Source organism: Lycium barbarum, chromosome 8, assembly GCF_019175385.1.
Source record: "Lycium barbarum isolate Lr01 chromosome 8, ASM1917538v2, whole genome shotgun sequence".
Taxonomy (NCBI): Eukaryota; Viridiplantae; Streptophyta; class Magnoliopsida; order Solanales; family Solanaceae; genus Lycium; species Lycium barbarum.
The window spans coordinates 44,913,836-44,985,924 of NC_083344.1; the positions used below are offsets into that span (position 1 = coordinate 44,913,836).

Here is a 72,089-nt window from a genome sequence, read left to right on the forward strand (position 1 = left end):
CTACCTTTGAATCGAGGAGGTGCACTTGTCACTGACTGGCCTGAGTACCAAGAATATGTCTGTCTTGATCCCCCTCTATGTTCGCTGGTAGCTCCCATGGATCTGGCCCTCTTGCCTTGTCTTCTATCGACATCACGGTCGCCTCTTTGTTGTTGTTGTCGCCCCTCCAAATTCTAGCATGGGTCTGTATTCGGGAAATATCCATCTCGTCTTGCAAGGATGCCGTCAAGCAATCTCTGAATAAACGTGGCCCTAGGCCACTCACAAATCTATATACCCGATCTCCCATGTCGGCCACGATAGCCGGAGCATATCTAGCCAAAGAATTAAATTGCATGCTATACTCCCGAGCACTCATATTTCCTTGCCACAGATTTAGAAACCTGTCCGCCCTAGATCGGCAGACCTCGGGTGGAATATAGTGACGAATAAATACATCCACGAATTCTTGCCAAACCGGAGGGGGCGCGTTCTCTCCTCTTGATAATACCCAATTGTTATACCATAAAACAGCAACATCCCAGAGTCTATAAGATTCCAACTCCACGGATTCGATCTCGGAGGCATGGACAATCTTCAATGTCCTTAACATCTCATCTAAGAAACTTTGCGGATCCTCATCCGGCTTTGACCCGAAGAATTCCGGAGGATTTAAACTCATAAAATCACGGGCCTTGGTACTTGCTGCCCGGTCACTTGAACCCACATTTTGTCGTTCTGCCTGTGCGGCAACCAATTGTGTCAATAGCTGAATGGCCTCGGTCATTTGTTGACCAGAAGCAACCGGTGGAGGAATTGGAGCTGGAGTTCCTCCTTGCCCTTCCACATTAGGCGGGGTAGAAGAGGTATTAGATAAGGCCTCATTATGTGATTCGCCTTCTTCGATATTCATCGGAGGCTCTCTCTCTACCCGCCTCTTTGTCGTAGTCTTACCCTTCTGGGCGACTGTAGCCTTCCCCTTCGGTGGCATTCTGAAATCATAACACACTTAGGGAGGATAAAATCTTAAACATGGCTCTATCGCACGATCTCATGAGAAGAAGGATGGTCATTTTTTCTAAATGCCATGTAGCCTCTTGTTTATTGATGTGGCGCGCAACACACCATAAACAAGACTCTACTAGACACGGCTCGTAGACACTTCCTAGGACCGAACTGCTCTGATACCACTTTTGTCACGACCCAGCTAGGGGCCGCGATAGGTACCCGGGGCTAACCACCGAGCACTGCTAGCTCTGTCGCTCATTTTACTCATTTAATGCTCTTTTTATCATTTTATACTCATAGCAGAGGAAAATCAAATTTCGTATGAAAACATAAAATACTTTCGCGTACATGTGCCCTTAGGATATCAAAACAATATAGATATGTATACAGTAGTGATCTCGTGAGACCATCTAACCCGCACTGTGTATCTACGAGCCTCTACTGGAGTGCTAAATATCGGGACGGGACAGGACCCCGTCGTGCCCAAAACAATATATATATACATGGCGATATATATATATATATATATATATATACTCAAAAGAATAATCATAAGCACCTCCGGGACAATGGAGGGCTTCCACTCAGCTGACAACTACTACGGATCTGGATCGAGCTCTCCTCCCTGTCTACCTGTGGGCATGAACACAGCGTCCATAGAAAACGGACGTCAGTACGAACATTGTACTGAGTATGAGAGGCATAGACAATGATAATGGGAATGATATCAATATGGAACATCTGAATATGACTGTCAAGTATAAAGAAAATAAGTCATGCATGTTATCTTACTCATACTCAATATCATATCCTATATGCAAAATGTATAAGCTGCCCGTCCATATCGGATCGGTGTGATAATCAATAACATTAGCTTGCGTCCAGGCCTCCCGCGTCCGGGGTATCATCTCCCTGCCGCCCACTAGTGGTGTCTGCCCATGCCATCTGGCCATGGGGTATACATATAGCTGCCCGCCTTAGCGGTGACTTCCCGGCCAACTAGGCGCGGTGTTATATCATCATCATCATAATGTGCTCATCATGGTATGCTTATCTTATCATAGTACATGCATAAGGTTCAAGATCAACAATACTCTATCGGTGTGACGTAAGGTCGTGATCCCCGATTGCATTATGGAACAACCATGGACATTCTGCCTCACCTTGAAGGAATTAGCGTATAAGGTGAGTGTAAGCGATGAATAACATCATTAGACTTTTTGTACTTTAACTCATTACCTTGTGTAGCTAACTATAGACATAGGCTCGTGGATAAGAAAGTAGTTACACTATAGGATTCATGCCATTAGAAAGAAGGGACTAGCCTCACATACCTTTTATGTTTAACTAAGCTATCGTTCGCTTGTTCTCCTTCAATTTCACGTTTCTACCTTCAAGAGAGAATTCGCATTAACGTTAGTTAATCGACTATAAAAACGTGCTACTATTTCTAGGAAAATTGGGCGGCACATCCTTTGTTTATACTAGTTTTCCCATATTTCATATCAAATTCCAACACCCACAACAACAATTACAATATAGCAATCAACAATCATCATTCATATACAATGACCATGATCCACCATTTCTCTTCATTTTTCCCACAATTATGGTTGTGGGTTCGCTATCGTATTTTCTCATGTATCACACTTATCTCATGGTCTACATGTCATTTATAACGTATTCATACTCACAACACACTGACATTCATGATTCAATTCAACTACCATTCACTCATGGCACTGTTCACTCATTTATGACCCATCTGCTATGCTTTTCTACGATTCGGGTATCTTAACCTTCCAATACCTTAAACAACATGAAATGGTCATGAAACTTGCCTTAGATGATGGTTGAACAAGCTTTGAATGGATTTACTCCTCTAGCACCAAAACCCTACTCCACTCCTTTTGGGTTTTCTTGAGAAGGATGAACTTTAGTGTGATTCTCACACTTGATTTCGTGGGTCTCATGTAATTGATCACTAATCTCCCTTGAGTTCTTTTAATTGAAGAGTAGAGAGTATTCTAGGAGTTTCTAGAGAGAAATATCGTGAATATGAAATGATTTGAATGAGCTTGGGTCTCTTTTTAATGACTTAAAACCTATTCCGGAATGAACAGTGACTTAGGTGTACAGTGGTCGTAAACCCACTTTACGGGCCGTATACTGGTTTACGGTCTGTCCTTCATGACCGTATTTAAGCATATCAAAACCAAAAAAGCATGCTGGAGATCATGGCAATTTACGACTCAGTTTACGGGCCGTATTTCGATTTACGGTCCGTATTCCAAGTCATTTTTAACCATTTGAAGCATTTGACAGAAAGTTGAAATTTTTGAAAGGTTGGAGGACGATAGCAGTTTACGGTCCGTAAATCACTTTACGAGCCGTATTCCACTTTACGACCAACTGGGTCAAAGTGCAAACCTGCAACTTTTCATTGTACGTTCGCGGGGAAATTTCCGAGGTGTAACAGGTTCTTTGCTTCTCAGGCGAAGGAAAGCAAAGATTAAGATCGAAGAGTAATTTTTTTGAGGCTGTAAATAGTAAAAATGGGAGTGTTTTACTATTTATAAGCGAGGGGTCATAATGACGGAAGTGCATTGATTAGGTAACTGAAGGGTCGGCCAATAGTAAAGCCACACGTGGCCGAAGTCAGACGGACATGAGAGTTGAAGATGTTTGATTTTTCCCACTTTATTTCGAAACTTACAGGATAATATATCTATAAGATCGGCATAACGGAAACGTAAACGATGGGAAGAATCCATAAGGAAAGTAATGACCAACTGCGCTCGGGTGAGAATTAAAGAACAATGAAAACATGCATAATCCGAATAGGTTCGGTTCAATTTGAAGAAGTTTTCTACTACATTTGTAACGGATATGCGACTCTCTCGGTTATATTAGCCTCACAAAAAAATGGCCTAACTTATGGTCCTAAACTAGAAACGGAAAGAAAATCCGATCCGGTATAGTAAACCAAAGGTTGAGCACTTCGGTTCATACCCTCGGATACTTCTACAAAATCATGCATCAGCTAAATGGCTTCAGGGCTGTCCTTCAAAATAGCAGAACCAGGTCTACTTTTCTCTGGTGGATCCTCTTCATCTAGAACAATCACCAGGGGTGCCCAACCACGAGAAATCTCCTCCCGGGTCCTCGAGATATGGCATCTGACCCAAGAGCCTATCCCTGAAGGAACAGCCGAGGAGCTCGCAGGGACTCTCCGTCAGGATACCTTCGCAGAAGCAGCCGTTGTCTTTTTTCCCTGGACGACATCCTCGGCATCCCCTTCGATAATGTTTTTCCCTTTTAAAGAAGACCTCTTCGTGGGAAGCCCTTAAAATCGAAGGTTCGGGGTTAGAGTAGAAAGTGGAAAAACAAACAAGGAATTCCACAAACAAATTAAAATTTACCATGATTTTTTCCTTTCCACCCTTCGGGTGCCATGCTCCTCCAAGAACGACCCACATCACGAAAGGCGCTTAAAAGTGAAACTAACCACTTAAGTTCAGGTTCAACTGGATTCGGGGCAGGATTCCACGCTTCTGGGGAGCCTAAGGATAGAGAATGGTGGAGTTGGTCCGTATGAATCATTACGAACCGATGCAGCCATCCCCTATCATAGTTATCCTCTAGGTCTATGAGGGCTCGAGTCCCACGAGGAAACAAATGAACTACGCCACCTCAGATTACTCGGGGAACATAGATATGGATTAGATGGTCGAGGGTAAAAGAAACTGTCACACCCCAATCCTGATAGGGCATGACGGGCACCTGACTCTCATCAGAGTCGAGCGAACCCTCAGACATTCGCTTTATCAAAACCTGTCATTTCAAAAACTTTTAAGAACATAAAACTTTTCCAAATAGAAATCATCCAAAATACATACTCTTTTAAATTCCACAAATGACTCAACTGACATCACTTTGTCGACATCTCGACAAACATACCACAGGACACTATCTGCAGAAGTCTTTAAGAAGTACACTGAACATTATGAGTCAGCACAGGGCCCTGACATACCTATAATCATACATATCAATACATGACACAGCACAGCTCCAAAATGAGGTGAAACTTGCCAATCCTAATTGACGTCCAAGCATCCTAGTCATACACTTAACCTGCCAAACAATCTGGGGCTGCGGGCATGAACGCAGCGTCCCCAGGCAAAAGGACGTCAGTACAGACAATGTACTAAGTATGTAAGGCGGTAACAAGTCATAATCATAACTTGACTTAGGAGAGAAGAAATCACAATCTAACTCAACACCTACAGCCTTCGCTGGAAGAAACATAAATGTGCACACAAAGTTTTAACAGACTCTTTAAGTAAGTAATGCAATCTAACACACATGCCACTTCCGACATATTAACAGAATGGTCCCTTCGGACAACCGCTTCCGGCTAGTATCACAATAGTCCCTTCGGACGGCCGCTTCAGGCATAATAATGATGGCCCCTTCGGGCAGCCGCTTCTGGCTTCATAATGATGGCCCCTTCGGGCAGCCACTTCCAGCTTCATAATAATAGCCCATTCGGGCAACCACTTCAGGCTTAATATCACAATCATGTCAACACAAACTCAATCCATAAGTATCAATTTCAATCATATCATAAGTCACTAATCCATTCACCACAATCCAGTTATTAGCCTTAGTCTTTCATAAAAGTTATCAAATTTGTATCTTACTAGACTCAGGAGGACATACTTCTATGTTTGAGGGTAGAATTGTTATGAAATTCTTACTACCTATATTCTACTCAATTCATCTTATTGCCTTACACAAAGAATAAATGATCATATCAATACAAAGAGATGATACTATGGAATGTAAACATCAATCGTAAATGAAATGAAGTAGTAAAATCTCGCACCCTTTCGGAGTGGTTTTGAAAATCAAACTTTATGTTTCCTTTAGTATAAAACTCATTTCCTCGAAATCGTTAGTAGAACCATATACACAACTCAACTTGACACTTTATGGGTGTTCCCTTCGGAATAGAATAGGAGTACAATATCAATAAGCCATCACAAGAAGCATTTAGACCATACCTTTCTAAGAATGGAATCATATGGGGTACATATAGAATGAATAACAAAAGGATCATGCCAAAGGAAGAAAGGTTTGCCTTACATACCTGGAAGCTTACATTTCACTTTCCAACTTACTTCTTGCCTTGCAATCTACGTAAGATCATTAATAGTCTCGTAATATACATATAAAATCATTCATACTATTGTTAGGCCCATTGTTATATACTTATCCTAAGCCTCCAAATAAATCTTTCTAGAATCTGTCAAAATTTCGGCAGCATCTCCTCTATTTATATACCTAGCCCAAAACCTCAATTCAGAAACCAACAACAACAACAATACCAACATCAATAACAATATTATCAACACCACAATATTCCATAAACACCCCACACGATGTTTGGTCCAATTTCTCGACCCATAAATTCATTATACGCTCATGTAGTAACTTTTCCTCTGTAGATAACCTTAAATCAATACTAATAAGGAAAGATTCATACCTTTCACCCGCTAGAATTGCAATATCTTTGATTACCATCTTGAATCCAAGCCAAGTTTCGCCGCAATTCGATATTATAATCGCAACTATGTGTTGCCCGAACTTAAATTCGAGGATTTCACTTAATTTGCGTTAAAATCTAGTGGACGGAAGTTAGGAGAATTTTCTAGAAGATTTGGGAAATATTTGGAGCATTTCTTTGCTGAAAAATGATGTTTAAGATCAGATTTGATCCTTAAATGGTGGATCAAATTCGGGTCGGGTCACTGTAGCAGTTACTATAGCAAGACTATAGCAAGTCGTATTGTAGCAATCCGGTTACTGTAGCAGTGTTTCTGCTCTGTCAGCCGAACTTGTAGCGTCCATAATTTTCCACTTCGATGCCGTATTGACTAGCGGTTTGTTGCACTGGAAACAAGACATGACGAACTTTATTTTAGGCCTTTACTTTGCTTCAAAACACCTCATCTACTAAAAGATATTCTTTCTCCAAGTTGGGCCAAAATTACCCCTCATATTCTCTTCCAAGTTCCAACAAATTTAATTCCTTAATCCACTTGCCCTTCAATCCTTCCATAGCTCACTATATGCACTTAAACCCTTATAACTATAAGTTAAACACATATAAGCTCCCATACCTCCTGAACGGTAACTCGAATCTCAACATACGAAACTACGGTGTGTAACATCCTTCCCCCCTTTAAAACATTCGTCCTCGAATGTAAATTAAGATGAAACTTACTTCAAACTATATCTCTAATCCATCCTTGTGCTCGTACTCAGCTTACTTGCTTCCCCCCTTTAAGGTTTTATCATATAGTATCACTATATCCAGAGTATTCCATTCGAATCCATGGTCGTAGTCGTTTCATCATGATCCTTAACATCCTTTCCTTTTGCCTCTACATGCCAGCTTATTTTTCCTTTATTCTTTCCTTAAAAGTATCGTCCTATGGTACCTTTCAGAACTCTAAATCTCATGTCCTTTCCTGAACTCATTTGCGTTTTTCATTTGTCAGCTTCCTTTTATTTGTCACCAATTGTTCCAGTTTCTTGAGCAACCATTTCCTCATTTCTTCTTATTGTATTTCCTTTTTCCATAAATACTATCCCATGTGATTATCTCTACTTGCTTGCTTCTTTCCACCCCTGGTCATCCTTTGCAGTCTATTTCTGTCCTTGGTCTTTTTCGGATCTCATTTCGATTTATTCTATTTAGTTTAACTCAACAATACTTTCGTAGCTCACCTTATGTCCCTACACTTTTATCCTTCCATTAGTATCAAAATAGCCTAATCTTGACTGCAGTTTTATCTTAACACTCTAACTTGCGTTGCCTTGTACTTTCCCTCAATTCATCTGTAATATCGTGGCATATATCCTTCGCTTGTTATCCCACCTTTGGCCTCAACTCTTCACTTAGTCCTTTCCTTCATATTGTATCACCTCATTATCAAAACCCTACTATTCCCCTTAATCCCACTCGTATACAATTATCTCAATAGCTTCGACCATAAGTCTCAAAATTAGTTCGTATCTATATGCAGCAATACTCTTTAACTTGACTTGAACATATAGCCGACTCCATAATCCTTTCGATAATTTACTACCTTACTGTCTTTATATGACTCGCAATGCTTTACTTACTTGTTTCTATAAAACCTCAAGTTGTACTATTGATCACCTTCCTTGCAGATCATTCAAGATATCTTACTTGTTTATCAATTTTCTTTATAATCCCAATAAGTCTCATTCCTATAAAGCCTTTAATATAACCCATCTGAATCCCCTTAATCTCAACTGAGCCATCTAATAATTCCTTCTAGAGCAGTTCACAAGTATTAATTCAACATATTTCACTTACCATCCTGTCGCTAGGTTTCCCATTTTCCTTACTTCTGTAATGCACACATACTCACATGATTTAGCTTTGAGAGATTTTTAACAGAGCTTCCCTTGTAATTCTTACTATCCCAAACCTGCACACAGCTCAGAAAGCAAGTCCAACGCCTCACAGGACAACCGCAGAAATACAAACGATCCATAGTTCAGCTACACCAAATTCTTCTCATATATCAACACCAATGGACGGAAAACATACCTTTCTGATACGAGCATCAATCCTTACTAGTAACCTTAAAACCAAGCAAGAAATCACTTATTAATAATCAAGACATCTGGGGTTAGGACCAGGGATTTCGTAACCTATGACATAGCTCTACGACACGATCTAAGATAAGAAAGGTAACCATCCTAGATGTCCTCTAGCCTCCTGTTTATAAATGTGGCGCGCTTCACACCATAAACAAGAGTCTACTGGACACGACTTTGCAGACAACCCCTAGGACGAACTACTCTGATACCAATTTGTCACACCTCAATCCTGATAGGGCATGACAGGCACCCGACACTCATCAGAGTCGAGCAAACCCTCAGACATTCGCTCTATCAAAACCTGTCATTTCAAAAACTTTTAAGAACACAAAACTTTTCCAAATAGAAATCATCTAAAATACATACTCTTTTAAAGTCCACAAATGACTCAACTAACATCACTTTGTCGACATCTCGACAAACATACCACATGACACTATTTGCAGAAGTCTCTAAGAAGTAAACTGAACATTATGAGTCAGCACAGGGCCCTGACATACCTATAATCATACATATCAATACATGACTCAGCACAGCTCCAAAATGAGGTGGAACTTGCCAATCCCAGCTGACGTCCAAGCATCCTAGTCATACACTTAACCTGCCAAACAATCTGGGGCTGCGGGCATGAACGCAGCGTCCCCAGGCAAAAGGACATCAGTACGGACAATGTACTAAGTATGTAAGGCGGTAACAAGTCATAATCATAACTTGACTTAGGAAAGAAGAAATCACAATCTAACTCAACATCTGCAGCCTTCACAGGAAGAAACATAAATGTGCACACGAAGTCTCAACACAATCTTTAAGTAAATAATGCAATCTAATACACATGCCGCTTCCGACATGTTAACAGAATGGTCCCTTCGGACAACCGCTTCCGGCTAGTATCACAATAGTCCCTTCGGACGGCCGCTTCCGGCATAATAATGATGGCCTCTTCGGGCAGCCGCTTCCGGCTTCATAATGACGGCCCCTTCGGGCAGCCGCTTCCTGCTTAATATCACAATCATGTCAACACAAACTCAATCCATAAGTATCAATTTCAATCATATCATAAGTCACTAATCCATTCACCACAATCCAGTTATTAGCCTTAGTTTTTCATAAAAGTTATCAAATTTGTATCTTACTAGACTCAGGAGGATATAGTTCCAGGTTTGAGGGTAGAATTGTTATGAAATTCTTACTACCTATATTCTACTCAATTCATCTTATTGCCTTACCCAAAGAATAAATGATCATATCAATACAAAGGGATGATACTATGGAATGTATACATCAATAGTAAATGAAATGTAGTAAAATCTCGCACCCCCTTCGGAGTGGTTTTGAAAATCAAACTTTATGTTTCCTTTAGTATAAAACTCATTTCCTCGAAATCGTTAGTAAAACCGTATACACAACTCAGCTTGACACCTTATGGGTGTTCCCTTCAGAACAGAATAGGAGTACAATATCAATAAGCCATCACAAGAAGAATTTAGACCTTACTTGTCTAAGAATGGAATAATATGGGGTACATATAGAATGAATAACAAAAGGATCATGACAAAGGAAGAAAGGTTTGCCTTACATACCTGGAAGCTTACATTTCACTTTCCAACTTACTTCTTGTCTTGCAATCTACGTAAGATCATTCATAGTCTCGTAATATACATATAAAACCATTCATACTATTGTTAGGCCCGTTGTTATATACTTATCCTAAGCCTTCAAATAAATTATTCTAGAATCTGCCGAAATTTCGGCAGCATCTCTTCTATTTATATGTGTCACGACCCGACTAGGGGCCATGACGGGTACCCAAGGCTAACCACTGAGCACCGCTCACACCATTTCCCATCGTACTCATCAAGCGTTCATTCATTAGTGTTATACTCAAATCATAGGAAAACCATTTTTTTCATTTTGAAACATAATTACCTTAATATACATAAGCCCTTCGGCTATTAGAATATATATATATATATATATATATATATATATATATATATACACGTGGGAAAAATCATGAGACCATACTACCCACACATGCATATCTACGAGCCTCTACAAGAGTACTAGACATATGGACGGGACAGGACCCCGTCGTGCCCAAAATACATATATATACACAAAAGAATAAGTCAATGGCACCTCCGGAACAATGGAGTGCTCCCAAGTTAGCTAATAGCTCCTACGAGTCTGGATCACCTCCCTGCCTACCTGTGGGCATGAACACAGCGTCCAAAGAAAACGGACGTCAGTACGAGCATTGTATTGAGTATGTAAGGCATGAATGAAATGAACATAATAGAGAAATCATAAGACATAAGAAGAAGATATAACCTGCGTAACTTTTAAGGGTGGATACATTTCATACATATATCATATATAATCATAGTACATGTATCATCATAGCGCATACATCATCGTATCATATAAATCATCATTGTTAACCCGCGTCCGGGTAACCATCATATGCCACCCACTAGTGGTGTCATGCCCGGCCCTATAGGCTCGGTGTAAACATAGCAGCCCGCTTTAGCGGTGACATGCCCGGCCATTTAGGCACGGTTGAATTGTAGCATCCCTCCTTCGCGGTGACATGCCCGGCCAACTAGGCACGGTGGAATCGTATCGTCATATAGTCAACATAAACTTATCATTGTTATACATCTCATAGGCATATCATAAGCTTAGCGTCATTATACATTTATCATCAAACATACATTGGAACTTGAAGGAAACTTGGCTATGTCGGGGTGACATAAGGTCGTGAACCCCCGATTACATTATTGAATGATCATAATCATTATGTCTCACCTTGAGGGGACTAACATGTTAAGGTGAGGGTACACAAGGAAAAACATCAATGGAACCGTGCTTAGGATCATAAACCTCATGGACATCGTATATTACTCGAGGATTCTCTATACTTAAACTCATTATCATGTTCGTATCGTATCTCTTTTCTTTATCATGTGCGTATGTAGCTCTTTATAGTCATGGACTCGTAATTTCCGTTATTTAGGAAGATTATGGAGAAAAAGGAAAATTCATGCCATAGGAGTCATGCCTTAGAAGGAAAGGATTAGCCTTACATACCTCTTTCGTTTAGCTATTCTATCGTTTGATCGTTCTCCTTCGATGCTCGCGTTTCTACCTTCAAGAAAGTTCATATTAACATTAGTTAATCAATTATAAGAACGTGCTTACTAAAGCTAGGGAAAATTGGGCAGCATTTCCTTTGTTTATACAACTTTCCTCATTTTTCATATCAACTCCCAAACATCCATAACAACATTCATAATATTATAAACAACAATCATCATTCATCTACATTATCCAGATTTCACAATTTCACTTCAATTCCTCCATAATCGTGGTCATAGTTCACTATTGCGTTTTCTCACGTATAATACTTATCCCATGTTCTAAATATCACTTATAGCATACTTATAATCACAACATATCAATATTCATGATTCATTCCAAACTACTACTCAAAATATCACTATTCTTACATTCATGACCCATTTTCTATATCCTTCTACAATCCAAGTGTTTCAACTTCTCAATACCTTAAACAACATAGAATGATCATAAAACTTACCTTTGATAGTGTGGGAATGAGCTTTAAGTGGAAATACTTCACTTGAGCAAAACCTTAGTTCCACTTCCCATGAGATTTCTTGCCTTAGATGAACCCTAGTGAGTTTCTTGCACTTGTTTCTCTTGATTTGATGAAGTTGATCCTTAGTTTCACTTGGATTCTTGTAGATGAAGAGTAGAGAGAGTTCTAGAGGTTTCTTGAGGTGTGGAGAGAAAATTAGAAGATGGGAAATGAAAATAATGAACTTGGGTCCCTTATTTAAAAACTTAAAATTCTGTCCCGACTAAATTATACGGAAACTTATACGGTCCGTATAAATTTATACAGTCCGTATAAGTGACCGTAAAGTTATCCCCGCAACAACTCATTCTGTGACCATTATACGGCACATTATATGGTCCGTATAATTTTATACGGAATGTATAAGTGACCGTATAATCCCATCAGTGAGGGACCTTCACTGTGACGATTCTGCGGACCATTATATGGACCGTATAATTGGTCGTATGATCTATCTCTTTTCCGATTTTGTTCTCGTCACTTCGTTTGATCTCAAATCCTTATGGAACCTTCTTCGCGCTTGTTTAACACTTCATTAACAATCTAAGGGACGTTATAACTCTTCTCCAAGACACCATTAAGTCATCATTAACTTGTTACTTGTAAATCCTTTCCGATACACATCGTATGCCTTGCCCTCTCTTGGCAAACTTTCTCCTCTTACTCCGAATGTCTTCGCAAATCTCAATTAGGGTCATCAAATGTCATTTCTCACTTTTTGCAATACCGTATACTTCGTGCCTTTCGTTAGTTTATTCACTGTGCATCAACGGGGAATTTTCCGGTGTGTAACATTCTTTCCCCCTTTTGGAACATTCGTCCTCGAATGTTAAGCACTCGGGAATTCTACGAAAATTTCGCCAGTGTTTCCCCTGTAATATGGAACTACCATCCTGTCACAACAACCCATAATAACATTGCCTCACAGGGCCACAACACAATAACAGTATAAGTTGGCCATACACGACCCATATACATAAAAAGAAACATACATATCTCATAATCCCGATGTTTCATCGTGGATCTCTTATGGGGGCTGAAATAAGTGCGGGTATTTGGATTTCATACTCTCTTCTGCTTCCCAAGTCATTTCTTCTCGGTTGTTATTTCGCCATAAGACTTTAACTGAGGCTACTTCCTTATTTCGGAGTCTCCGTACTTGCCATTCTAATATGGCAATGGGCACTTCTTCATAGACTAGCTTTTCTGTCACTTGACCATCATCTATTGGGAAAATCCTCGTTGGATCTCCAACACACTTGCGGAGCATTGAGACATGGAAAACTGGATGGATTAATTCAAGTTCTAGAGGCAAGTCCAATTCATAGGCTACTTGAACCACCTTGCGGATAATCTTATAGGGTCCAATGTATCGAGGACTTAACTTTCCTTTCTTACCAAATCTCATCACTCCTTTCATTGGTGACACCTTTAAGAATACTTAATCATCAACTTAAAATTCTAAGTCTCGCCGGCGATTGTTCGCATAAGATTTTTGGCGACTTTGGGCTGTCAATAATCGATCTCGGATCACCTTGACTTTTTCTACTGCTTGTTGAATTAACTCAGTACCTATTAGCTGTACTTCTCCTATTTCAAACCATCCAATTGGGGATCTGCACTTCCTTCCATATAGAGCTTCATACGGAGCCATTTGGATACTAGAATGGTAGCTATTGGTGTATGCAAACTCAATTAGAGGTAAGTGGTTATCCCAACTACCACCAAAATCTAGAACACATGATCTTAGCATATCCTCCAAGGTATGAATGGTACGTTCGGCTTGCCCATCAGTCTGCGGATGAAATGTCATGCTAAGCTTTACTTGAGTACCTAGACCTTCTTGGAAAGATTTCCAGAACTTGGCTGTAAATTGCACTCCTCTATCTGTGATAATGGATATCGGAATACCATGGAGTCGCACAATATCCTTGAGATACAACCTTGCATAATCTTCTGCTGAGTATGTGGTTCTGACTGGAAGAAAACGAGCTGTTTTCGTCAATCTATCCACAATCACCCATATAGAATCATACTTGCTTCGGGAACGAGGTAATCCCACAATAAAATCCATATTGATCACTTCCCATTTCCAAGTAGGGATTTCCATTGCTTGCAATAATCCTCCTGGCTTTTGATGTTCGATTTTCACTTGCTGGCAATTTGGACATTGAGCTACAAATTCTGCTAGGTCTTTCTTCATGCCATCCCACCAATATATTAACTTGAGATCATGATACATCTTCGTTGCACCTGGGTGAATAGAATACCGAGAATAATGAGCTTCTTCGAGGATTTGATGACGTAATTCTGCAACATTCGAAACACATAGCCTGCCTCGGTATCTAAGAATTCCATCCATAGAAGTTTTAAATGGGGACTCCTCTTTTTCATGAAATGTGTCTTTATAATGGCTCAATTGAGGATCTTCATATAGGCGCTCTTTTACTTCCATATTCAGGGACGAAATTTCGGGATTATTAATACCAATCCCTGCACTACCTGAATCAATTAAATGTACTCCAAGATTAGCTAGTTGGTGGAGCTCATGAATTAATTCTTTCTTCTCCGGAGGAACTTCACATAGGCTGCCCATCGATCGGCGGCTAAGCGCATCAGCTACTACATTTCCCTTCCCGGGGTGGTATAAAATACTCATATCATAATCTTTCAATAATTCTAACCACCGTCTCTGCCGCAGATTCAACTCCTTCTGTTTGAAAATGTATTGAAGACTCTTGTGATCTGTATAGATATCAACATGCACACCATACAAGTAATGTCTCCACATCTTTAATGCATGAATAACTGCAGCCAATTCGAGATCATGAGTTGGGTAGTTCTTTTCATGTTTCCGCAGTTGCCTCGAAGCATAAGCAATGACTTTACCGTGCTACATTAACACACATCCTAACCCAACACCGGAAGCATCACAATATACAACATGACCATCTGGCCCTTCTGGGAGTGTTAAGACCAGAGCTGAAGTTAATCTGTCCTTCAACTCTTGGAAGCTGCGTTCACAAGCTTCATTCCACTGGAATTTAACTGACTTTTGGGTTAGCTTCGTCAATGGGACTGAAATAGAGGAAAATCCTTCTACGAACCTTCTATAGTACCCTGCCAATCCCAGAAAACTACGGACTTCTGTAGGCGTTGTAGGCCTTGGCCAAGTCTTTACAGCTTCAATTTTCTGAGTATCAACTCGAATGCCATCATCTGAAATAACATGACCCAGAAATGTCACAAAATTTAGCCAAAACTCGTACTTTGAAAATTTTGCATACAATTCTCGGGTTCGAAGAATTCCAAGAACAATACGTAAATGATCTGCATGTTCTTATTCTGTGCGAGAGTATACCAGAATATCGTCAATAAATACTATTACGAATAAATCCAAGAGAGGCCTGAATACGTTATTCATCAAATTCATAAACACTGCCGGAGGATTAGTTAACCCAAATGACATCACCCGGAATTCATAACGGCCATATCTCGTTCTAAAAGCTGTTTTGGGAATATCTTCTTCTTTAACTCTCACTTGATGATAACCTGACCTCAAGTCTATTTTGGAAAACCACTTGGCACATTGTAGTTGATCAAATAAATCATCAATTCTCGGAAGAGGGTATTTGTTATTTATCGTCACCTTATTCAACTGCCTATAATCAATACACATCTGTAAGGAACCATCTTTCTTTCTCACGAAAAAGACTGGTGCTCCCCACGGTGATGAACTGGGTCTAATAAACCCCTTCTCAAACAAATCTTTCAACTATGCCTTTAATTCTTTCAATTTTGCTAGAGTCATTCGGTAAGGAGGAATAGAAATAGGCTTGGTGTCCGGCAACACATCAATAGCGAAATCAATCTCTCTTTCCGGAGGAAGGCCTGGAAGTTCATCTGGGAATACATCCGGAAATTCATTCACTGCCGGAACGGATTGGAAAGTTGGCGACTTTTCTTCGGTATCATGAACTCGGACTAAGTGATAAATATAGCATTTTGCTATCATCTTTCTTGCCTTAAGGTAGGATATAAACCTACGTCTTGGAGATGTTGTACCCTTCCATTCAAGCACGGGCTCTCCCGGAAATTGAAATCGAACTACTTTTATTCGGCAATCAACATTAGCATAACATGAGGCCAACCAATCCATACTCATAATCACATCAAATCTAACATCTCCAGCTCAACTAAATCAGCTTTAGTCTGGCGGTCGCATATCACAATTACACAATTTTTATACACTTGTCTAGCTATCACGGGATCACCAACAGGAGTAGATACCTCAAACGGTTTAATTGGCTCAGGTTTCACCCCAATACGACCAGCAACATACGGAGTAATATAAGATAGGGTAGAACCTGGATCTATCAATACATACACATTATGGGAAAATACGGATAATGTACCTGTAACCACATCCAGGGAGGACTCAAGATCCTGTCGTCCGGCTAAAGCATACATACGGGGCTAAGTGGCACCTAAAATAGATGCGCCCCCCCCTCTGCCTCTACCTCGACCTGCTGGGATATGGGGAGTCTGCCCTACCGGGCACACTGAAGAGGAACTAGCTGCTGATCCTGTGGGCTGAACCCCACCTCTACCATACCTCGAGGGACAATCATGCATCAAGTTCCCAGTCTGTCCAAAAACATAGCAAGCATCCATGCCCTAGCGACATGGCCCCGAATGTAATTTACCGCACTGACTACATCACGGCACTGGTGGTCTCCTCTGACTATGATCACCCCCAAACTGAGAACCTGAAGCTCTCGAACTCTGACTCTGTACTGAAGGAAAGGATCGATCAAATCTCCTACCTGCAAATCGTGGAGGCGCACTACTCGCCGACTGGCCTGATTGTCTAGAATATACCTGCCTTGATTCCCCTCTATAATCATTACCTGCCCCCATAGATCTGGCCCTCTTGCTTTGCCCTCTATCAATATCACGATCACCCCTTTTTGGATGTTGTTGTCCTTCTAAATTCTGGGCATGGGCTTGAATGCGGGAAATATTCATCCCATCTTGCAACGAAGCCGTCAAGCAGTCCTTGAACAAATACGGCCCTAATCCACTCACGAACCTATGCACTCTATCCCCCATGTCGGCCACCATAGTCGGGGCATATCTAGCCAATGAATTAAACTGAAGGATATACTCCCGGGCACTCATATTTCCTTGTTTTAGATGTAAGAACCTATCCGCTCTAGCTTGGCGGACCTCGGGTGGCAAATAGTGGCGGATGAAAGCATCTACAAATTCTTGCCAAACGGAAGGAGGCGCATTCTCTTTTCTTGATGATATCCAATTATTGTACCATAATACTACCACATCTCGAAGTTTATAAGATACCAACTCCACAGATTCAGTTTCGGAGGCATGAATAATCTTTAATGTTCTCAACATTTCATCAATAAAACTTTGCGGGTCTTCATTCGGCTTTGACCCGAAAAACTCCGGAGGATTCAAACTCATGATATCACGGGCTCTGGTACTAGCTGCCCGATCACTTGGACCCGCATTCTGCCGCTGTGCCTGGGCGGCAACTAACTGCGTCAATAGATGAATAGCCTCGGTCACTTGTTGACCCGAAGTAGCCGGTGGAGGAACTGGAGGCATAGGAGCTGGAGTTGATGCCCCTTCCTGTTCTTCTATAATAGGCGGAGTGGGAGAAGTATTAGATGGAGCCTCATTATGCGATTCGCCCTCTTCTAAATTCATTGGCGGCTCTCTTTCTACCCGCCCTTTCATCGTAGTCTTGCCCTTTTGGGCGGCTGTAGCTTCTCCCCTTGGCGACATTTCTGAAATCATAGCACACTATTAAGGAAGAGAAAATATTATAACACAGCTCTATCGCACGATCTCTTAAGATGAAAGATGGTCATTTTTCCTAAATGCCCTGTAGCCTCTTGTTTATTAGTATGGCGCGCAACACACCATAAGCAAGACTCTACTACACACGGCTCATAGACACTTCCTAGGACTGAACCTGACTCTGATACCACTTTTGTCACGACCCGACTAGGGGCCATGACGGGTACCCAGAGCTAGCCACCGAGCACCGCTCATACCATTACCCATCATACTCATTAAGCGTTCATTCATTAGTCTTATACTCAAATCATAGGAAACCCATTTTTTTCATTTTGAAACATAATTATCTTAATATACATAAGTCCTTCGGCTATTAGAATATATATATATATATATATACACGTGGGAAAAATCATGAGACCATACTACCCACACATGCATATCTTCGAGCCTCTACTAGAGTACTAGACATATGGACGGGACAGGACCCCGCCATGCCCAAAATACATATATATACACAAAAGAATAACTCAATGGCACCTCCGGAACAATGGAGTGCTCCCAAGTCAGCTAATAGCTCCTACGAGTCTGGATCACCTCCTTGCCTACCTGTGGGCATGAACACAACGTCCAAAGAAAAAGGAGTCAGTACGAGCATTGTACTGAGTATGTAAGGCATGAATGAAATGAACATAATAGAGAAATCATAAGACATAAGAAGAAGATATAACCTGCGTAACTTTTAAGGGTGGATACATTTCATACATATATGATATATAATCATAGTACATGTATCATCATAGTGTATACATCATCGTATCATATAAATCATCATTGTTAACCCGCGTCCGGGTAACCATCATATGCCGCCCACTAGTGGTGTCATGCCCGGCCCTCTAGGCTCGGTGTAAACATAGCAGCCCGCCTTAGCGGTGACATGCCCGGCTATTTAGGCACGGTGGAATCGTAGCAGCCCTCCTTCGCGGTGACATGCCCGGCCAACTAGGCACGGTGGAATCGTATCGTCATATAGTCAACATAAACTTATCATTATTATACATCTCATAGGCATATCATAAGCTTAGCGTCATTATACATTTATCATCAAACATACATTAGAACTTGAAGGCAACTATGGCTATGTCGGGGTGACATAAGGCCGTGAACCCCCGATTACATTATGGAATGATCATAATCATTATGTCTCACCTTGAGGGGACTAACATGTTAAGGTGAGGGTACACAAGGAAAAACATCAATGGAACTGTGCTTAGGATCATAAACCTCATGGACATCGTATATTACTCGAGGATTCTCTATACTTAAACTCATTATCATGCTCGTATCGTATCTCTTTTCTTTATCATGTGCGTATGTAGCTCTTTATAGTCATGGACTCGTAATTTCCGCTATTTAGGAAGATTATGGAAAAAAAGGAAAATTCATGCCATAGGAGTCATGCCTTAGAAGGAAAGGATTAGCCTTACATACCTCTTTCGTTTAGCTATTCTATCGTTTGATCGTTCTCCTTCGATGCTCGCGTTTCTACCTTCAAGAAAGTTTGTATTAACATTAGCTAATCGATTATAAGAACGTGCTTACTAAAGCTAGGGAAAATTGGGCAGCATTTCCTTTGTTTATACAACTTTCCTCATTTTTCATATCAACTCCCAAACATCCATAACAACATTCATAATATTATAAACGACAATCATCATTCATCTACATTATTCAGATTTCACAATTTCACTTCAATTCCTCCATAATCGTGGTCATAGTTCACTATTGCGTTTTCTCACGTATAATACTTATCCCATGTTCTAAATGTCACTTATAGCGTACTTATAATCACAACATATCAATATGCATGATTCATTCCAAACTACTACTCAAAATGTCACTATTCTTACATTCATGACCCATTTTCTATATCCTTCTACAATCCAAGTGTTTCAACTTCTCAATACCTTAAACAACATAGAATGATCATAAAACCTACCTTTGATAGTGTGGGAATGAGCTTTAAGTGGAAATACTTCACTTGAGCAAAACCCTAGTTCCACTTCCCATGAGATTTCTCGCCTTAGATGAACCCTAGTGAGTTTCTTGCACTTGTTTCTCTTGATTCGATGAAGTTGATCCTTAGTTTCACTTGGATTCTTGTAGATGAAGAGTGGAGAGAGTTCTAGAGGGTTCTTGAGGTGTGGAGAGAAAATGAGAAGATGGGAAATGAAAATAATGAACTTGGGTCCCTTATTTAAAAACTTAAAATTCTGTCTCGACTAAATTATACGGACACTTATACGGTCCGTATAAATTTATACAGTCCATATAAGTGACCGTAAAGTTATCCCCGCAACAACTCATTCTGTGACCATTATACGGCACATTATACGGTCCGTATAAGTGACCGTATAATCCCATAATTGAGGGACCTTCACTGTGATGATTCTGCTGACCATTATACGGACCGTATAATTAGTCGTATAATCTATCTCTTCTCCGATTTTGTTCTCGTCACTTCGTTTGATCTCAAATCCTTATGGAACCTTCTTCGCACTTGTTTAACACTTTATTAACAATCTAAGGGACGTTATAACTCTTCTCTAAGACACCATTAAGTCATCATTAACTTGTTACTCGTAAATCCTTTCCGATACACATCGTATGCCTTGCCCTCTCTTGGCAAACTTTCTCCTCTTACTCCGAATGTTTTCGCAAATCTCAATTAGGGTCATCAAATGTCATTTCTCACTTATTGCATTATCGTATACTTCGTGCCTTTCGTTAGTTTATTCACTGTGCATCGACGGGGAATTTTCCGGGGTGTAACAATATGCCTAGCCCAAAACCTCAATTCAGCAACCAACAACAACAACAACAATACCAACATCAACAACAATATTATCAACACCACAATATTCCATAAACACCCCACACGATGTTTGACCCAATTTCTCGACCCATAAATTCATTATACGCTAATGTAGTAACATTTCCTCCGTAGATAAGCTTAAATCAATACTAATAAGGAAAGATTCATACCTTTCACCAGCTAGAATTGGAATATCTTTGATTACCATCTTGAATCCAAGCCAAGTTTCGCCGCAATTCGATATTATAATCGCAACTATGTGTTGCCCGAACTTAAATTCGGGGATTTCACTTAATTTGCGTTAAAATCTAGTGGACGAAAGTTGGGAGAATTTTCTAGAAAATTTGGGAAATATTTGGAGCATTTCTTGGCTGAAAATGAGGTTTAGGATCAGATTTAATCCTTAAATAGTGGGTCAAATTCGGGTCGGGTCACTGTAGCAGTTACTGTAGCAGCGTTTCTGCTCTGTCAGCCTAACTTGTAACGTCCATAATTTTCCACTTCGATGCCGTATCGACGAGCGGTTTGTTGCGCTGGAAACTAGACATGACGAACTTTATTTTAGGCCTTTACTTTGCTTCAAAACACCTCATCTACTAAAAGATATTCTTTCTCCAAGTTGGGCCAAAATTACCCCTCATATTCTCTTCCTAGTTTCAACAAATTTAATTTCCTTAATCCACTTGCCCTTCAATCCTTCCATAGCTCACTATATGCACTTAAACCCTTATAACCATAAGTTAAACACATATAAGCTCACATACCTCCTGAACGGTAACTCGAATCTCAACGTACGAAACTATGGGGTGTAACAGCAACTCCGGCTACATTGGCCAAAATCTCGAGGCAGTATATGAACCTCCAAATCTGCTGAGCAATTTGGCCAATACAGAAGTAGTACCGGCGGCAGAAGTCCTCTATCACTTGGGGAATGGGAAGAGAAAACCCAATAGCAAAAGGGTAAGTATAAGCCAACGAATAACCAACAACATGATGGTTGATTCTTACTCCTCTTTTAACATGGCGGATGTCGACGTTCGCACTGAAGTTACAATCATTCCGAACTATGGGAATGGTGGCGTCATCAATGTAGGATTCGAATTTTTCCACAGAATCAAGGTGAGAAGAAACTTTGCAGTCATTCGCATACTTGAAGCCAACGGGGAGGATGTCTGCAGCAAGGAACTCCAACTCCTCCTCGGGGCTGGTCGCTCCCATCACTGACAACGGCAGAGAATGTGGTGGTGATGACGGATGATCCGCACTTTGTGTTAACAATGGTAAGGAAGTCATTGCTAAGAAGAAAGCGTAGAATCAAGCAATGGAAAATAAAGGTTTAGAAAGAGTTTGGAACTCAGAAGAGAGTTCAGAATCAAGCAATTGCAAGCAAGGGTTTTTTAAAAATTTGAGGTTTAGGGTTTTCGTTCAAGTTCATGGCAAAAATATGTGGCATGGGATTTATATAGTAGAGAGTAAAGAAGTTGAAGGGTTTAAAAGTTCTGACAAGGGGTGGATTCTCGAGACTGATTAGGCAGCTATAATAATGATGAATTGGCATCGGTCAGAGTGCAAGATTGATGGAATGTCTTTTCCAAGGCGACTATGTACGGTCTGCTCGGCTTTATCCGGATCCATTTCCAGGAGTTAATACTTTCCTCCAAAAAATGGAGGGACTATCTGTATACGGTAAAAACCGAGGTAGGCAACCCCGACCTAAGGTTCAACGATTCGAACTAAGGGTAAGGGGCAATGGATAGTAGAGCTCGGCTAAACCAGACAGAAGCACTCGGACCCGACAATGCCCGAAGAGTGCACCTGCAGTTGGAAATAATGCGAGAAATGCGGCCTGTTTTGGATTTCACGCCGCACGGTGTAGTTGACAGTTGTCAAACCCGAAATTTCGGGGATCCTTATCTCCAATTGATTTAGTTACCTTGTTGAATGTGAATTCTTGTACTATAAATAAGAGGGGAGTAAACCCTCAGACCCCATCACTTTTTACCATCTTCTACACGATTACACGATTAACTTGTTCTCACAGTTTTGTCAAGTATCAAATAATAAGAATCCTCACAACTGGGTCCGAGTAACTCGGGCCTCAGACCGGGCTGTTTATTGCATTCAATTCTGAGGCTATCTCTTACTCTTTTATTTGCAATCTGTATTCTGTTATTGTTATTTTTCATTCTATAGCAAATCAAATCGCTATCATTTAAACCACTTATAAATTCAATTGTTACGTGTTTAAGGGGTAAACAGTATGTTATTTTTCTTGTTATTATTTCATACTTTTTTTTTTTTTAATGTGGAGCAAACAAACTCCAGCTACAATCTCTTTTATTCAGCACCCTAGCTACTATATTTGACATGACGTGTAACGCAAAAGGCTTTGTTTCATGGCAAGACTAGTTTTTTTAACAAGAAAAGGGAGGTGAAGAAGAAATAGTTGGGTTGAGCAGAATATAGACTGAGAGAGACTATATCTACAAAATCTCCTTTCCATCAGAAATCCGCCTCAGCAGATTCCCCAATCTCTCTTCTTTCCCTCAAGCTAAGAATAATCACATATTCGATGATGCTATTCTTCTTCTTCTTCTCTTCTATGCCAACTTGTCTCATCTCTTTCTTCTTGCCCCCCACCCCCATTCTTCTTCTCTTCATGCCATGCCTTGTTCAACTGCCAATCAGCCTGCTTTCCCATATGGTAATCTTTTCCCCATCAAGTGTTTGCTAATTAATATTGTTGTATCGTGGGGTTTAATTTAATTTAATTGGCTTGTTTCTTCATACGCAGAGAGGAAAAAATCTTCAAAGTTTATCAGATGGCTCAGTAACCTTTTCAAGGGCAATAGGGGTGGACTAGGAGAGGACAACATGGCACTCACACCACTGGTAACTTTTGTGTGCCTGTTTTTGATCTTTTAGATTTAAGTCTATAGCCATGATAGGATTTAGTATAATTTGTTCGCGCCTAAAGACATTCCCCATATAATTGGCTAGTTTATGTTGTTCCAAAACTGGAACACGGATACTTACTTGGTATAGTACTTGTGTTCTTCATTTTATCTTTCTAGCCAATGAATTGAAAAGCTGATAATTACGGAAAATACTTGACACGAACCTTGTCGGAAAATACTTGACCACGAACGTTGCAGAAAATTCTTGAAAGTTTGAGGCACGTCAATTAAGACGCTGTCCTTAAAGATATTTCACCCGGTATGGTGATTCAACAAGCTCTTCTAGTACAAAAGTAGGAGGCAGAATCTAACAAACATTTATCTTATACAAAACCGAGCACTATAATATTGGAAGAAGTATTTCTCTTCACGTCTAAAAGAAACAGGACTTGAATATATATATATATATATATATATATATATATATATATATATATATATATATATATATATATATAATAGAAGAAGAATTTCTATTGATCTGTTTTTCACCCTCTATAAGTGATAAACCCAAATGAATATATAGGCAACAAAATGTGAGGTATAACGTTGAGTAGAGAAGAAAGTTGCCATTGAAGATTAGTAAAAGCCTTTTAAGGCTACTCATACCTCATTCAAAGTAATTGTCAAGAATCAACAATCTGATAACGTTAGAATACTCAATTCAAATATAATGGCAAATAAAGGTGAGGTGATTAATGACTATTAATGAATAAATAATATGGTAACTTATTTTTGAGATATTAAATAGAAAATAATATTTTTCTAACATTAAATATCCTGCAAATTGATTGCCGAAATTATTGATATTTAGTCAAGTTGTTCAAGACATATAGCCAACTAGAATTAGAAAAAGAAAAGGCATTACATTCTTCCATTCTCAAGTTAGATCATTGATTAACTTCTAGTATCATCAAAACTGATATTAGCCCATATTTGTATGTAAAACTGCATATCATCTTTGATGGAATGGTTTACTAATGCATCATAAAAGTTAACAGGAGGATGACTCTTGGGGTAGTAAAGAGAAAGAGGAAGTAGATCAATCAATTGCACGCTCTCTAGCCAAAGATTCAAAGAGACCAAATGGTATTTATATTCTAATGTTCTATTCTTTTCCTCCAAAGATCTCTATCTTAAGAGTGTAATATATCACTGTGAGTGTGTTGCTCTGTTTCACAGGACAGAGACCGGTAACTGACAACGATGCACGAAATAGCCTAAACTCATCCACAGAACCTCCATATTGGGACTACAATGCCAGAGGTTGTAGGTAATTGCTTTATGTTTACGATCTTGATTTTTGCATTCTATCGTTTGAGTACCATTAGCTATTCATAATCACTATATTTTGGGAGACGAGAAAATTGGCAACTAATAACAATATCATTTTTTATCCAATGATTATGTGTTTGATTTATCTGTCTCTTGCCAAGCAAAACAGCTTTTATATAATTCTATCCACAGACAATGAAGCAGCAGATAGATAACATACAGAAAAAATTGCTTCTTCTTAAGTTTGGTGGATTTTATTACATAAGATGCTGAACAGCCTTTGTTTTGTTAAATTCTTTTGCCATTAGTTCCAAGTAATTAATCAGCAAAAAGTTTGATCAATGCTCTGTCGGATGTGACATGCTGAAAGGTATCGCAAGAAAGGTTCAATCATTCCTTGAGTCTTTGGTGGGATATACATAATTCAAACTTCAAATAACTATTGGATCTGTTTGTACTTTACAAGTACATGTACGCATAAAACAGAGAAACTTAGTTTTGGAGTACTGAAAATCCCAATCCCTTACTCCGTGGTAGTAAACTGCTACTTACAAAGCCAAATACATAGATATCTCAGGGTGAGATAAGTTGATACTTGAGGATGAATACTATGTGATGTTAAAACCATTTCTTCACTATGAAAGAAATTATGATTTGCAGGAAATGTAGTGGCTGCCAGGGGGATATTGGTTCTGGCAATTATTTGGGATGCATGGGAACTTTCTTTCATCCAGAGTGCTTTCTTTGTCATGCATGTGGTTTTCCAATTACGGAGTACGAGGTACAATCTTGTCCTTTCCCTCTTTCAGATGTGGAATAAATTAAACATAACCCCTTGTAATTGCAACTCTTGTACAAGCTAAAAGCGTTTGAACCTATTCTAATGTTTAGCTAATTGGTTTTCTTTGTTGATTCAAGTTTTCTTTGTCAGGGAATAATTCTTATCATAAGTCATGCTTCAAGGAACTGACTCATCCCAAATGCGAAGTGTGCCACCAATTTGTAAGGATAGACTGCTTTTTTGTGTGATTTTGTTACTGGAAGATGCTCATTTCATCCCAAATTTTGGTTCATGGTTTGGATAATAACAAAGAAACACCCCTCTTAATGATCTTTCTTTTTTATCATTAATGCAAGTGCTACAATGATTTTGTGGCTCAAATTGGAGTGTGCAAGATGATGACTTGCATTAATGATCTTTCACAGCTTGGACTCTTCTTCCGACACAAGATAATTCTAATTTGCAATTGAAGTTCAATTAGCTTGTGTTGCATCTTGTCGTAGGCCTTCTAGAAGCTTCCAAAGCTTGGTCATTGGTCTTCAATATGCCTTCCATGGATGCTATCACCTCTAGTATGTTTAGTTAGGGAATAGCATTGACTTTTGTTCACTCTTACATCTCTGGCCCTCGTAGTTGAACTGTCTATTTTGTGTTTATTTTGTCAGAAAACAGCTTCAATATTGTTAATGATTGTCCAGAAAGGCAGACATGTCCATCTATATTTTATCAGTCATGTTCCGATAAATTATGAAATTCTCATTTTCTATTTGCTTACGATTGTCAAAAGTAGCATTGTTACAATCATCAAACACTCAAATTTTCAGATCCCAACAAATGGAGCTGGACTGATAGAGTATAGATGCCACCCGTTTTGGTCTCAGAAATATTGTCCTTCCCACGAGAATGATGACACTAAAAGGTGTTGTAGCTGTGAACGTCTCGAGGTAGGTGTTTCAGATAAAATGAAAAATATTGGATTACCTCTCCATCAACTTATATATGTGCTTCTTATCTTGCTGAAGTCACGTAATACAAGATATGTATCACTTGGAGATGGTCGGAGCTTATGTCTAGAGTGCATGGAATCGGCCATCGTGGACACTGGGGACTGCCAACAACTTTACCACGCCATTAGAGATTTTTATGAAGGCATGAATATGGCAATAGATCAGCAAATTCCTATGTTGCTTGTTGAAAGACAAGCCCTTAATGAAGCCATCGAAGGGGAGAAGCATGTATGAATGATCTCTCTCTATTTGTAGTTTTCTCTCTTCTCAAGTCTGCAAATATTTATGACTGGAATTTCTTTAGGGTTTCCATCATATGCCTGAAACCAGAGGTCTATGCCTATCGGAGGAGCAGACAGTGACCAGTGTAAGACTTAAAATCATCTTTGCTAATTAAAATTACTTATGATCAACTGAAATGTCCTATACCTGCTATGACATTTTATTTGAACAAATCCAGATACTCAAGAGGTCGAAAATGGCTGTTCGTGGACTAGTAGGACTCAGAACACAGCCTCAGAAGCTCACTAGAAAATGTGAAGTTACAGCTATCCTTGTCTTATACGGGCTTCCTAGGTAACATCTCTTTTTAATAATTTATTTCTCCTGACGTCGTCGTTGAAAAACATTACCAACATGTGGCATGTGGTCTCCTCCCCCACACCCCCAATAAAAGGAAAGAGAAGGTTATTGACTAAAAGGATAATGGCATCAGTTCAATGTTTCAATTAACATTTATTAAGGTAGCTTTTACTCAGAAGGTTGTCGAAACAATTAGTTGTTTTCCTGGGATTCTAGCCTAAGCATACTCTACACAAATATAGGGCTCTTAAGAGGAGGATAGAAATAGTTTGGTTGGATGAAATGAAATTTGAAGCAGATGCAAAAAGACTCATTGATCTACATTTTTAGTTTATGGAGCAGACATATTCTCCTCTGCATATCCTGGTTCTGACATATTTTACTTGTAATATTACCTTTGGCATGCTAAGGGCAGAAGTGGTTACCATTATCTTTCGATGTGCAGATTACTTACTGGTGTTATTCTTGCTCACGAACTGATGCATGCCTGGTTACGTCTAAAAGGTAATACCATTGCTGCCTTTCAACTTAATCATCAAAACTCAACTTCATGATGCTTAATACTACCTACATGATTTCTGTTTAAGTGAGAACATAGATTTCATTAAAATTTGCAGGATTCCGTAATCTTAGCCCTGAGGTGGAGGAAGGAATATGCCAAGTGCTTTCTCAGATGTGGCTTGAATCGGAAGTGATGCCTCGATCCAGAAATATGCCATCCACATCCACTGCTTCCTATTCCAAGAAAGGTGGGAAGTCTGAAGTGGAGAATAAGTTGGGTGAGTTTTTCATGCATCAGATCACTCATGATGCTTCTCCAGCATATGGTGCAGGATTCAGAGCTGCTAATGCAGCAGCAAATAAGTATGGATTGCGACATACGTTGGATCACATTCGGTTGACAGGGAGTTTTCCTTTGTGATGAGGCGATCTGGATTAGCTTCACCACCCCCACTCCCACGCCCCCCCCCCCACCCACCCCAGCTCCGGCCTCCCCCCTCTTCCTTTTTTTTGAGGGGTCTGTTTTGGATTTCTGATAAAGTTCTCGGAATATCTTAGAAATTAGGGAGTTTCGCCATGAAATATTAACTAGAAAAATGTCTTGAAAATGGGCGTCTGGTGCATTTGGGACTGCAAGAAAGATCACAGTTGAATGAATGCTCCAGGATCATTTCCAATATTGTTGTGAACGAAATCCTACTTTAAGCATTGTACCTCTCACAGTTGTTATTTTTGGAGTGTGTACTACAGAAGAGTGAATTAAGTTGTGTTCATTAGTTTCTCCCTGCAATTATTCAGAACAATGTTCTTACTTGATGTACCAAACAGCAAAGACAAGCATTTTGTCTGCTAGCTTGCAAAGATTTCTGTAGCAAACAAAGGGTAAGGGAAGGAGACAGCAAGAGTTAAAAGAGAAACGTTAGAAATTTAGATTTCGTTCAAACTTGGATGAAATATTCTCCGCCAAAGAAGGCTCAGAAAAATTCCTTAAATACATACTCTGGAAAATCTAGTGATACAATTTGACCAATCATTTATACTTAACAAAAAGGATTACTTTTATGTCTAGATCTGTTACCTAATATGGGTTTTTCTATTATAACTCAGATAGTACGGACGAATAGGGTAAGGACAATTTAAATAGGTATCAAATTTGTAGTAGAGGCGTTCAACAGGAACAAGTCTAAGTTACGAATTCTATGGACAACTTTAAGAGGCCACGTATGACTTTAGTATCGTTTCATGTAGAATTCTCATCATTCTTTTTCTATTCCTACTGATGAGGTATATTCTTTGGTGAATGATTAGTAATGATCATCACGTTTGTTATAAATGGCCAAAGGGAAGTTCTTTTTTCTGGGGAAGGAGCGAGAGGGGGGGAGGACAAAAGGTGTACTAGTCATATAATTGGATAAAAAGTCCAAATAGTCAACACAGATTTTTAAGTTATACAATGAAATATTTTGTTTTTGAAGTTACTTTTGCAACATAAAACTTCAGCGCATAGGCTTATCAAAGGCACCAAAAAGAATCACATCAGTACATGAAATTGAATTGTACTTTTAACTAATGCATACAAGTAATACATAGTTAATAAACTTGTGGCTCCTTTTAACCATCTATACATCATGAATGTGTGGATTTACATCGAAAACTAGAGATTTCCAAAGAATTATATTGAGGCGCCTTGTACCTGTAAGTTTCTCTCCAAGGATGTCAAGCCAACACATCAGTCAATATCTGAGAGAAGCTGCTTCATTTTCTCGTACGTCATAAAGACGATACCAATACTAGGCACAACCTTGTAATATTCGGGTAAAATTCCTCTATATAAACCACGTAGGCCCTCTGTTTGGATGATATGACTTAATGTACCAAACAAACCAGTCTTATAAACACGGGCACGACCACCTGCTACTTCCAATTGCATTCGCCGCCTCACAAGATCCAAAGGGAATGTTACTGCAAAAGCATCCATAAACATAGAGATAAAACAACTGCAAATAAGTAGCATTTCATGATGTAATTAACTATTTCCCACCGAAAGCACATTTGGGGTTCTCAATACCCAGCTTTAAATGATGCAAAAGAGATGCAACTTATTGTTCTACTTTTATTAAAAAGCTAAAAGCATTGACCAGGTTGAAGTGATTAATTCAAAAGCAATTGATCCACTTACAACGATCAAAAATATTAAAATGAAGGGAAAAAGGTCAAATATACCCCTCTATTTTGTTTTATGAGCTAACTTTACCCTCCGTTACACATTGCGGCTAAATATACCCCTACCATTTTCAAACCTAACAAAATTGCCCAGCTTATTGGATGGAATCCCCCAAATTGATCCAAAATACCCAATTTCACTAAAATAACCCACTACCTCTTTTAACCCGCCCCGACCCCTGCCAGACTTCTAAAATAAGCTTATTTAGTTAATAAAACAAAATCAGGCTTCTAAAATCAGCTTATTTAGCTAATAAAACAAAGTAGAGGGGTTTTTTTGACCTTTTTCCCTAAACTGAAAACAATGAAAGTGATTGCCCATCCACCAGACATAATAAATCAGAAGCCAAAACATGCGCCAGTTAGTGTTAGCCATCGAGTGGGGAGGCACCATGAGGTGCAGGTATGGTGCCTCAATAGGGAAAAGCGATGTGACTCTAAAAGAAGTGCTTGCTACAGTTGTGTAAGTTTTAAAGGCATGAGGTGTAAGCTTCTATTTGAATTTCTGTTGTACCTGAGAAAAATAATTAAAAAATATAAAAGGAGTCTAGATTACTATCTGAAGAAACAGATGGAAAGGCAGTAGGACTTTTTTTTTTTTTTTTTAAATAAGTACTCAAAGATTTTATAAATGCCTTGCACTAAGCCAGTGCGAGAAAACATAACTACAGATTGTGCAGATCCCCTATTGTATCTAAAATTGCATCAACATCCTGTACAATAACCAGGTTGCATCAAAAAGCTAGCAAAATAAGACATCTTTGTTTAAGGCTATGCAATTTCTCCTACGGCCTTCAAAATTTATATCATTTCTTTCAAGCCAAATAGTCCACTAAATGGCTTGAGGGATGGTAGTCCAAGTCTCTTGTGATTTCTTGCACAACCCTTCTTTCTTCCAACATTGCAATAGCTCCCTAGTGGATTTTGGCATGGACCAGGACATTCATAAGATCGACAAGAACATGCTCCACAGCGAGTAGTAACTATACAATACAAAAGGAGGTGGCCAACATCTTCAGAGTGCTCTTCACACATGGGGCACCTACTACAAAGCTGAATTTTCCTCTTTTGAACGTTGGAACGAGTGAGACAAGTCTCTCTAGCCACAATCCAAGAGAAGCAAATGACCTTCAAAGGTGCCTTCCAAAGCCAAATTTTTTTCCCAAGGCAAAGACCCTGTTGTTACTTGATTGCAGCTTCTGACCGTAAAGAGACATTTGGGATGCCCCTCCCATGTAATAGAATCTACTTTTTTGTAGTCCAAAGCTATGTTGCTTAGCAGCTGAAGCAAAAGACATACTCGTTCTACTTCCCAATCATTTGCATTCCTTCTAAGAGAGAGATTCCAGCCTTGTGTTGAATAAAATTCTGCGATTACTACATTTACATTCCTTCCCAGTAGGGCTATGCTGCTCCAATACAAGAAAGGGTGGAGAGAAAATAGGTCTTAAACGGCCTTTCACTTTGCTCCAGGAAGGGTCCTCGTCTTCTTTATTGACGATTCAAATCCCATCACTATTTAGCTTTTTTCTTCTCTTTCTCCCTTGTCCTGTAATTGTTCCACTTCTCTCTTCCTGATTTCTTTTCTTCTTGTCCTTCATCATCCTCCCCACTTTGATCTTTCTCCTATTCCTTTCTTTATTCTGCTAGCTCTTCTACAGCTACAGTATGTGCTTGTGTTCCTCTTTTTTTACCAACCACCTCAGGATGGCTTTTTAGCACTTTTTGCTTTTAAATCACTGATGCCTGTTCAATGGAATAACGTAAAGCCGACTGGGATGCTCCAACTACTTCTGTACCCTAATTTGAACCCTCTATTAGTCAGATATACAAGTTTCTATACTTTAGACTGAAATAGCATAAATACTGGTATGATGCATATAATAATCTGGTAAGACGACAATAATAAAGTATGCTCCACAATGCCGAAGCCTCATATCCCATACCAACAGATGCATAATTGGGATTTCAGACATGCAATGGAAGGGGAATGGAAGGGGAACAGATTGCAATCATGAACTTCTTATATGTTTTCTCCTTTCTCTTTGCTAAGTGGTGATTTTAGTAGGTGCAATTGTAATTCCTTTAGTTACCCAGTGAATCCATGTTATTTCGCTGCTGTCTCTATCTTCTTTTTGAGGGTTTCTGCGAAGTACATGGAATTACCCATATTTATGCAAAAAGACCAGCATAAAGAGAGGCAATTCTTGATTGGTCCTACAATTAATTTTTGTAACATAACATTTCAAACCTAATTGAGAAGCATACCTCAACGAGGAAGCCTCTCACATTTTGATAACTGCAAATACATATGGCTCCCGTGCAAATATCCACCATGGTGGAGCCAACTGCATGTTTGGAGATTCAAATTATCCAATTAATGAATGAGACGAAAACTATGTCTGACATTTCGAGCCAGAAACAATAAGTTAAGTGCCGAGGAAGACAAGGAAGGAAATCATTTTTTTGGGGGGTGAACTTTCTTACTAAAATCAAATGCCAGATAAAAGTGCTCGGTCTCGGGCTCTAAGAGTCAGTCCAGTTAGAAACTTAGTGAGAAGCCAGCACCTCAACCTGCTTCTCTGCATCCAAACCAATGAGACAGCTACATGCATCAACATCTACTTTCAAATACCAGAAATTTTTCTAAGAGTATACTTGTTAAGGGCTTAAGGCCTAATACTGTATATCTAGAACTAAGTTAGTGCCCCACCAATTTTGAGCTGGAGAAACACCTTGTTGAACACAGTTTCAGCTTTTACATTTCTTCATCTTTTTTGTGAAGAGTATTCGGAAACACAGTTAGATATTCCGTTTGTTTTGATGTGGAGAGCTACACAACACATTTATTAAGGAGGAGTATAATATAAATAAAGCTGCACATAATGTGCCAGACTGCCAGGAGAAATAACCCAGAGGAAGATAAACAAGGCTTTTCTTCTTCTCTAACACATTTATGGAATAGGACGCATGTAGAAATTGAAAGCTTTGCCAATATAGATATATCTCCATGTAGTAACCAGACATCGAGATCAGAAAATTCAAAGGCAACAACACACTAAAAGAATGTGGTGACCAACACCCAACAAGCCCGGGGGACGCTAGACAAAATTGAAGAAATATAGGTAAGACAATACTTTTCTCCATCACTATTTTCCTGTATAGGAAATCAAATCATTTTGGAAGCTCAAAATTCTACCACGTTTCATGTTACATCAGATTACTAACCTGTTGATGATGCAACACCTGAAAGACTTCCACAAGCAAGGCTGACCAAGACAGTTGAATCATCTGGTCTGATATCAAGAAGTGTGTTAAAATAATGATATCTAGAGGTTGATACACAAAGGGACAAACTTGAGAACTAACCAGTGAATGACATCAGATTTCATGGATAATTATCAAGAAAAAAATGATAAAAAAGAGAACAGATAGACGATAGTATACTCTTATCGAATATTACCTATGAGACTGCCAGTACGATCTCACAGTGTCATAAACAGAAAAGCTGATTGCCAGGTTCGGGCCAACCCCCTTCATGAGATTGAGATATTCATTCAGCATAAAACAGGAAAAACACAATTCAGCAGAGATAGAATCTCAAGGACAGAAAGAGGTACCAATAAAGTAGCACCCATTCCTTTATAAAGGCCGACTATCCCTTCTTCCCTACTGATGGTTTGTAATGCATGCCATATGCCTCTGTAATATATTACATTTGTCTGCAAAACTCAAAATGAGTCAAAACCTATCAAAAGGATCTAGTGTCTCAGAAAAGGAACCAATTATCAAAGAAATAAATAAGAGCAACAAGAATTATTTTGATAATTACAGAACTATATCTAAGATAAGAGAATACTATGAGTTTCACTTTCCAACCGCTCTGGCATCATGCGGCTGCTCTAGACTAATGCTTTTCTTATTCAAGTAAGCAAAGCATTTGAGTCTCACCAAAAGTTAGGACAATACAGTTCCAAGCTTTCAACCAAAAGAACAAAATTCAAGACTGATCTTAAAGGATAGAGCAACCCGAGCTCTTTGTAAAAATAACTAAACCGGGTCATGATAATGTGTGTATAACTAAACTATGTAAGAGTAAACAGCTTTAACATTTTTTGAAGTTATGTACAGCTCATTTACTAGTGAAAAAAATTAAAGAAGAGAGCCTCCTAAAGCTAACATGTGATCTATGTTAAAACTATCCGTTAAACAAGTGTTGTCAATGACTCACCTAAAGCGCTTAAACCCAGACTAAGTGCATGTGTCGCTTGGTGGGCACATCAGCAAAGCCACCAAGGCTCCAAGGCATACGTCGCATTGCCAGTGGGCATTATCTTTGAAGATATGACACTAAGCAATAAATATTTCATTTTATAGATTTTAGAATAAGTAGAAGTAAGACTGGACACATGCACTGCAAGTTTAGTCTGGATGCGAAGAGTGATGTTGAGGTGAAATTAGACGGGATCGTGGCGCATAGATGCAAACAACTCTTAGATATCTAAGCTTGTTGTTCCAGGAAAATACAATGATAGATGAAGATGTTACACATAAAATTGCCCACTAGAGTTTTGGTCCAGTGGTAAAAGCGCAACTTATAATGGCTAGGCACACGTTTCGAGCTCAAACCAAATTTTGCCACAGACAAAGCCTAGTATTTAAAAAATCAAAATCAGATGATTGAAATACAGAAGTTCTATAAATGGATGCCTACCAAAGTCAGAGATAAGTTCTATATCAGTCACAAACCAACAATATTATATATGAGGGAATGTTGGGCCACTAAAACTAAATACATCCACCAGATAAGTGTCACAGAGATGCGGTATGTTAAGACATGTGTGGTCATACAAGAATATACAACATAAAAAATGACCAAATCTGCCAGAAGGTGCGAATAACACACATTGCGGATAAAATAAAAGAACGTCGTTTGAGAAGATTTGGTCATGTCCTGCATCGATCTCCATATGTACCGATCCATAGGTATTACAAAGGACGAGGTAGACCTAATATTACATGATAGTAATCTCGATAGATCTAAAAGTTCTTAGAATCCATATAGACTTAGCGAAACATGTGTCTTGCTAAACTACACTCATGTAATAGGTTAGCAATGTGCTCATTTTTTCACTTAAATACCCTTCCAACTAACTAAAATATGGGGACTTTGAAGTAGTTCGATATATTGAGTTATGTTACTCGGACTCTTCAAAAATGTCGACGGGTGCATGTCGGATCCTCCAAAAGTAGTGTATTTTTGGATGATCCGACACGGGTCCGGCAGCAATTTCGGAGAGTCCAAGCAACTTCAATATTGTTACACCTCGAAAAAATCTTCCGTTGGTACGCGAGTGAATGACCTAGTGATGAGCACGAGTGTATGATGTTTCCATGAGTAAGAAACGACATTTGATGACCCTAAATAAGATTCCAAAGGCAATTGCAAAAAGAGAGAGGTTATGCTCCATAATGAATAATTATAGGTTTTGGAAATGTGAAAAGTTGCAAGTTTGCATTTTGGCCAGTGGTCGTAAAATGAAATACAGACCGTAAAGTGGTATACGGTCCGTAAACTGCCATGTTGTATTGTGGCTTCCAAACCTTCAAACTTTCTGCCAAATGATCAATGGTTAAATACGACCTGGAATACGGACCGTAAAGTGGTTTACGGCCCGTAAACCATGATCGTAAATCACCATGTCCCAGCCTGAGTTTCTGGTTCTGTTATGATTAAATACGACCACGAAGGACGGTCCGTAAACTAGAATATGGACCGTAAACCAAGTTTACGACCACTGTGCACTTCAAATAAGATTTTTAAGTCATTAAATAAGGGGACCAAGGCTTATTTCATTTCACTTCTACATCACACCCCTTCTCTCTAGAACATCTCTCTACATATATTCTATAAGAATTCAAGGATATTTGGTGATCAACAACATAAATCAAGGGAATTAAGTGTAAGAAAACCATCAAGATCATCCAAGGTCAATAAATCCAAATGGAGATAAACTAGGGTTTTGCTCAAAGTGGAGTATTATCAACTAAAGTTTGTTCCTACAACATCTAAGGTAAGATTCATGATGTTTATATGTTGTTTAAGATACTGGAGAGTTGAAATACTTGGAGTGTAGAAGAATATGGTAAAATGGGTCATGAATGATGAATAGTGCCATTTAGAGAATTAGTTGGAATCAAATCATGATTGTTGTTATATTGTGACATGAATGGGTTATAAATGACGTTGAAAGACCATGAAATAGACATTGTATGTGAATGGACGAAATCATGTGTTATAGCCATAGATATGGGCAAATGAAAGTAAATTGAGGAATGTGGATAATGTGAATGACTAATGGCCATTGTTATGATATTGTGAATGTATTGTTGACGTTTGGGAGTTGAATTATGATGATGAAGGAAATGTTGTTCGATTTTCCCCCTAGTTTTAGCCATGTGTGCTAATTATCGATTCTAATAACAGTATGACTTTAATGAAGGTAGAAACGCTAACGTTGGAGGGGAACGCGCAAGTGTAGAATAGTGCGACGGAAAGGTATGTAAGGCTAACCCTTCTTTCATGAGGCATGGTTCTATGGCGAAACATCTAAATCCTCTATACGAGTATGGTGTCTTCCAAATGAATTGATCTTCCGAGCTTGTAAGCTCACGATTCCTGATACGCTACGATTGTACTAAGTTTCTCGTATTACGAGTAGGCCTATTAAGGTAGAAGAGGTGGATGACGATAGTAGTGATAATGCTATTGATGATGACTATAATGATAATAACGATGACGATTATTATAACGATGATTAAAAGTAAAGATGTTTATGAGCTATTATGTATATGTACGACTATTATAGAACCCCGAGCTTATGAGGCCAGGTATGATATGTAAATAAGTATGTATACGATTACGTAACACGCGCGCACCTCTGCAGAGGGTACGGATAACCCTGAATCCTTGGTAGGGCCAGGTATGAGTAACCTTGAGCCTTGATTGGCCAAGTATGTATGAAACACTGATCCTTCGTGGTCGGGTATGCTATGTATATGATATGAGTACGAATATGATATGACTATGTATATGAATGTGAATAAGGGCCTGTATACGAATACGAGCACAAATATGGTACGGGTACTATCACGGAATATGGATAATGATGTATGTACACAAATACGTATTAGCAAGGGAAAGTTCCTATGAAAGGCAAGTAAGTGCATATGACGACAATATTGCCATCTCCCATCCTATGCTATTTCTTATGTTGCTATTTATGCTTCTATATTGATATTGATCATGCTTTACATACTCAGTACATTCTTCGTACTGACGTCCTTTTGTTTGTGTACGCTGCGTCATGCCCGCAGGTGCACAGGGAGAAAGGCTTGATCCATAGCTGCTTTCTCAGAGACTTCACAGCAGAGCTCCATTTCATTTGGAGCCATAGCTTTTGGGTAATTATTCTTTTGTGTACATAATTGTGGGCATAGCGGGGTCCTGTCCCGCTCATGTGATATGTTATACTCTCCTTAGAGGCTCGTAGTCATGTGTGTATGATTAGACGTGTCCGGCCTTGTCGGCCTATATTTTTTATATCTTTTGATAGCCTCGTCGGCTTATATACATTTGATGTGGCATAGATGTCAATGACGATTTAAAGATGTTGTTGTCCAATGGGACTAGCGTGATTAATAAGAAAGAGATGTATGTTTAATCGTGTGGCTCACCTAGATGTAAGTATATGTGTAAGCCAAGGGTGCCTGGGTGGGCTAGCACCGGGTGCTCGTTGCGGCCCTCTAGACGGGTCATGACAAAAGTGGTATCAAAGCAGTTTAGTCCTAGGGTGTGTCTACGAGCTGTGTCTAGTAGAGTCTTGGTTATGGGTGTGTTGCGTGCCACACTTATAAACAAGAAGCTGCGGACATTTTAGGAATAAATGACCTTCTTTCTTCATAAGAATCGTGCGATAGAGCTATAATGTAAGAAATTCTTGTCCCTTAATCATGTGTTGTGCATTTCAGAGATGCCTAAAAAGAGAAAGGCTACAGCATCCCAAAAGGGCAAGACGGTGGCAGAAAAGCGGGCTGAAAGAGCACCGCCACCGGTAGTAGAGGAAAGTGAGTCCCAGAGTGCGGCTCAATCTCAGTCCTCCCAGACAGTGCCTCTTACTGAGGAGCGTGAGGGAGCTTCAGCCCCAGCTCCAGCACCTCCAGCTCCTCCACCAGATGCTTCGGGCCAAGATGTGAAAGAGGCCATTAATTTGCTGACTCAATTGGTTGCGGCCCAGACTCAGAGGCAAAGTTCAGGGCGAGGTGATAGGGTTGTTAGTGTAAGGGCCCGTGACTTCGTTACTTTAAACCCTCTGGAATTCTTTGGGTCAAAGCCGGAGGAGGACCCTCAGGATTTTATTAATGGTATGTTGAGGACACTTCGATTGATACATGCTTCGGACACCTAATCGGTGGAGCTAGCGTCATATAGATTGAGAGATGTCTTGATCCAATGGTATACAGTTTTGATGGCTTCACGGGGGGCCAATGCACCTCCCCCGGTATGGCAAGAGTTTGTTGATGCTTTTCTCTGTCATTATATGCCTCCAGAAGTCCGGCGAGCTAGAGCCGATAAATTCTTGAATTTGAGGCAAGATAGTATGAGTACTCTAGAGTACAGTCTCCGCTTCAACTCTTTGGCTAGGTATGCTTCAACCATGGTAGCGGATATGGGTTACCGGGTACACCGATTTGTTAAAGGCCTAAGGCCACATTTGATGGATAGGTGTTTGACTGCGTCCCTTCAGGACGGTATGGATATTACACGCATTCAGGCCCACAACTCCTACGGAGGTTCGTAGCTTTCTGGGCTTAGCAGGTTTTTATTTGTTTATTAAGCACCGCGTGTCTGGGTCTCTTTGAGCCCCGACTAATCCCGGGGGTGCACAGACCCTCGACAAGGAGTTTCCCTAGGGCTTAGCAGGTTATTACTTGAGGTTCGTTGAAGGTTTTTCTTCTATTTCGGCACCGCTCACAAAGTTGACCCAGAAATCGGCAAGGTTTCAATTGACAGATGCTTGCGAACGTAGTTTCCAAGAGTTAAAGAGTAGATTGACTTCCGCCCCAGTCTTGACACTTCCAGAGGGATTAGAAGGATATGTCGTTTATTGCGATGCTTCAGGTGTTGGGCTAGGCTGTGTATTGATGCAACATGGCAAGGTGATCGCGTATGCTTCAAGGTAATTGCGGAAACATGAGCAGAATTATCCTACCCATGATCTAGAATTGGCCGTGGTGGTTCATGCATTAAAGATATGGAGACATTATTTATATGGTGTTCACGTGGATATTTACACAGATCATAAGAGCCTTCAGTATATCTTCAAGCAGAAAGAGTTGAATCTGCGGCAACGACGATGGTTAGAATTGCTAAAAGACTATGATGTTGATATTTTGTATCACCCCGGAAAGGCAAATGTTGTGGCTGATGCTCTTAGCCGTAGATCGATGGGAAGTCTATGTGATATACGACCAGAGAAGAGAGAAATGGCCCGTGAGCTCCAACAGTTAGCTATCCTAGGAGTCCGAGTAGTGGACTCACGTAGCAGTGGAGCTACTATTCAGAATTCTGCAGTCTCGTCACTAGTAGCAGAGGTGAAGGAGCGACAATATGAGGATCCCATGCTAATGCAGTACAGAGATACACTCCCTCATAAAGAGGAGTCATCATTTGATATTTCAGGAGACGGAGTTCTCTGATGCCGAGGCAGATTATGTGTCCCTGATATGGCAAGTTTACGCCACCAGATTTTGAGAGAAGCTCATTGTTCTCGTTATTCTGTTCACCCCGGAGCGACGAAAATGTATCATGATCTTAAGTCCATATACTGGTGGAATGGAATGAAGAAAGATATAGCGGAATTCGTAGCTCAATGTCCAAATTGTCAACAAGTGAAAATCGAGCACCAAAAGCCGAGTGGATTGTTGCAAGCTATAGAAATCCCAACTTGGAAGTGGAAGTGATTAATATGGACTTCATTTCAGGTTTACCCCGTTCTCGGCGTAAGTATGATTCCATATGGGTGATTGTGGATAGACTCACAAAGTCAACTCATTTCTTACCGGTCAGAACGACCTATGTGGCAGAAGATTATGCAAGTCTTTACCTTAAAGAGATAGTGAGACTCCATGGCATTCCGGTATCTATTATCTCCGATAGAGGGACTCAGTTTACGGCTAGCTTTTGGAAGTCTTTCCAAGAGGGTCTAGGGACCCAGGTGCGCCTTAGCACGACCTTTCATCCGCAGACCGATGGGCAAGCTGAACGCACCATTCAGACTCTTGAGGATATGTTACGGGCATGCATGATAGATTTTGGAGGAAACTGGGATGACCATTTGCCACTCATTGAGTTTGCTTACAATAACAGTTATCATTCTAGTATTCAAATGGCACCGTATGAAGCTTTATATGGGCGAAAGTGTAGATCCCCAATTGGGTGGTTTGAAACAGGGGAGACTAAATTGATAGGGCCGAACCTGGTCCAGCAAGCTATAGAGAAAGTCAAGCTCATACAAGATCGGTTGTTAGCAGCCCAAAGTCGTTAAAAGTCCTATGCGGATAATCGTCGAAGAGACTTGGAGTTCAAACTGAAAGATTGGGTATTCTTGAAAGTGTCGCCTATGAAGGGTGTAATGAGATTTGGCAAAAAGGGGAAGCTTAGTCCCCGGTATATTGGGCCATATGAAATTGAACGAAAGATAGGGAAAGTGGCCTATGAGTTAGACCTACCTCCAGAATTGGAGTCAATCCATCCAGTATTTCATGTCTCGATGCTTCGAAAATGTGTTGAAGATCCCACTAGGATCGTCCCAGTAAATGATGTTCAAGTGACAGAAAAGCTATTTTACGAAGAGATACCCATTGCCATATTAGATAGGAAAGTACGGAGGCTTAGAAACAAAGAAGTGGCCTCGGTTAAGGTTCTATGGAGAAGCAGTAAATGAGAAAAGATGACATGGGAAGCAGAAGAGAGTATGCGATCCAGATACCCGCATTTATTCCATCCCTCTGAAGAAGTCCAAGATGAGACGTCGAGATCATAAGGTATGCATGTTTTCCTTTTATGCTTTTTGGATCATGTGTGGCCAAATTTTTATGCTATTGCGTTGTGGCCCTGTGAGGCATCGATATTATGGGTTGTTGTGGCAGGATGGTAGTGCCATATTATAGGGAAAACTCTGGCGAAATTTTTATAGAATTCCCGAAAGCTTTAACATTCAAGGACGAATGTTATTAAGGGGGGAAGAATGTTACACCTCGGAAAAATCTTCCGTTGGAACGCGAGTGAATGACCTAGTGATGAGCACGAGTGTATGATGTTTACATGAGTAAGAAACGACATTTGATGACCCTAAATAAGATTCCAAAGGCAATCGCATAAAGAGAGAGGTTATGCTCCATAATGAATAATTATAGGTTTTGGAAATGTGAAAAGTTGCAAGTTTGCATTTTGGCCAGTGGTCGTAAAATGAAATACGGACCGTAAAGTGGTATACGGTCCGTAAACTGCCATGTCGTATTGTGGCTTCCAAAACTTCAAACTTTCTGCCAAATGATCAATGGTTAAATACGACCTGGAATACGGACCGTAAAGTGGTTTACGGCCCGTAAACAATGATCGTAAATCACCATGTCCCAGCCTGAGTTTCTGGTTCTGTTATGATTAAATACGACCACGAAGTACGGTCCGTAAACTGGAATACGGACCGTAAACCAAGTTTACGACCACTGTGCACTTCAAATCATATTTTTAAGTCATTAAATAAGGGGACCAAGGCTTATTTCATTTCACTTCTACATCACACCCCTTCTCTCTAGAAAATCTCTCTACATATATTCCATAAGAATTCAAGGATATTTGGTGCTCAACAACATAAATCAAGGGAATTAAGTGTAAGAAAACCATCAAGATCATCCAAGGTCAAGAAATCCAAATGGAGATAAACTAGGGTTTTGCTCAAAGTGGAGTATTATCAACTAAAGCTTGTTCCTACAACATCTAAAGTAAGATTCATGATGTTTATATGTTGTTTAAGATACTGGAGAGTTGAAATACTTGGAGTGTAGAAGAATATGGTAAAATGGGCCATGAATGATGAATAGTGCCATTTAGAGAATTAGTTGGAATCGAATCATGATTGTTGTTATATTGTGACATGAATGGGTTATAAATGACGTTGAAAGACCATGAAATAGACATTGTATGTGAATGGACGAAATCATGTGTTATAGCCATAGATATGGGCAAATGAAAGTAAATTGAGGAATGTGGATAATGTGAATGACTAATGGCCATTGTTATGATATTGTGAATGTATTGTTGACGTTTGGGAGTTGAATTATGATGATGAAGGAAATGTTGTCCAATTTTCCCCCTAGTTTTAGCCATGTGTGCTAATTATCGATTCTAATAACAGTATGACTTTAATGAAGGTAGAAACGCTAACGTTGGAGGGGAACGCGCAAGTGTAGAATAGGGCGACGGAAAGGTATGTAAGGCTAACCCTTCTTTCATAAGGCATGGTTCTTTGGCGAAACATCTAAATCCTCTATACGAGTATGGTGTCTTCCAAATGAATTGATCTTCCGAGCTTGTAAGCTCACGATTCCTGATACGCTACGATTGTACTAAGTTTCTCGTATTACGAGTAGGCCTATTAAGGTAGAAGAGGTGGATGACGATAGTAGTGATAATGCTATTGATGATGACTATAATGATAATAACGATGACGATTATTATAACGATGATTAAAAGTAAAGATGTTTATGAGCTATTATGTATATGTATGACTATTATAGAACCCCGAGCTTATGAGGCCGGGTATGATATGTAAATAAGTGTGTATACGATTACGTAACACGCGCGCACCTCTGTAGAGGGTACGGATAACCCTGAAGCCTTGGTAGGGCCAGGTATGAGTAACCTTGAGCCTTGATTGGCCAAGTATGTATGAAACACCGATTCTACGTGGTCGGGTATGCTGTGTATATGATATGAGTACGAATATGATATGACTATGTATATGAATGTGAATAAGAGCCTGTATACGAATACGAGCACAAATATGGTACGGGTACTATCACCGAATACGGATAATGATGTATGTACACAAATACGTATTAGCAAGGGAAAGTTCCTATGAAAGGAAAGTAAGTGCATATGACGACAATATTGCCATCTCCCATCCTATACTATTTCTTATGTTGCTATTTATGCTTCTATATTGATATTGATCATGCTTTACATACTCAGTACATTCTTCGTACTGACGTCCTTTTGTTTGTGGGCGCTGCGTCATGCCCGCAGGTGCACAGGGAGACAGGCTTGATGCATAGCTGCTTTCTCAGAGACTTCACAGCAGAGCTCCATTTCATTCGGAGCCATAACCTTTGGGTACTTGTTCTTTTGTGTACATAATTGTGGGCATAGCGGGGTCCTGTCCCACTCATGTGATATGTTATACTCTCCTTAGAGGCTCGTAGTCATGTGTGTATGATTAGACGTGTCCGGCCTTGTCGGCCTATATTTTGTATATCTTTTGATAGCCTCGTCGGCTTATATACATTTGATGTGGCATAGATGTCAATGATGATTTAAAGATGATGTCGTCCAATGGGACTAGCGTGATTAATAAGAAAGAGATGTATGTTTAATTGTATGGCTCACCTAGATGTAAGTATATGTGTAAGCCAAGGGTGCCCGGGTGGGCTAGCACCGGGTGCTCGTTGCGGCCCTCTTGACGGGTTGTGACAAATATTGACCCAATAATATCTTCTATTCTGAACAAATTTGATCCTCCTTCCTCCACCCATGAACTTCACCCCTCCACGGTCCACATAGTTACCTTAGAAACAAAGAAATTACAAACAGGGCCAAGAATCACAAGAGCAAAAATCTTTCTTTGAGTTCTGCATAAATTTCAACAGAATATTTATTACTCCCTCCGTCCCAATTTGTTTGAAGGTTGACTAGTCTGGGGAGTGAAACAACGCTTTCTTTGAATACAATTTTATCCAACTCTTTTCGTATATTGTGAATTATTAATTATGCAGACTTACTCGAAGAATCTATGTGTAAAATTAAGTAAAAAAAAAAAAGCTGTTTGACTCCCAAAACCGGTCAACCTTCAAACAAATTGGGACGGAGGGAGTACCTAATTGATGACAATATTAATTAACCAACTAGGACTGATTATGTTAAATTAAATAGTTGAGTTTCATTCCTTTTCAATAAAAAGTGGCAAGAGAATTCCAAACAGAGGCCTGTGATAGACCCACATTGCCATTATAATCCCTTTTGTCATAGTGCTACTCTCAAGGTCCTTTCATTCAACGCCACTTTAAAAACATGCTAACAATGCCCTTGAATGGAGGAGGATGAGTAGTAGAAGAAAAAACAAGAGGAATTTCTCAGTTTATTTCTTGGCAAAACATGGAGAGCAACGAATAAGAAGAGCATTAAATCAATGACATTCTCAGTGAAAGAATGCCATGGGAAAAGAAGTGAAAGGAAAAGAACATACGGAAAATCACTTAAAGCCCTTCCTTAAATGTGTTGTTCAGTTATTGACATGGGCACTATAGGAAAAAGAAACATGGGTACATTGTTAATCTATATACTGATAAATATCCTAGGGTCAATGGTGCATTGTTTAAAACTCCGTGGATGATGGCTGCACCGCCACTACCCTTCTCCACTTAAATATCAAGCTTTTGTTTGTGGCAAAATCTGAACCCGTTACGTGCGCCTAACCCACACATCATGTGTGGTGTTATTACCACTTGACCCAACCCCTGGGGACAAAAGAAAAAGATATATAGGTGATACCAATTAATCAAGAATATGTTTTAGTCATGTTAGTACATTTAATTTAAGTCCTATGTTTCTAGGAATCTTTCAGCCTTTCCAACAAAAAATTACGCGAGTAAAAAAATAGGCGTAATGACCTGGGAGACTGTCATACTTATCCTGCTTTGACATCCCGGTCCCTGTACTTCTCAAAGTTTCATTCAGGCACCTTAACTCAATCAAAACCAATATTTTAAACTCCTCTGACTATAGAATTAAATGAAAACACTAGGAGACTTGTAGTGACCTGAGCTGCAAGACGTGTCCTAACAAGATCCAAGGGGTATGTAAGAGAAGCAACTGTTATTCCAGCGAAACCACCACCTACAAGTCTTATGCAAAGGTCTGCACTTATATTCTCTCCTTGGCTTTCAACTCCCAAAATCAATTGCCACACCTATAATATGAAGACGACATTTTAGAGAGACGAAATTATTGGGGATTTGAATTGATAGAAAGAAACGTTAGTACCAACATTCTTGTAGCTTTCAAAAGCATAAAAGCTGATAGAGGAATATGGGAGGCGATGAGCAATAGTGACCAAATTGCCCTTCCAAAATGCGCGAAATCCTTCTTTGCGTACAATATATGAAGCCTCTTGGCATAAACTAGACTTTTTGAAGGTAGCAGCATTGGTGTGCATTCCTTGCAGTTGTTATAGAGGAAAATGTGCATAAGACAAGACAAGACAGCGAAAACAAGTTTGCCTTGGAATTAGAACAATGAAAGTGACCTGAAAGAGAATAGTAAGGCGAGCAAGAGGGGTAGTGCATGTCTTGCTGACAGCACCAGCAAGACCACCGGCAACAAGCTGAGGAACAGTTCCAATCTGAGAATGCTGACGCTGCAATTTCCGACCACTTCCTTTTTCATCCACAACCAATCCTACGCGGGCTTCAGTCTGCATCCTAACCCTAATTTTGGTTATCACTAGTGCTATTCGTTTCTGTCAGATTGGATTTGGTACCCTTAACTATCAACATTCACAAAACGGTGTTGCCTGTCACTTGTCTGGTCACTACAGTAACTCTTTTTTTTTTTTTGGGAGCGGGCCTAATGGGTGTGACTGCATATTTTTTTATTTTTAAATTTTTCCCCTCTAATACGTGGTATTTAATAATTACTCGTTGCTTCTTTTAATGGATATTATCGGACGAAATTACCCCTTAACCTATTGAAACCTTACTATTTCATTTTTACAGATTTTTTGATTATCTCACCCTTTTTCTCTGTGTCTCCTGTCTCTCTTTGTGTTGTTTCTCTTTAACTGTTTGGATATTTAGGTATGAATTTATATTTTAAGCTCGTTTCGATATTTTAATATCTGTTAATATTTTTGTTGTTGGAGTCGATTTTGTTTATTGTCGGTATATTCTTCGCCTTTGTTGTTTTTTTTTTAATTTTTTTGTATGTAATTTATCGTTCTTATTGTAAACTATGGTTTTAGTGTTTAATCAAAGTTTTTGTACTGTTTTTTCATGGTTAGTTCGTGTTTCCACCATTTTTGTTGGATTTTTTATTTCGTATTATGTTGTTGCTCTGTTTTCATGGATTTTTTATATGTGTTTTCGTTTTCTTTGTGTTGAATGTTCTAATTTTTGCCTTTTTGACCATCAGTTTTAGGGTTTTGGTGTTTGCCTGAGGCATATTAGGCTTCCCCTAGTTTAATTTCCTATTTTTTGTAACTAAACTTATGCCTATTCCTGCATATGTTATGAATGAAGTTATTTTTGTAAGTATTTTTATTCCAGCATGTGTTGTGTTATGGTTTTGTGTATGTTGTTTTAGTTTATGAAACTGAACTTTTGTTTATTCTCTTCCTTCTATGATGCAGGTGATTTTTTGGTTTGTGTAGCAGTCCAGCAACTCATTCTATTATGGTACATGTTAATTGTTTATTTCTTTTTTATTAACTTGAGTAACTTGACTTCCTTCGTGGACTCTAAAGTGCTGCCTGAAGGCAGAACTTGACTACCTTTTATGGACTCTAAAGTTCTGCCTGAAGGCAGAATTTGAGTAGTTTTTGGATTGTAAAGTAACTTGACTATCTTTTGAATCTAAAGTTCTGCCTGAAGACCTAACTTGACTACCTTCTTGGACTATAAAGTGCTGCCTGAAGGTAGAACTTGACTACCTTTTTGGACTCTAAATTACTGCCTGAAGGCAGAACTTGACTAAGTTTGGACTGTAAAGTTCTGCCCGAAGGCAAAATTTGAGTAGTTTTTGGATTGTGAAGTTCTGCCTTAAGGCAGAACTTGACTATCTTTGGACTGTAAAGCTCTGCCTGAAGGCAGAATTTGACTAAGTTTGGACTGTAAAGTTCTGCCCAAAGGCAGAATTTGAGTAGTTTTTGGATTGTGAAGCCTCTTAACTATCTTTTAAATTGACAAACTTTTGGACTCTTATGACAAAATTTATATATGTAATAAAAAATTATCCAAGTCCAATAATTCATTCTATAATGATATATGTTAATTGTTTCTTTCTTTTTTAATAACTTGAGTAACTTGATTACCTTCTTGGACTCAAAAGTGCTGCTTGAAGGCAGAGCTTGACTACCTTTTATGGACTCTAAAGGTTTTCCTGAAGGCAAAATTTGAGTAGTTTTTGGATTGTAAAGTAACTTGACTATCTTTTTGATTGGCTATGCTTTTCTCTTTTCGATGATGCCAAAAGGGGGAACATCGTCTATGAGCTTGTCATCATCAAAAAGGGGGAAATGATTGTGACACACTCCATATTTTGATGATTGTCAAACTGTGCAGAAACAGAGAGGAACGTGGTCTTCAATATGTTCTCTCCGTACATCTCATAGTCTCAAGGAACAAATTGATTTATGTGGGAAAGACATGTAGAAAGGGGGAAGAGGTCTGTAAGCTGGGCAAAGTGAAGATCTGATCCATGGGGGGAACAAGTGGGATCTGGTTCTCACGGGAAATATCAAGTATATGTTTGTCATCATCAAAAAGGGGGAAATTGATATGTTATGCTATATTCTGTTTTGATGATTTGACAAGCCTTACTCAAGAAACCAGAAAACAACTATGTGTCTTGCGGTCTAAGCTTCAGAGGGAACAAGTGAGAAGGCGGTCTGAGCTTCAAGGGGAACAAGTTAGAAATCTGGTCCTCAGGGGAATACAAAGTATGTTTCCTTATCATCATCAAAAAGGGGGAAATTCATGAGTTATGATACCTTATGTTTTAAAAATTTGACAAACCCTAAGGAAGCTATGTTGACATGCTCCTTGAAGAAACATATGCATTCTGTCTCACTACACAAGCTACAAGATATGTTCATATATGAAGGACCAGATATGTTTTCAGATGGACCATATGATATCAATTCCCAGCAGGATATGTTTGTATATGAAGGACCAGATACATATTCAAAAGGACTAGATGAGATTAGGTCACCAACTATTGCTTGGTCAACTGTACATCTGTAAAGAGACTGACATTGCAGCAATGTAACAGCAGAGTTGTTGCAGCTCGTTCAAGAACAGATGAGGAACTAGGTTTCTCCAAATGAGAGACCAGGTCCCTGGAGCATTGAAAAGTCAACTCTACAGCTGTAAAGTTGTCGAAACTGTAGCAGTACAGCAGTGCAGCAGCAATACAGTAGCTGAGGACCAGTATGGACTGTCATCTTTGTTATATCTCGTATTTCATACGTTCGGATATTCCAAGGTAGTCGTGACGAAGTTAAGGGAATGAGCATTTTCAAAATTTATTCTAATGTATAAGCTGTTGTGAATATTATTTACGAACGTTGGTAGTATGGAAATAGTGAGAAAGACTAAAGGCAAAAAGGAAAATTCGCAAAATGGCTTATGGAAATATTGTGGAAGGTTAGGGGCAAAATGGGAATTTTACAAAATTCCAAGAAAATTCATGAAGAGGCCATGTTGGCCGTGCACTATATGCCTTATTTTTAAATTGATGGGGGCTAATTGTAAATTTATAAAACAATGCATTGACCAAGCTTGTTCAAGAAGACAAATGGTCTTCTTTGATTAATTGTAGGAAAACTCTAGAAAGGTAAAGAAGGGGGACATGTGGCTATTTAAAAATTTGGAGGGGGAAAATATATATATACATGCAAAAGATGACAAATTCTTCATAATTAAATTGGAGAGCAACAAAGAACAAAGAAAGAAAATAAGAAGAGAGGAAATATAGTAGCCAATTCGGCCATGGCATCAAGAATTTAGCCATGGAGAATTGATGAAGAAAAATCATTCCCTTCTAATATTCTAGCCAATTTGGAGGTGCTTGTTAACATGGAAGAGTTGTTGGGACAAGGAAATCCTTTACTTGGACAAATCCATAACCTTGACCAAGAGGAAACTTGAAAGGAAAGGGTAAGAATTTAACCTTCTTTTACATGTTATGAATGTTTGTGCATGTTATAGTATGTAAAAAGGGATGAAATTCATGAGAATATGGATATTGTGTGTTGGCCGTATGGTTGCTGCATTGTGTAGAGAAGATTGAATTAATTTCATGTAGTATGTTGTTGTTGTTGTAATGTATAGAAAAGATGGAAAATTCATGGACATATGTGTGTAGTTGCTATGGCCGAGAATGGTGTTGTTTGGTAAGCTTTGATGAATCGAGTTCATGTGATATTCTAGTTGATGTCGTTGTGGATTCCATAATGTAAAATGAGAATTTAATGATTGAAAATGAAGTTGGAATCGTTTGTAAGTTGTTGGAGGAGAATGTGACCTTCATATAGTCTTGTGTTATTGTGATTAATGTTGTCAATGTGCGGAATGTTGATGTAGTTTATGAGTTTGGAAGGTGTTGGACGAAGTTGTATGTTGATTAAAATGCTTTGAAAATCATATGAATTGAATTGAATTGAATCGAGTTGAATTGAATTGAATAGAATTGAATGTTGAAGTGTTGCTAGAAGGAATTGCTAATATTGTTGTTGCTTTGGCCGAGTTCCATTCTCGGATTGTTGTTGTTAATTTGGGGCCGAGCCGTATTCTCGGGGATGGTGTATTTATAGGGGAAATGCTGCCGAAATTTCGGCAGACAAAGTGTCACTTTAAAGAATCAACTTCTAAAGGCTCTAATCCAGTTTGGTAAACATGACCAATTCACAGATTTTGGCGGATTTGGAACGTGAACTTGGAGTTGCATAAGGAGCAGAAAAGGTATGTAAGGCTTCACCCCTCCTTCATTGGCATGTCTTAGATGTAATAGGATTGGATACGGGCCTCGGGAACGATCCTACCCCTAGAAATCCGAAATTGAATTTGGCCCTTTTTCATTCAGTAAGATTGAATTTACAATGTTACCAAATATCAGGAAACTACCTAAACAACTAGAAATCGCACCAATGAGATCCGACTATCCTAAAACCCACACAAGTGACGCCATGAAGTGTAATGTACGTAAATTTGGTACGCCGCCTCATTTGACCCGAGGTGGGCCCATTGTTCCCGGATTCTTCCTTATTGTTCCGTTTGATCTATTTCGAAGCAGAATTCAAAGAAAACTTTTGATCCTTATTCCGTTCACCGAATGACAAGTACTGTAACTATGCTAACGAGATTACTCCTATGATGATAATGATAATGAGGATGTTAAGAAAGAGGATATGCTTATGATAAGTACGACAAGAATGAATCCATGACTAAGAGTCTTGAGCTGAGAATCTAATGAGAATGTGAAAGTGTTATATTAGTTCTTGAACCTCAATTTTATTCCTTAGCTATGACACTAGTTTCTAAAAGACTTCAAAGCATATGAATTGGCGGTTATAATGCCCATGATTTCATTCTATGCTCTCTCTTAAGGCTATTTCCCGTTGGTAGTCTCATCTTAAAATACTCGTTCCTTCAAGGTGAGACAAAGCGATTATGGTTGTTCCATAATGTAATCGGAGGCTACCGACCTTCTGTCACTCCGATGGACACATGACTTTCTTTGGGCTCTCATGCATGCCAATTTTATGACACATGTATATGAATGTGAATATGTATATGTATATGTATATGGGGAAAGGGGAAGGGCCACTGTTATATCACCACCTGATTCAGCTGGATTTCGTCCCGGACGCGGGATGCCCGGACGCGGGATATGGGAGATCCGAATACGACGTCTGCATATGTGATATATATATATATATATAATATGTTGGGACACTGTTGGGGGGGGGGGGGGAGAGCCGATGTACTCGGCGTCTGTGAATGTAAATAAAGTACACCGTTTTTCTGAAATGTTTTGTTTTCTGTTTATGTAAAGAAGAAGTACCGTTTTTCTGAATAAGAATCTAAGCATGCATGGTATCCGCAGAAAGGCATTCATATGTACAGGTTACATCTGTCCCAGGATAAGCTCCATATGTCTATTCCGTTATTATTCATACTGTATATCCTTTTATTATCTTACTATTCATGCCTTACATGCTCAGTACATTACTTGTACTGACCCCTCTTCTTCGGGGGCTGCGTTCATGCCGCGCAGGTACACCAGATGAGCTACAGCTATCACAGAAGACGTTCCAGCGGAGTTGGCAGGCTCCACTTGTTCTGGAGTGCTGCCGAGTCAGAATATCTGAGCTACGATGTTTGTTGATGTTAGAGACTTTGCAGACAGAGTTGTGGGTATTGGGAGTCAGCTGGTGTTACGATTTAAGTATTTCACAGTTACAGACTTTATTTCATTTGAAAGCAACAAAAGAAAATGTTTCAGTAAGCTTTACTATGTATACTTGATTTAGAAGTTCAAAAAAAAAAATTCAAGTACGTAATAAGAGTCAGCGAGTCCGCTCGGCTCCGAACGTGGGGTCGGGTGCCCATCACACCCTAGGGGTATCGGGGTGTGACAAAGTGGTATCAGAGCAGGTCGGTCTAAGGGGTTGTCTGCAAAGTCGTGTCCGGTAGAGTCCTGTTTATGAATGTGAAGCCGACCACATTTATAAACAGGAGGTTGCGGGGCATCTAGGGATTGTTGACCTTCTTTCTGTCTCAGAACGTGCGATAGAGCCAAGACATAGGAAGTAAGATTTCTTATACTAACCGTTAATTTCCGCAGATGCCTAGCAGCGGCGGAAGCAGGCGAGTGATGATATCACAAGTCACAGAAGTACGTCCAGATATTTCATTCTGATACTGGGAACTGGAAGTTCTGGGTGGCTGGAATATTTCATATAGCCGTATGTTCTTTAAGATATTGTCGATATTTCCTACGTACGGACCTTGAAAGGTAAAAATGGTAAAGGAGGTTTTGTCAGAATGGATCCGTCTAACAGGAAGGACCGTGAAAAGGAAACACTGTGAATAGGTAATATATGAGATGCGTTGTTCCGGAAAGGTTAAGGATTTGGTGTGGCGATGAAGGTGTGATCGCTACCATCAATAATCTGGATGCCTAGGACAGGATGTTGGCATATACACAGGCGGAAGGTGAACATTAGGAATCAAGGAGGGCAAAACGGTAATTATAAAAGAAAGGACGTGTTACGAAAATGTTTCGGAGCCTGTAAGACTTCGACTTGCCCCAGAACAGGTAATAAAAGTCATGTGAGGAAGCTGACGCGAAAATATCGGCATTAAGGCACCGAATTTCAGTGAAGCTTTTGGGTTAAGCGCGCTCAGGTTGGAGCAATTCCATGATGGGTGACCCCCTGGGAAGTTTATAAGGAAATTTTACATATTTGGACATAAGAGACAAATGGAAAACTAGAATAGCCTACGTGAAACTACGGCATATAAGATGGCTGGAGACCATAAGAAGACACGTAGCACAAGGCAGACTAGCTCGGTGAAAGGACAGAAAGTGCACCACAGTCCCGGGATTAGGATAGGCTTGAACAGCGCTTGGGAGTATTTGGTGAACTAGTTGACAGTGAATATGTACGTATATATGAATGTATAAGATATCCCGCATATGACTGTATCGGTGGCGTGCGAGCCCCAACAACCGAAACTACGAGAAGGAAGGTGTTGATCACGCAAAGGTGCCGAAGTACGGGTGACAACAAGAACAAATGGTACAAGTGCGGCAAGTGAGCTGTTATTATTATATTATAGGTTGAGTTCGGAAATTCCAGTATAACGATACTTGGGAGAGAAAGAGAGTGTAAGATGAAAGGTAGAAAGCTTAAATGTCGGAAAAGGAGAAAGTTAAGAAAACCTTAGTGAGTGAAACTCCCGCGAGAAATTAATGATAAAAATACGAGACCACTAGGATAAAAATTCAAGTAGGCATGTGAGACGAGATAGAGTGAGGTAAGAGGAAACAACGAGAATGTGGAGAGGTTGAGAGTTGATTTCAACAAGTAGGACTAAGAGGATGGTGACCAGGGTAGAGGAATGTGAAGTAAGAGAAGGAATGCTTAGGATGGTGATGGTGTTAAGCTGAAAGATCTGTAAAAGGACAAGTATGTAACTATAGTAATATGCTTAGAGGTTTAAGAAAGTAACGGGACGCTTAAGAAATACGGACGCACAGCTACAACACGAACACGTAGTTAAGAAAGAATTACGAGCAAGAGAGCTAAGCAAGTGAAAGGACGAATAAAGGATAGAAAGGTATGGAAATGTGGACAAATGAGGACCTAGACAGGAAGTAAAAGGAAAGCTTAAGATAAGAAGTTTTCGATATGTTAGGCACAAGCTGGAAAAGAAGGTGAGGGATAAAGGTATAGGCGAAGACTTCATCGAGGACTATGAGCATATAAGGAACCCCTTAAAGGGGGGGAGGCCATATTGGGCCTTACAAGGAATGACGATAAACGAAACGAGCACCAACGCATGAAGTCAAAGACAAGTGTATCGGTATTGAGAGATACGAAAAGAGACTAAAGAATAGTTGTAGTAAGAATCTGAAGGTGTAGCTTTTGCTAAGATATGGTCACGAAACAGTAACAGAAAAGAGATGATCTGAGAAAGACAAGGATAATACGTTGGCCCAATAAATTAGAAAACCTATGACACGGGAAGGAGATTCAGGTGAAGACTGAGAAGTTCGATTATAAAAGGAATAAGGTAAAGGATAAGGAGTGGGCATGAAGGAAAGGACGACTACAAGGGATCCTCCCGAAATATTATGACACCCCCTAAGATCAGTTGAACATTCGAGGACGAATGTTCTAAAGGGGGGGGGGGGGAGGATGTTATATCTCGTATTTCATACGTTCGGATATTCCAAGGTAGTCGTGACGAAGATAAGGGAATGAGCATTTTCAAAATTTATTCTAATGTATAAGCTGTTGTGAATATTATTTACGAACGTTGGTAGTATGGAAATAGTGAGAAAGACTAAAGGCAAAAAGGAAAATTCGCAAAATGGCTTATGGAAATATTGTGGAAGGTTAGGGGCAAAATGGGAATTTTACAAAAGTCCAAGAAAATTCATAAAGAGGTCATGTTGGCCGTGCACTATATGCCTTATTTTTAAATTGATGGGGGCTAATTGTAAATTTATAAAACAATGCATTGACCAAGCTTGTTCAAGAAGACAAATGGTCTTCTTTGATTAATTGTAGGAAAACTCTAGAAAGGTAAAGAAGGGGGACATGTGGCTATTTAAAAATTTGGAGGGGGAAAATATATATATACATGCAAAAGATGACAAATTCTTCATAATTAAATTGGAGAGCAACAAAGAACAAAGAAAGAAAATAAGAAGAGAGGAAATATAGTAGCCTATTCGGCCATGGCATCAAGAATTTAGCCATGGAGAATTGATGAAGAAAAATCATTCCCTTCTAATATTCTAGCCAATTTGGAGGTGCTTGTTAACATGGAAGAGTTGTTGGGACAAGGAAATCCTTTACTTGGACAAATCCATAACCTTGACCAAGAGGAAACTTGAAAGGAAAGGGTAAGAATTTAACATTCTTTTACATGTTATGAATGTTTGTGCATGTTATAGTATGTAAAAAGGGATGAAATTCATGAGAATATGGATATTGTGTGTTGGCCGTATGGTTGTTGCATTGTGTAGAGAAGATTGAATTAATTTCATGTAGTATGTTGTTGTTGTTGTAATGTATAGAAAAGATGGAAAATTCATGGACATATGTGTGTAGTTGCTATGGCCGAGAATGGTGTTGTTTGGTAAGCTTTGATGAATCGAGTTCATGTGATATTCTAGTTGATGTCGTTGTGGATTCCATAATGTAAAATGAGAATTTAATGATTGAAAATGAAGTTGGAATCGTTTGTAAGTTGTTGGAGGAGAATGTGACCTTCATATAGTCTTGTGTTATTGTGATTAATATTGTCAATGTGCGGAATGTTGATGTAGTTTATGAGTTTGGAAGGTGTTGGACGAAGTTGTATGTTGATTAAAATGCTTTGAAAGTCATATGAATTGAATTGAATTGAATCGAGTTGAATTGAATTGAATAGAATTGAATGTTGAAGTGTTGCTAGAAGGAATTACTAATATTGTTGTTGCTTTGGCCGAGTTTCATTCTCGGATTGTTGTTGTTAATTTGGGGCCGAGCCGTATTCTCGGGGATGGTGTATTTATAGGGGAAATGCTGCCGAAATTTCGGCAGACAAAGTGTCACTTTAAAGAATCAACTTCTAAAGGCTCTAATCCAGTTTGGTAAACATGACCAATTCACAGATTTTGGCGGATTTGGAACGTGAACTTGGAGTTGCATAAGGAGCAGAAAAGGTATGTAAGGCTTCACCCCTCCTTCTTTGGCATGTCTTAGATGTAATAGGGTTGGATACGGGCCTCGGGGACGATCCTACCCCTAGAAATCCGAAATTGAATTTGGCCCTTTTTCATTCAGTAAGATTGAATTTACAATGTTACCAAATATCAGGAAACTACCTAAACAACTAGAAATCGCACCAATGAGATCCGACTATCCTAAAACCCACACAAGTGACGCCATGAAGTGTAATGTACGTAAATTTGGTACGCCGCCTCATTTGACCCGAGGTGGGCCCATTGTTCCCGGATTCTTCCTTATTGTTCCGTTTGATCTATTTCGAAGCAGAATTCAAAGAAAACTTTTGATCCTTATTCCGTTCACCGAATGACAAGTACTGTAACTATGCTAACGAGATTACTCCTATGATGATAATGATAATGAGGATGTTAAGAAAGAGGATATGCTTATGATAAGTACGACAAGAATGAATCCATGACTAAGAGTCTTGAGCTGAGAATCTAATGAGAATGTGAAAGTGTTATATTAGTTCTTGAACCTCAATTTTATTCCTTAGCTATGACACTAGTTTCTAAAAGACTTCAAAGCATATGAATTGGCGGTTATAATGCCCATGATTTCATTCTATGCTCTCTCTTAAGGCTATTTCCCGTTGGTAGTCTCATCTTAAAATACTCGTTCCTTCAAGGTGAGACAAAGCGATTATGGTTGTTCCATAATGTAATCGGAGGCTACCGACCTTCTGTCACTCCGATGGACACATGACTTTCTTTGGGCTCTCATGCATGCCAATTTTATGACACATGTATATGAATGTGAATATGTATATGTATATGTATATGGGGAAAGGGGAAGGGCCACTGTTATATCACCACCTGATTCAGCTGGATTTCGTCCCGGACGCGGGATGCCCGGACGCGGGATATGGGAGATCCGAATACGACGTCTGCATATGTGATATATATATATATATAATATGTTGGGACACTGTTGGGGGGGGGGGGGAGAGCCGATGTACTCGGCGTCTGTGAATGTAAATAAAGTACACCGTTTTTCTGAAATGTTTTGTTTTCTGTTTATGTAAAGAAGAAGTACCGTTTTTCTGAATAAGAATCTAAGCATGCATGGTATCCGCAGAAAGGCATTCATATGTACAGGTTACATCTGTCCCAGGATAAGCTCCATATGTCTATTCCGTTATTATTCATACTGTATATCCTTTTATTATCTTACTATTCATGCCTTACATGCTCAGTACATTACTCGTACTGACCCCTCTTCTTCGGGGGCTGCGTTCATGCCGCGCAGGTACACCAGATGAGCTACAGCTATCACAGAAGACGTTCCGGCGGAGTTGGCAGGCTCCACTTGTTCTGGAGTGCTGCCGAGTCAGAATATCTGAGCTACGATGTTTGTTGATGTTAGAGACTTTGCAGACAGAGTTGTGGGTATTGGGAGTCAGCTGGTGTTACGATTTAAGTATTTCACAGTTACAGACTTTATTTCATTTGAAAGCAACAAAAGAAAATGTTTCAGTAAGCTTTACTATGTATACTTGATTTAGAAGTTCAAAAAAAAAATTCAAGTACGTAATAAGAGTCAGCGGGTCCGCTCGGCTCCGAACGTGGGGTCGGGTGCCCATCACACCCTAGGGGTATCGGGGTGTGACAAAGTGGTATCAGAGCAGGTCGGTCTAAGGGGTTGTCTGCAAAGTCGTGTCCGGTAGAGTCCTGTTTATGAATGTGAAGCCGGCCACATTTATAAACAAGAGGCTGCGGGGCATCTAGGGATTGTTGACCTTCTTTCTGTCTCAGATCGTTCGATAGAGCCAAGACATAGGAAGTAAGATTTCTTATACTAACCGTTAATTTCCGCAGATGCCTAGCAGCGGCGGAAGCAGGCGAGTGATGATATGACAAGTCACAGAAGTACGTCCAGATATTTCATTCTGATACTGGGAACTGGAAGTTCTGGGTGGCTGGAATATTTCATATAGCCGTATGTTCTTTAAGATATTGTCGATATTTCCTACGTACGGACCTTGAAAGGTAAAAATGGTAAAGGAGGTTTTGTCAGAATGGATCCGTCTAACAGGAAGGACCGTGAAAAGGAAACACTGTGAATAGGTAATATATGAGATGCGTTGTTCCGAAAAGGTTAAGGATTTGGTGTGGCGATGAAGGTGTGATCGCTACCATCAATAATCTGGATGCCTAGGACGGGATGTTGGCATATACATAGGCGGAAGGTGAACATTAGGAATCAAGGAGGGCAAAACGGTAATTATAAAAGAAAGGACGTGTTACGAAAATGTTTCGGAGCCTGTAAGACTTCGACTTGCCCCAGAACAGGTAATAAAAGTCATGTGAGGAAGCTGACGCGAAAATATCGGCATTAAGGCACCGAATTTCAGTGAAGCTTTTGGGTTAAGCGCGCTCAGGTTGGAGCAATTCCATGATGGGTGACCCCCTGGGAAGTTTATAAGGAAATGTTACATATTTGGACATAAGAGACAAATGGAAAACTAGAATAGCCTACGTGAAACTACGGCATATAAGATGGCTGGAGACCATAAGAAGACACGTAGCACAAGGCAGACTAGCTCGGTGAAAGGACAGAAAGTGCACCACAGTCCCGGGATTAGGATAGGCTTGAACAGCGCTTGGGAGTATTTGGTGAACTAGTTGATAGTGAATATGTACGTATATATGAATGTATAAGATATCCCGCATATAACTGTATCGGTGGCGTGCGAGCCCCAACAACCGAAACTACGAGAAGGAAGGTGTTGATCACGCAATGGTGCCGAAGTACGGGTGACAACAAGAACAAATGGTACAAGTGCGGCAAATGAGCTGTTATTATTATATTATAGGTTGAGTTCGGAAATTCCAGTATAACAATACTTGGGAGAGAAAGAGAGTGTAAGATGAAAGGTAGAAAGCTTAAATGTCGGAAAAGGAGAATGTTAAGAAAACCTTAGTGAGTGAAACCCCCGCGAGAAATTAATGATAAAAATACGAGACCACTAGGATAAAAGTTCAAGTAGGCATGTGAGACGAGATAGAGTGAGGTAAGAGGAAACAACGAGAATGTGGAGAGGTTGAGAGTTGATTTCAACAAGTAGGTCTAAGAGGATGGTGACCAGGGTAGAGGAATGTGAAGTAAGAGAAGGAATGCTTAGGATGGTGATGGTGTTAAGCTGAAAGATCTGTAAAAGGACAAGTATGTAACTATAGTAATATGCTTAGAGGTTTAAGAAAGTAACGGGACGCTTAAGAAATACGGACGCACAGCTACAACACGAACACGTAGTTAAGAAAGAATTACGAGCAAGAGAGCTAAGCAAGTGAAAGGACGAATAAAGGATAGAAAGGTATGGAAATGTGGACAAATGAGGACCTAGACAGGAAGTAAAAGGAAAGCTTAAGATAAGAAGTTTTCGATATGTTAGGCACAAGCTGGAAAAGAAGGTGAGGGATAAAGGTATAGGCGAAGACTTCATCGAGGACTATGAGCATATAAGGAACCCCTTAAAGGGGGGGAGGCCATATTGGGCCTTACAAGGAATGACGATAAACGAAACGAGCACCAACGCATGAAGTCAAAGACAAGTGTATCGGTATTGAGAGATACGAAAAGAGACTAAAGAATAGTTGTAGTAAGAATCTGAAGGTGTAGCTTTTGCTAAGATATGGTCACGAAACAGTAACAGAAAAGAGATGATCTGAGAAAGAGAAGGATAATACGTTGGCCCAATAAATTAGAAAACCTATGACACGGGAAGGAGATTCAGGTGAAGACTGAGAAGTTCGATTATAAAAGGAATAAGGTAAAGGATAAGGAGTGGGCATGAAGGAAAGGACGACTACAAGGGATCCTCCCGAAATATTATGACACCCCCTAAGATCAGTTAAACATTCGAGGACGAATGTTCTAAAGGGGGGGGGGGAGGATGTTATATCTCGTATTTCATACGTTCGGATATTCCAAGGTAGTCGTGACGAAGATAAGGGAATGAGCATTTTCAAAATTTATTCTAATGTATAAGCTGTTGTGAATATTATTTACGAACGTTGGTAGTATGGAAATAGTGAGAAAGACTAAAGGCAAAAAGGAAAATTCGCAAAATGGCTTATGGAAATATTGTGGAAGGTTAGGGGCAAAATGGGAATTTTACAAAAGTCCAAGAAAATTCATAAAGAGGTCATGTTGGCCGTGCACTATATGCCTTATTTTTAAATTGATGGGGGCTAATTGTAAATTTATAAAACAATGCATTGACCAAGCTTGTTCAAGAAGACAAATGGTCTTCTTTGATTAATTGTAGGAAAACTCTAGAAAGGTAAAGAAGGGGGACATGTGGCTATTTAAAAATTTGGAGGGGGAAAATATATATATACATGCAAAAGATGACAAATTCTTCATAATTAAATTGGAGAGCAACAAAGAACAAAGAAAGAAAATAAGAAGAGAGGAAATATAGTAGCCTATTCGGCCATGGCATCAAGAATTTAGCCATGGAGAATTGATGAAGAAAAATCATTCCCTTCTAATATTCTAGCCAATTTGGAGGTGCTTGTTAACATGGAAGAGTTGTTGGGACAAGGAAATCCTTTACTTGGACAAATCCATAACCTTGACCAAGAGGAAACTTGAAAGGAAAGGGTAAGAATTTAACCTTCTTTTACATGTTATGAATGTTTGTGCATGTTATAGTATGTAAAAAGGGATGAAATTCATGAGAATATGGATATTGTGTGTTGGCCGTATGGTTGTTGCATTGTGTAGAGAAGATTGAATTAATTTCATGTAGTATGTTGTTGTTGTTGTAATGTATAGAAAAGATGGAAAATTCATGGACATATGTGTGTAGTTGCTATGGCCGAGAATGGTGTTGTTTGGTAAGCTTTGATGAATCGAGTTCATGTGATATTCTAGTTGATGTCGTTGTGGATTCCATAATGTAAAATGAGAATTTAATGATTGAAAATGAAGTTGGAATCGTTTGTAAGTTGTTGGAGGAGAATGTGACCTTCATATAGTCTTGTGTTATTGTGATTAATATTGTCAATGTGCGGAATGTTGATGTAGTTTATGAGTTTGGAAGGTGTTGGACGAAGTTGTATGTTGATTAAAATGCTTTGAAAGTCATATGAATTGAATTGAATTGAATCGAGTTGAATTGAATTGAATAGAATTGAATGTTGAAGTGTTGCTAGAAGGAATTGCTAATATTGTTGTTGCTTTGGCCGAGTTCCATTCTCGGATTGTTGTTGTTAATTTGGGGCCGAGCCGTATTCTCGGGGATGGTGTATTTATAGGGGAAATGTTGCCAAAATTTCGGCAGACAAAGTGTCACTTTGAAGAATCAACTTATAAAGGCTCTAATCAAGTTTGGTAAACATGACCAATTCACAGATTTTGGCGGATTTGGAACGTGAACTTGGAGTTGCATAAGGAGCAGAAAAGGTATGTAAGGCTAACCCTTCTTTCTTAAGGCATGATTCCATTGTTGTACACCTATTCATGAAATTCACCATGTCTTCCATGACGCCCCTATTTCTAGAAGTGTTAAAGCTCCTAAGTCTTGATACTCTCATGATATTGTTGATCTCATCCTACGATAGTTGGCCCTCTAAGGAAAGATATAGTGATGATGATGTTGATGATACTTATACATATACATATATATATATATATATATATATATATATATATGTATGGCTATTTGGTAATACCGAGCTTCGGTGGCCAGGTATGATATCTACTGCGCGCGCACCACTATGGTTAGGTACGTATAAGATCGAGCCTTGTTATGGCCGGGTATGTATGACACCGAACCTACATGGTCAGGTATAGTATTACTATATATGTATGTGTATGTAATGAAAGGTTTTTATTAGGAAAAGGGTAAGTAAATACGATAAACGTCGCTAGAGGTATGAATGGGCCCACTATCTCATGACCCTTCCATCTCATGTTATCCTTCATGCTATTATTATGTTATTGCTTATGTCTTACATACTCAGTGCATTGTTCGTACTGATGTCCTTTTGTTTGTGGACGCTGCGTCATGCCCGCAGGTGGACAGGGAGACAGACTTGACCCTTGGGCTGCTTATTCAGAGACTACTTAGAGGAGCTCCATTTGATTCGGAGCTGAAACTGTTGGTACTATTCTTTTGTGTATATATACATAGGCATGGCGGGGTCCTGTCCCGTCTTACGATGTTACATACTCTTTCTAGAGGCTCGTAGATAGTTGTATATACCTAGATGTCTCTTAACCTTGTCGGCTCGTATTTTGTATATCATTTGGTTAGGCTAGTCAGCTTGTGTATATATGTGGGCATAGTTGTTGATGTTGTTATAGAAGTGCCATAGTCTGATGAAAAGTGTATTATTGATGCATAGATATTATGAGTAGGCCATGTGGCTCACCTAGATATGATTGTGGAAGTCTGACGAGAGGTGACCGGCGGGTTAGCTTTGGGTGCCCGTCATGGCCCTTCGGTTGGGTCGTGATAGTCTAGGGGCTCCTGGTGCTTGTATCCCTTGATTGAATTTGTTTAAGTGGTATATCCCAACCTGTCCATGGTTTGTGCATATTCTCCTATGACTGCATTTCGTTTTGTCCCTTCCCCTTCCCCCGTTTAAACATTAAGTTAAGACCCGGCTGTTACAAGTCATTTGCCTATTCTCAGCATTGTCTTGCTGCTCCTGTGATATAGTGACACTGATTTTCTTCCAAAAAACCTTTTGTTTCACATTTAATGAGCAAGTTTTTTTTTTATCACATGGTGATCCTATTTGGCTGCTGGGCTTATTGTGCATGATGTTCCCCCCTCCCCCCGGCCTTGTATTTGCCCTAGACCTACTTATTTTCCTAGTGGCTTGGCCCCTGCCCTTTTCATGACCAGTGTTAAGAGTAGTCTCTCATACCATCTAGTGCCATTGGTCCTCTGAGTGTGATCATGACTTTTGCTTTACTAATTGCCTATTTCTTCTCCCTTCTGCTTTGTAAGTTTGATTATGAGTAATTGTTTCCTTTTTCCTATTTTGTTCAACATTGCTCCTTATGTGGGATCATGTACACCTTCCTTCACTCCAAATACCTATTAGGCAGTGCCAGCTTAAGTCTAATTCTGTTTAGATCAGTGATTTAATTGCTGTTTGTAAGGTGCTTACCAGTGTTTTAAAAGGCGGGGGCGTAAGGCGAGGCGTTTTATGTCTGCCTCAGCGAGGCGTAAGCCCCGAGGCACGAGGCGTAAGCCTCATGGGACTTTAATTTTTAGTATTTTATAAAATGATATAATTATAATAAATACTTTTAAATTGGTTAAATAACGTAAAAAATTGAAGAAAACAATAAATAAGTGATATATATATATATATACACACACACATATACATACTCCACCCCCACAAAAAAACTAATTAGAACAATCTATTATACGTACTTACAAGTATAAGTAACTGCTCGTTACTTTTTTGAGATAGTAGAAAACAAGATAAATAATTGGAAAAGAACATATATTAGGCATTCTAGCAATAAAAAAAGGTCTTGACTTTTAAATTTAATGTTTCAGTTCCTTTTTAAAATATTTGAGTAATTACATGTTGACTTTTGAAAATTTGGGCATTATACTAAGGACTTATTTAACAAATTTCGTTTTAGTTTGAAGAAGTTTTCTGGACTTACGCCCCAACAAAAAAAAACTCGCCCCAAACGCCTAGGCTTACGCCCCAACAAAAAAAAAACTCGCCCCAAACGCCTGGGCGTACGCCCCAAATTGTTGGGCGTACGCCTTTGGGGACTTGCGCCCCGACCCATCGCCCCGAGGCATTTTTGGTACGCCCCGCCCCGGGGCTCGCCCCGAGGCTCGCCTCAAAAACGCCTTTTAAAACACTGGTGCTTACATGAGTATATCTTTGAGGTTTGATGCCATCTGAGCTAACTGTTTTTTCCTTGAAGCCCATGCAAGTTTGATTTGTTATATCTCCCTCTTGGCAACTGCCTCTCCCATACCTCTATATTTCTATTGCAAATTGTTGGGTGCTTGTTCTGTTCTCCCTTTTTAGTTGTAGTTGATCTGGTCAAATAGTATGCTGTGATGTCGGATTTTTTCTTTCTTTTTGAGGACTGTTTCCATGACTGCTCATGTTAACCTATTAGTAGACTATTTTGTGCTCATGTTTGCTTGAGACTCTCTTTGTCCACTCTAATGAGGTCCCAATAAATCCAAGGCCAAGCATGGTAATTCGGGGTTTTCTTAATCTCCCGGTATTAGCCATGCCTGGGGTTCTCTGAAACCCTTTGGAAATTTTGCGACACCGGATATACGGGATCCAGACCGAGTCCCCATGCCACTCCTAAGTCTAGGATAACTTGAGCCTCGTTTAGAGTAGGGAAAAGGGGCAGGTATAGGACAAGTGTAAATTGCCTTATACATGTATATGTGTGTATATTCTGTATCCTTTAGTGTGTGTGTCTGTGTTCAATTTTGTCATTTATCTCCGTGATAAGTTCAGCGATTATAAACTAACCGGTGTTTTTCCTTCCCCCCCCCCCCCCCCTCCTCCTATTACGCGAGTGCTCGGTTAAAAACACATGAAACCACCCTCTTAGGCCTAAGGCCCAAGCAGGAATACTATTTCCAAAATAGAGTCCGAGAAGACAAGAGAAGATAGTGAGGCGCGCAGAAGGCCCAGTCAAGGGTGCAAATGACTAAACTAGGGGCTTGGTATACCCCTAACCTAACCCAGTCTCTTTACATTTATGCAGCTTATTTTAACTGAATGTATTCATAAGGGTGTGTGTGTAAACTCGTATTATAGTGGAAAACCTATAGTTGGAATTAGACGTCCTAGGACAATGGTTCTTACGTCGTTTAGTCGACTTTAGGCCCTCACGCGCGTCTTTTCTCAAAAATCACGGACTTGGCATAATGTTTCATATAACTAAGTGAAAACTGGCATTTTTGCAAATTGTTTTTCTTCAAAAAACTACAAACTGAATATTTTAGAAACAAATGGATTGTTGCATTTCATAACTGAAAAATCGATCAAATATTTTACTCAAATCAATTCTTTTGTTTCACAACCGAAGGAACTTTCGTCTTGGCTTTTTATGGGCCTAATGCCCAAATAACTTACTTTTTTACCTGAAAATTAATAGTGGGTAAATTTTGATCAGAATCAACTCGGTTTTAATCCAAACGAACTCAGGTGCTCTATTTTTCAGGGAAATCGTAAAGACCTATTTTCTTAAATATAAAGGAGGACTTCTAAAAATTGATGCCGTTTTGGCCTATATCAGGCTCAACTAAACGAGTATATACAGACAAGATATATTCATTTTGTATAAAAACATCTTCACAAACGAATGAAACTAATTCGTAATGCATAATTCCGGGTAAGGCTGAACATACCAATACGGATCGATCCGAGCAAAGTGTATGAGTATAAGGGCTTAACTTATAAAAACAAAAAAACTACTTTTACATCCTCTTGTCTAAAAAAAGATATACTCCTTACAAAAGGGGATTATTTCTATACGGATGTTATAAATTCGGAACTATGATACCCTATATATAAAGAGAATATATTCAATTTTTTTCTAAAAAATAAATGATGTGCATGACAGTTCCTTTTTTTGAGCGAGAGTAAACACGAAATAAGCAGTTTAGACAGATACTCATACATTGGAATTCGAAGGTCAACCGTATAGTACAGATCCTTAATATTGGGGTGCCTAACACCTTTCCCAGGGGATCACCAGAACCCTTACCTAGAACTCTGGATTATGAAGGTTTTCACGGCGTTTAAATAAACCCTTCAAAACTGATTTTCCTAATTTCCTAAAAATTAGGTCGCGACTCTTTTTTGAAAGAAGTCCGAAAGAGCGTCAGCGAGTTCGTAGTATCCTTCTCGCGCACTAGACCCGCGCAAAAAAGCGAACCGTTACAATGTATTGTTCTTTTTCTATTATTCTTACTTTCTTTCTTTTTGGTCCTTTTTATAGGATTGTTTCAAATAGTCGTGTAGAAGAATTGGATAAAAAAATTGTTGGCGTTATTAAAGAGGTTGATAGTTTAGTTCGCGTGGACGATGAAACCAAGTCATGTGTAGTAGCTGCTGAAAGTCAAAAGGATTTATTTAGACAGTAGAATTGACAGTTTGGAAACTAGATTTGTTTCTCTGATCGAAAGTTTAGTTCGACTCAATCTTGAAAACAAATCATGTTATATTCTGGGTTTGCTAACAGACAATCTGATTTAGGTGATCCGGTGAACGAAGAGGTCAAGGTAGATTCACATTTGCAGAAAGATTTGCAGCAATATCTGGAGAATATGCTTTGTAAAGCAAGTTCTACGATAAATGATCCCGCCACCATGGTGGATATTTTTTGTGATGCTTTTGTTTCTCCATCAAGTCAATTGTCTGGTAAAACTCAAACACTTACTCATATTGAAATGTAAATTGCAAAAGAAAAGAAAGAGCGCGAAGCACGTCAAGCATTAGTTCTTGAAGAATTTAATGAAGCTTTTAGACACGGAGAGTATGTGGTGAAGACAACTAGTTCTCATGAAGCATCAAAAAATCTAAATGAAGTAGCAGAAGCTGATGAAGTTTCTAGAAAACGTCAGAGATGCAAAGATGGAAACAATAATGATGATGGTTTTCCTTGCTGGAATTAGATTACACCGGAAGATACACCAATTGAGAAACACTTGATTTGTTACACCCCAGAAAATTTCGCGTTAATAAGGTTGTAGGCGGCTTAATGTGAGCTCAAGGAGGAGCAAATATTACAAGTATAAAGGATGAAATTCTACTGTATTAGCACGAGGATAGCATGCGTATGATTTTTGGAATTCGTACAGTATGATTGGAATGATACGTTAAAAGATATAGCCCTCGTAACCGTAAGCTGAGGTGGGCCCACATAATGGGATTTTTATAAAGGACATATGAAAATTTATATGGACAATAGATGTGAAGTTAAACACAACTCAAGAAGGACCCTTGAGCCAAATCCAAGTGGAAGCTCTCCAAAAAGATGTTTTTAAGTTACGTTTTCGGGTGATCTGACTTCGGGAGGCCATAACCCCATCATTATTTGGGAATTTGGGAAAACTCCAAAAATTAAAGTTTTAGATAATTGAATTAGATTTCCATACATAGGTCGTGAGCCTTCACAAGATATAGGGATAAAAAGTTATGGACGTTTTAAGATAGAAATGTCAAGCTGGGCAGTGGGCTCGGTCCAACCCAACTCCAAGTCTGGTCAGGCCCACTTCCCTTGCTATTTAAGGGATGTTTTAACCCTTATCATCCTCATTTCATACCAAAAAGTCCAGAACATGGTAGAGAGATAGTGAGGGGAGTTTAGAGAGATAAAGCAAGGGTTCGATCAAGTTCGAGGCCCCGAATTGCGAGGCTCGTGAAGGATAAAGTGCAGTACGAGTTGTCGTTGTCGTTTTAAGCTAAAAATTGAACGTGGGGGATGTTGGTTTCGTGGTGGCTGCTCATATAAGGTATGTTTAAGATGTTAATGATGTTCTTACCATGATCATTGATAGATTTGACGGGTTAGAATAGAGAAAATGACGTTGAAAGTTCGGTTATAATTTTTGGATATCAAATGACTTGGGGGATATTTTGGTATGATTAAATGGATAGAATTATTTGGATATTGATATAAAATAATTGTTGATATTGTTGTTGATGTTGTTAATAAGTTGTTGTTCTTGAATTTGGGAGAATAAAGTGTATGAAGATATCATATACAAAGCGTATACCGGGCTGTTTTGGTGTATATCCTTGGGAGTTGACGCTTTGAGTTTAAAGAGGCTTATATGAGATGGTTCTTGTTGTTATTGATAATTTAGCTGAATTGGATTTTTTGGGGTTGTCCAGTTTATAAAGGAAATGCTGTCGAAATTCCGTTAGAAATAGAGATAAGTTTAAGGGATTGATTCTAAGGATATATATTGGATTGATTGTTGGTAAATTGATATTGTTGATAGATTAGCGTGACCCGAAGATGGACTGTGGTTAGCTGGAAAGCGGCAGAGGTATGTTAAGGCTATCCCTTTCTTTCATTTTGGCATGATCCTTATCCTATGAACGAACACAGTGAGTAAGCGAGTTCCAAAGACTCTATTCTTAGATAGTGTAGAGATATTTGTATCCTTGGCCTCCTATGTTTTATGTCCATAACTCCCAGAGGCTTTTCATACTAGCTTCTTATGTCACCAGAGGAGTTCAGAGTATCCTTTTCCGGGTTTTACGTGCATTTATATATATTATATTATATATGGATCGGGCCGTACGTTCCTCGGCACTATTATATTATATATGGATCGGGCTGTACGTTCCAAATCACTATCAGTTATGTTATAACCTATGCCTATCATACGCCACAGAGTCAGTTTCAGTCATATAGAGTTACGCAGATATTCTCAGATGTTAGCCATAGATGCATTCAACTGTTGAAACTGGTTTTCATGATTCATTTGTACTTGATGTTCTTATTCCTTACATACTCGGTACAATGTTCGTACTGACGTCCCTTTGCCTGGGGGCGCTGTGTTCATGCCACACAGTCCCTGATTGTTTTGCAGGTAAAAGTATTCAGCTAGAGTGGTTGGCTATAGCTGGGATTGGCAAACTCCATTTTCTTCCTGAGGCAGTGCCGAGTCATTATGGTTATCATGTGTGTGTATGGGTATGTCGGGACCCCGTCCCGACTCATATGATTCAGGTGTTTACTCTTAGAGACTTTGCAGACAGTGTCCTGTGGTTAGTATGTTGAGATGTCATGTGTTGAGTAAAGCGACCATGTAGTTAGTTTGACTTACTCGGTTTTTGATTAATTGAGTATCGTTCGCAAATTTCTATGGTTTGACTGAAAGTACTTTATTATATTTCCAAAAAATTTTATATGTCCAGTTTCATTGTGTTAATACCAGCGGGTTCGCTCAGCTCTAAGTAAGGGTTGGGTGTCCATCATGCCCTGATGAGATTGGGGTGTGACATGATTTCTGGGGACTGATATAGAACAGTGAATTGATGATTTTTTTAAAGATTTTGTATACTTTTTTGATGAAGGCAAGTGTTATGTTATTGTGTTTTTCCCATTTTCTTGTGATGTATACTGGTTTTTTTTTTTTTTTTTTTTGCATTAACGTAGAGATTTTTTGCATTAAGAATGTATTTTTTATTTAAATATAAAACACTTTCAATTTGCAAAAATAAAAGACTTTCAAAACTCTACCTTCAGGCAGAGTTTTGCTAACTTCAGGCAGAGTTGAAGGCAGTTAACTTGACTCCTTTTTTTGGACTCTAAAGTGCTGCCTGAAGGCAGAATTTGACTAGTTTTTGGATTGTAAAGTTCCGCCTTAATGAATAAATAATTTTTTCTTGGATTTAATGTATATCTTTTCTTATTTTGTGGTTTTATAATGAATAAACAATTTTTTTTTCTGTTTGGGGGGTAGAGACATAATTTACTAAAAACTTCCCAAAAACAATACTAAAAAAAGCTCTCTTCTCTCTCCTCCCAAGCAAACCCTAATTTGAAAACCCTAAAAGTTCTATGGGCACTCCGGCCACTGGCCAGCCACCGCGTCTAGTGGTTGGTCAGCCTTTCTCTCCTCAAGATTTCCCTACCCTCTCCTCGTCCAGCAATCCTCAACAACCAAAAACACCAATCCCTACGAACACAGAACAGAAATATCTTCATACCCTACTGCATGACACCATTGCAATTCCCATGCAAACGTGTGAATCCATTCCTATGAAGAAGGTTGAGATTATAGATGGTAAACACGTCGTAAGACGGTCCTCCTCTGAAGTATTACGAATGGAGAGGATTGAAAACCTACAAAATGACATTGTTGGTAAGTTTTCATATGGATGGCCCGAGTTAGATGAGTTGAGAACTATTATACCTCAACAGTGTGGAGTAAAGGGTAACTGTCGTGTAGGCTTTTTGAGAGATAGACATGTTTTAATAAGATGTGATTTAAGGGAAGATTTTATTACTATCTCATCAAAAAATTTCTTTTGGTTGAAGGAAAAGGATGGTCATTCTTATCAAATGCGACCATTGATATATGATTCTAAGTTCAGTATTGAAAAGGAGACTTCAATTGCTATGGCTTGGATTTCGTTTCCAAACCTTCTTCCTACCTTTTTTGTCAAGGAATCTTTGTTTACATTAGCTTCAGCTGTGGGCAAGCCAATTCATCTAGATGTTGCTACTATTAACAAAACTAGGCCAAATAGTGCAAGAGTGAAAGTGCAGGTAGATTTACTTGCAGATTTGCCTAAGTCTGTGTGGATGGAGATTGAAGATGATGTTACAAAGGATATCAGGTCTATTAAAGTTAATATTCAATATGACTACCTACCAAAGTATTGCACAAAGTGTTTTTTATAAAGTCATTCCAATGAATATTGTTGGGTGCTTCATCCAGAATTGCTAGAAAATGAGGTGGCAGATAAAGAAGAAGTGATTCAGTATAAAAGAAAGGCTTTAGTTATAGCAGATGAGCCTGGAACAAGTAAACAAGGGCAGGTCCAACAAGGAAGATATAGAGGATATAGGGGGTGGAAAAAACCAGTGCAATAATATTTACCAAAAGTGTTATCCAGTGGTACTGTGATAACTTACCCTGGAAACAAAGGGCAGCACAAGAACAAAGTGATTCCAACTGGGAAGGATGATGGAAACAAAGAAGTTAATGTGTCAAACAAATTTGAGGTATTGAACCAAGGAGTAGAGGATACTGGAGTTAGTAAGTTGAGTAGTGAGAATAAAAGTAATGAGGAGGATGTGATAGAATAGGATGTTTCTGTAGAACAAAGGGTTGCAGTTGCATCTGTAGATGACAAGAAGAATCATAATAAGGTGCATGATGGTGTAGAAGCTACAATTTTAGTTCTGGACAAGCATCAGGCTAAGAATAGAACCAAGTCTCTGGAAGAGGGTGAATTTTATGAGAATGAAATTGCTAAGGTGCACAATAGTGAAGCTGATAATCAAAGTGTAGTAGTTATTAACAAAACACAGCAGAGTAATGGTGATCCTGTTCAAAAAGAGATTAATAATCCACAGCTGGATGGCAAAGCAGAATCTCTGGAGGTTAATGTGGATTATGGTTCAAAGAAGGCTTATGATTGTCAAGAACGTGATAATAATGAATTATCTGAAGATGTTCAAGAGTTTGTAATGGTGCAGGGAAGAATTGATGAAGATCTTAATGTTGGAGAAGGAGTGTTAGGACCTTTTAATCAATATGTGGGCAAAGATGATGTTGACCAAAATAAAAGTGTTTTTGGAAGTTATGCATGATCCGGGGGATGGGGTGAATAATTTGACTAATAAGGATCAAGTACTAGTTAACAGTATTCTAGCACTTGCAGATACAGATGATCAACAACTAGGAGAGAAAAATAGGGGTGTTAGGGATGAAGATGAAGATTTTCATCAGAGTTTCGATGTAATTAATAGGTATCATGATGTAAAAGAGGCCTTTGAAGTTTCTCTGGAAAATCAGATGTCTGAATGTACTCAAGCAGGTGATCTGAATTTGAATGAAGTTTCTAATGAGAAGATGCAAGGTGGGATTAGAAAGTACTCAATTTGTCTGGAGAATGATGATAAAAGGGTTATTAGTTGTTCTCCAAGTATGACTGGTTCCATGGATCAGGAGGATTCTGCTCAGGCTTTAATTCTGAAGGATAATTCTAATGAGGAGGTACACAATTCTAATTGTAACTTGCTGTTGGTTGGCTATTATCCTGAGAAAGTTGCTGATGCAGAACAAAGGAATTTAGCTTTGGCCATTATTCCTGATATTAAGGATGTTCAGCCTCTGAGTGTTACTGTAAGGATATCACCTAATAAGGCTTTGCATGATGTAGTTTCTCACAAGCTACAGGAGGAAAATGATAAGTTGACTTTGGTCAACAATAAGAAGGAAGATGCTGATGGTGATGCTATTGATATGAAACGACAACAGATGTGTGTAGAAGCAGGATTATCTCCAAAATCACAAAGCAAAGGGCCAAGAAAGGGAAGAAAGCAAAATTCTGATGTTCCACAAATAGTGAGGTACTCAACAAGGAATAACTCTAAGAAAT

At 39.2% G+C, this 72,089-nt stretch overlaps 2 protein-coding genes across 6 annotated transcripts; one reads left to right on the plus strand and one right to left on the minus strand.

The window, feature by feature from the left end:
* Positions 1–23,392: 23,392 nt before the first annotated feature.
* LOC132606134 (protein DA1-related 2-like) lies at positions 23,393–28,920 on the plus strand. 2 transcript variants are annotated; one of them, XM_060319488.1, is made up of 12 exons: positions 23,395–23,748; positions 23,839–23,936; positions 25,003–25,090; positions 25,184–25,274; positions 25,937–26,057; positions 26,195–26,278; positions 26,882–27,001; positions 27,080–27,292; positions 27,369–27,431; positions 27,525–27,640; positions 28,092–28,150; positions 28,264–28,920. In XM_060319488.1, exons 1-12 carry the CDS (start codon positions 23,709–23,711, stop codon positions 28,566–28,568), a joined length of 1,398 nt encoding a protein of 465 aa, XP_060175471.1. In that variant the 5' UTR covers positions 23,395–23,708; the 3' UTR covers positions 28,569–28,920. The 2 variants fall into 2 exon arrangements, with proteins under 2 accessions (XP_060175472.1, XP_060175471.1); XM_060319489.1 differs by lacking the exon at positions 26,195–26,278 and having other exon boundaries at positions 23,393–23,748.
* Positions 28,921–29,575: 655 nt separating this feature from the next.
* On the minus strand, positions 29,576–47,078 carry LOC132606135 (uncharacterized). Of its 4 annotated transcripts, none has more exons than XR_009569607.1 (8): positions 45,757–47,078; positions 45,529–45,678; positions 33,991–34,092; positions 33,834–33,904; positions 33,599–33,666; positions 32,858–32,952; positions 32,639–32,718; positions 29,971–30,109 (listed from the first exon to the last, which is right to left on the minus strand). XR_009569607.1 is itself a non-coding variant. In XM_060319490.1 (6 exons), exons 1-6 carry the CDS (start codon positions 45,922–45,924, stop codon positions 29,877–29,879), a joined length of 792 nt encoding a protein of 263 aa, XP_060175473.1. In that variant the 5' UTR covers positions 45,925–47,065; the 3' UTR covers positions 29,576–29,876. The 4 variants fall into 4 exon arrangements, 2 of the variants coding, with proteins under 2 accessions (XP_060175473.1, XP_060175475.1); XR_009569608.1 differs by lacking the exon at positions 29,971–30,109 and adding an exon at positions 30,560–32,170; XM_060319490.1 differs by lacking the exons at positions 32,639–32,718; positions 32,858–32,952 and having other exon boundaries at positions 29,576–30,109; positions 45,757–47,065.
* Positions 47,079–72,089: the final 25,011 nt, after the last annotated feature.

Coding starts and splice junctions, on each gene's coding strand:
- LOC132606135 (XM_060319490.1), bottom strand. CDS start 45,924: ATGCACACCAATGCTGCTACCTTCAAAAAGTCTAGTTTATGCCAAGAG. Junction 45,679..45,756: donor CTTTTGAAAGCTACAAGAAT/GTTGGTACTAAC, acceptor TTCATATTATAG/GTGTGGCAATTGATTTTGGG. Junction 30,110..33,598: donor AGGTGTTGCATCATCAACAG/GTTAGTAATCTG, acceptor ATGCTTTTGCAG/TAACATTCCCTTTGGATCTT.
- LOC132606134 (XM_060319488.1), top strand. CDS start 23,709: ATGCCTTGTTCAACTGCCAATCAGCCTGCTTTCCCATATG. Junction 26,058..26,194: donor TTCCAATTACGGAGTACGAG/GTACAATCTTGT, acceptor TGTTGATTCAAG/TTTTCTTTGTCAGGGAATAA. Junction 27,641..28,091: donor GTCTTATACGGGCTTCCTAG/GTAACATCTCTT, acceptor TTCGATGTGCAG/ATTACTTACTGGTGTTATTC.